The sequence below is a fragment of the Somniosus microcephalus genome, chromosome 23, assembly GCF_052327205.1.
Source record: "Somniosus microcephalus isolate GS21.2 chromosome 23, FLI_Smic_1.0, whole genome shotgun sequence".
In the NCBI taxonomy this organism is placed as follows: domain Eukaryota; kingdom Metazoa; phylum Chordata; class Chondrichthyes; order Squaliformes; family Somniosidae; genus Somniosus; species Somniosus microcephalus.
In genome coordinates, this window is record NC_141009.1 from 57,251,626 (window position 1) to 57,319,422 (window position 67,797).

Genomic DNA, 67,797 nt, shown 5'->3' on the forward strand with positions numbered 1-67,797 from the left:
TGACTCAGTGTTCAGTGTGTGTGAGAGTGACGCAGTGTTCAGTGTGTGTGAGAGTGACTCAGTGTTCAGTGTGTGTGAGAGTGACTCAGTGTTCAATGAGTGTGAGAGTGACTCAGTGTTCTGAGTGAGTGAGAGTGACTCAGTATTCAGTGTTTGTGAGAGTGACTCAGTGTTATGTGTGTATGAGAGTGACTCAGTGTTCTGAGTGAGTGAGAGTGACTCAGTGTTCAGCGTGTGTGAGAGGGACTCAGTGTTCAGTGTGTGTGAGTGACTCAGTATTCAGTGTGTGTGACAGTGACTCAGTGTGTGTGAGAGTGACTCAGTGTTCCGTGTGTGTGAGAGTGACTCAGTGTTCAGTGAGTGTGAGAGTTACTCAGTGTCCGGTGTGTGTGAGAGTGACTCAGTGTTCAGTGAGTGTGAGAGTGACTCAGTTTTCAGTGTGTGTGAGAGTGACTCAGTATGCAGTGTGTGTGATAGTGACTCAGTGTTCAGTGTGTGAGAGTGACTCAGTGTTCAGTGTGTGTGAGAGTGACTCAGTGTTCAGTGTGTGTCAGAGTGACTCAGTGTTCAGTGTGTGTGATAGTGACTCAGTGTTCAGTGTGTGAGAGTGACTCAGTGTTCAGTGTGTGTGAGAGTGACTCAGTATTCAGTGTGTGTGAGAGTGACTCAGTGTTCATTGTGTGTGAGAGTGACTCAGTGTTCAGTGTGTGTGAGAGTGACTCAGTGTTCAGTGTGTGTGAGAATGACTCAGTGTTCAGTGTGTGAGAGTGACTCAGTGTTCAGTGTGAGAGTGACTCAGTGCTCAGTGTGTGTGAGAGTGACTCGGTGATCAGTGAGTGTGAGAGTGACTCAGTGTTCAGTGTGTGTGAGAGTGTCTCAGTGTTCATTGTGTGTGAGAGTGACTCAGTGTTCAGTGTGTGAGAGAGTGACACAGTTTTCAGTGTGAGTGAGAGTGACTCAGTTTTCAGTGTGTGTGAGCGACTCAGTGTTCAGTGTGTGTGAGAGTGACTCAGTGTTCAGTGTGTGTGAGAGTGACTCATTGTTCAGTGTGTGAGAGTGACTCAGTGTTCAGTGAGTGTGAGAGTGACTCAGTATTCAGTGTGTGAATGTGACTCAGTGTTCAGTGTGTGTGAGAGTGACTCAGTGTTCAGTGTGTGTGAGAGTGACTCAGTGTTCAGTGTGTGTGAGAGAGACTCAGTGTTCAGTGTGTGAGAGTGACTCAGTGTTCAGTGTGAGAGTGACTCAGTGTTCAGTGTGTGTGAGAGTGACTCGGTGATCAGTGAGTGTGAGAGTGACTCAGTGTTCAGTGTGTGTGAGAGTGTCTCAGTGTTCATTGTGTGTGAGAGTGACTCAGTGTTCAGTGCGTGTGAGAGTGACTCAGTGTTCAGTGTGTGAGAGAGTGACACAGTGTTCAGTGTGTGTGAGAGTGATTCAGTGTTCAGTGTGTGTGAGTGACTCAGTGTTCAGTGAGTGTGAGAGTGACTCAGTGTTCAGTGTGTGTGAGTGACTCAGTGTTCAGTGAGTGTGAGAGTGACTCAGTGTTCAGTGTGTGTGAGAGTGACTCAGTGTTCAGTGAGTGTGAGAGTGACTCAGTGTTCAGTGAGTGTGAGAGTGACTCAGTGTTCAGTGTGTATGAGAGTGACTCAGTGTTCAGTGAGTGTGAGAGTGACTCAGTGTTCAGTGTGTGAGCGTGACTCAGTATTCAGTGTGTGTGAGAGTGACTCAGTGTTCAGTGTGTGTGAGAGTGACTCAGTGTTCAGTGTGAGTGAGAATGACTCAGTGTTTAGTGTGTGTGAGAGTGACTCAGTATTCAGTGTGTGTGAGAGTGACTCAGCGTTCAGTGTATGTGAGTGACTCAGCGTTCAGTGTGTGTGAGAGTGACTCAGTGTTCAGTGTGTGTGAGAGTGTCTCAGTGTTCAGTGTGTGTGAGAGTGACTCAGTGTTCAGTGTGTGTGAGAGTGACTCAGTGTTCAGTGAGTGTGATAGTGACTCAGTGTTCAGTGTGTGTGAGTGACTCAGTGTTCAGTGTGTGTGAGAGTGACTCAGTGTTCAGTGAGTGTGAGAGTGACTCAGTGTTCAGTGTGTGTGAGAGTGACTCAGTGTTCAGTGAGTGTGAGAGTGACTCAGTGTTCAGTGTGTATGAGAGTGACTCAGTGTTCAGTGAGTGTGAGAGTGACTCAGTGTTCAGTGTATGAGCGTGACTCAGTATTCAGTGTGTGTGAGAGTGACTCAGTGTTCAATGTGTGTGAGAGTGACTCAGTGTTCAGTGTGTGTGAGAGTGACTCAGTGTTCAGTGAGTGTGAGAGAGACTCAGTGTTCAGAGTGTGTGAGAGTGACTCAGTGTTCAGTGTGTGTGAGAGTGACTCAGTGTTCAGTCTGTGTGAGAGTGACTCAGTGTTCAGTGTGTGAGTGACTCAGTATTCTGTGAGAGTGAAAGTGACTCAGTGTTCAATGTGTGTGAGAGTGACTCAGTGTTCAGTGAGTGTGAGAGTGACTCAGTGTTCAGTGTGTGTCAGAGCGACTCAGTGTTCAGTGTGTGTGAGAGTGACTCAGTGTTCAGTGTGTGTGAGAGTGACTCAGTGTTCAGTGAGTGTGAGAGTGACTCCGTTTTCAGTGTGTGTGAGTGTGACTCAGTGTTCAGTGTGTGTGAGAGTGACTCAGTGTTCAGTGTGTGTGAGAGTGACTCAGTGTTCAGTGTGTGTGAGAGTGACTCAGTTTTCAGTGTGTGAGAGTGACTCAGTGTTCAGTGTGAGAGTGACTCAGTGTTCAGTGTGTGTGAGAGTGACTCGGTGATCAGTGAGTGTGAGTGTGACTCAGTGTTCAGTGTGTGTGAGAGCGTCTCAGTGTTCATTGTGTGTGAGAGTGATTCAGTGTTCAGTGTGTGTGAGTGACTCAGTGTTCAGTGAGTGTGAGAGTGACACAGTGTTCAGTGTGTGTGAGAGTGATTCAGTGTTCAGTGTGTGAGAGTGACTCAATGTTCAGTGTGAGAGGGAATGACTCAGTGTTCAGTGTGTGTGAGAGTGACTCAGTATTCAGTGTGTGTGAGAGTGACTCAGCGTTCAGTGTGTGTGAGTGACTCAGTGCTCAGTGTGTGTGAGAGTGACTCAGTGTTCAGTGTGTGTGAGAGTGTCTCAGTGTTCAGTGTGTGTGAGAGTGACTCAGTGTTCAGTGTGTGTGAGAGTGACTCAGTGTTCAGTGAGTGTTAGAGTGACTCAGTGTTCAGTGTGTGTGTGAGTGACTCAGTGTTCAGTGAGTGTGAGAGTGACTCAGTGTTCAGTGTGTGTCAGAGTGACGCAGTGTTCAGTGAGTGTGAGAGTGACTCAGTGTTCAGTGTGTGAGAGTGACTCAGTGTTCAGTGTGTGAGAGTGACTCAGTGTTCAGTGTGTGTGAGATTGACTCAGTATTCAGTGAGTGTGAGAGTGACTCAATGTTCAGTGTGTGTGAGAGTGACTCAGTGTTCATTGTGTGTGAGAGTGACTCAGTGTTCAGTGTGTGTGAGAGTGACTCAGTGTTCAGTGTGTGAGAGTGACTCTGTGTTCAGTGAGAGTGATTCCGTGTTCAGTGAGTGTGAGAGTGACTCAGTGTTCAAAGTGTGTGAGAGTGACTCAGTGTTCAGTGAGTGTGAGAGTGAATCAGTGTTCAGTGAGTGTGAGAGTGACTCAGTGTTCAGTGTGTATGAGAGTGACTCAGTGTTCAGTGAGTGTGAGAGTGACTCAGTGTTCAGTGTGTGAGAGTGACTCAGTGTTCGGTGTGTGTGAGAGTGTCTCAGTGTTCAGTGTGTGTGAGAGTGACTCAGTATTCAGTGTGGGTGAGAGTGACTCAGTGTTCAGTCTGTGTCAGAGTGACTCAGTGTTCAGTGTGAGACTGACTCAGTATTCAGTGAGAGTGATTCCGTGTTCAGTGAGTGTGAGAGTGACTCAGTGTTCAAAGTGTGTGAGAGTGACTCAGTGTTCAGTGAGTGTGAGAGTGAATCAGTTTTCAGTGAGTGTGAGAGTGACTCAGTGTTCAGTGTGTATGAGAGTGACTCAGTGTTCAGTGAGTGTGAGAGTGACTCAGTGTTCAGTGTGTGAGAGTGACTCAGTGTTCGGTGTGTGTGAGAGTGTCTCAGTGTTCAGTGTGTGTGAGAGTGACTCAGTGTTCAGTGTGTGTGAGAGTGACTCAGTGTTCAGTGTGTGTGAGAGTGACACAGTATTCAGTGTGGGTGAGAGTGACTCAGTGTTCAGTCTGTGTCAGAGTGACTCAGTGTTCAGTGTGAGACTGACTCAGTATTCAGTGAGAGTGATTCCGTGTTCAGTGAGTGTGAGAGTGACTCAGTGTTCAAAGTGTGTGAGAGTGACTCAGTGTTCATTGAGTGTGAGAGTGACTCAGTTTTCAGTGTGTATGAGAGTGACTCAGTGTTCAGTGAGTGTGAGAGAGACTCAGTGTTCAGCGTGTGTGAGAGTGACTCAGTATTCAGTGTGTGTGAGAGTGACTCAGTATTCAGTGTGTGTGAGAGTGACTCAGTGTTCAGTGTGTGTGAGAGTGACTCAGTGTTCAGTGTGTGTGAGAGTGACGCAGTGTTCAGTGTGTGTGAGAGTGACTCAGTGTTCAGTGTGTGTGAGAGTGACTCAGTGTTCAATGAGTGTGAGAGTGACTCAGTGTTCTGAGTGAGTGAGAGTGACTCAGTATTCAGTGTTTGTGAGAGTGACTCAGTGTTATGTGTGTATGAGAGTGACTCAGTGTTCTGAGTGAGTGAGAGTGACTCAGTGTTCAGCGTGTGTGAGAGGGACTCAGTGTTCAGTGTGTGTGAGTGACTCAGTATTCAGTGTGTGTGACAGTGACTCAGTGTGTGTGAGAGTGACTCAGTGTTCCGTGTGTGTGAGAGTGACTCAGTGTTCAGTGAGTGTGAGAGTTACTCAGTGTCCGGTGTGTGTGAGAGTGACTCAGTGTTCAGTGAGTGTGAGAGTGACTCAGTTTTCAGTGTGTGTGAGAGTGACTCAGTATGCAGTGTGTGTGATAGTGACTCAGTGTTCAGTGTGTGAGAGTGACTCAGTGTTCAGTGTGTGTGAGAGTGACTCAGTGTTCAGTGTGTGTCAGAGTGACTCAGTGTTCAGTGTGTGTGATAGTGACTCAGTGTTCAGTGTGTGAGAGTGACTCAGTGTTCAGTGTGTGTGAGAGTGACTCAGTATTCAGTGTGTGTGAGAGTGACTCAGTGTTCATTGTGTGTGAGAGTGACTCAGTGTTCAGTGTGTGTGAGAGTGACTCAGTGTTCAGTGTGTGTGAGAATGACTCAGTGTTCAGTGTGTGAGAGTGACTCAGTGTTCAGTGTGAGAGTGACTCAGTGCTCAGTGTGTGTGAGAGTGACTCGGTGATCAGTGAGTGTGAGAGTGACTCAGTGTTCAGTGTGTGTGAGAGTGTCTCAGTGTTCATTGTGTGTGAGAGTGACTCAGTGTTCAGTGTGTGAGAGAGTGACACAGTTTTCAGTGTGAGTGAGAGTGACTCAGTTTTCAGTGTGTGTGAGCGACTCAGTGTTCAGTGAGTGTGAGAGTGACTCAGTTTTCAGTGTGTGTGAGAGTGACTCAGTGTTCAGTGAGTGTGACTCAGTGTTCAGTGAGTGTGAGAGTGACTCAGTGTTCAGTGTGTATGAGAGTGACTCAGTGTTCAGTGAGTGTGAGAGTGACTCAGTGTTCAGTGTGTGAGAGTGACTCAGTATTCAGTGTGTGTGAGAGTGACTCAGTGTTCAGTGTGTGTGAGAGTGACTCAGTGTTCAGTGTGAGTGAGAATGACTCTGTTTTCAGTGTGTGTGAGAGTGACTCAGTGTTCAGTGTGTGTGAGAGTGACTCAGTATTCAATGTGTGTGAGAGTGACTCAGCGGTCAGTGTGTGTGAGTGACTCAGTGTTCAGTGTGTGTGAGAGTGACTCAGGGTTCAGTGTGTGTGAGAGTGTCTCAGTGTTCAGTGTGTGTGAGAGTGACTCAGTGTTCAGTGTGTGTGAGAGTGACTCAGTGTTCAGTGAGTGTGAAAGTGACTCAGTGTTCAGTGTGTGTGAGAGTGACTCAGTGTTCAGTGTGTGTGAGAGTGACTCAGTCTTCAGTGTGTGTGAGAGTGACTCAGTATTCAGTGTGTGTGAGAGTGACTCAGTGTTCAGTGTGTGTGAGAGTGACACAGTATTCAGTGTGAGAGTGACTCAGTGTTCAGTGAGTGTGAGAGTGACTCAGTGTTCAATGTGTGTGAGAGTGACTCAGTGTTCAGTGTGTGTGAGAGTGACTCAGTGTTCAGTGCGTGTGAGAGTGACTCAGTATTCAGTGTGTGTGAGAGTGACTGAGTGTTCAGTGTGTGTGAGAGTGACTCAGTGTTCAGTGTGTGTGAGAGTGACTCAGTATTCAGTGTGTGTGAGAGTGACTCAGTGTTCAGTGTGAGAGGGAATGACTCAGTGTTCAGTGTGTGTGAGAGTGACTCAGTATTCAGTGTGTGTGAGAGTGACTCAGCGTTCAGTGTGTGTGAGTGACTCAGTGTTCAGTGTGTGTGAGAGTGACTCAGTGTTCGGTGTGTGTGAGAGTGTCTCAGTGTTCAGTGTGTGTGAGAGTGACTCAGTGTTCAGTGTGTGTGAGAGTGACTCAGTGTTCAGTGTGTGTGAGAGTGACACAGTATCCAGTGTGGGTGAGAGTGACTCAGTGTTCAGTCTGTGTCAGAGTGACTCAGTGTTCAGTGTGAGACTGACTCAGTATTCAGTGAGAGTGACTCCGTGTTCAGTGAGTGTGAGAGTGACTCAGTGTTCAAAGTGTGTGAGAGTGACTCAGTGTTCATTGAGTGTGAGAGTGACTCAGTGTTCAGTGTGTATGAGAGTGACTCAGTGTTCAGTGAGTGTGAGAGAGACTCAGTGTTCAGTGTGTGTGAGAGTGACTCAGTGTTCAGTGTGTGTGAGAGTGACTCAGTATTCAGTGTGTGTGAGAGTGACTCAGTATTCAGTGTGTGTGAGAGTGACTCAGCGTTCAGTGTGTGTGAGAGTGACTCAGTGTTCAGTGTGTGTGAGAGTGACTCAGTGTTCAGTGTGTGTGAGAGTGACTCAGTGTTCAGTGTGTGTGAGAGTGACTCAGTGTTCAATGAGTGTGAGAGTGACTCAGTGTTCTGAGTGAGTGAGAGTGACTCAGTATTCAGTGTGTGTGAGAGTGACTCAGTGTTATGTGTGTATGAGAGTGACTCAGTGTTCTGAGTGAGTGAGAGTGACTCAGTGTTCAGTGTGTGTGAGAGGGACTCAGTGTTCAGTGTGTGTGAGTGACTAAGTATTCAGTGTGTGTGACAGTGACTCAGCGTGTGTGAGAGTGACTCAGTGTTCCGTGTGTGTGAGAGTGACTCAGTGTTCAGTGAGTGTGAGAGTTACTCAGTGTCCGGTGTGTGTGAGAGTGACTCAGTGTTCAGTGAGTGTGAGAGTGACTCAGTTTTCAGTGTGTGTGAGAGTGACTCAGTATGCAGTGTGAGTGAGAGTCACTCAGTTTTCAGTGTGAGAGTGACTCAGTATTTAGTGAGAGTGAGAGTGACTCAGTGTTCAATGAGTGTGAGAGTGACTCAGTGTTCAGTGTGAGTCAGAGTGACTCAGTGTTCAGTGTGTGTGATAGTGACTCAGTGTTCAGTGTTCAGTGTGTGAGAGTGACTCAGTGTTCAGTGTTTGTGAGAGTGACTCAGTATTCAGTGTGTGTGAGAGTGACTCAGTGTTCATTGTGTGTGAGAGTGACTCACTGTTCAGTGTGTGTGAGAGTGACTCAGTGTTCAGTGTGTGAGAGTGACTCAGTGTTCAGTGTGTGTGAGAGTGACTCAGTATTCAGTGTGTGTGAGAGTGACTCAGTGTTCATTGTGTGTGAGAGTGACTCACTGTTCAGTGTGTGTGAGAGTGACTCAGTGTTCAGTGTGTGAGAGTGACTCAGTGTTCAGTGTGAGAGTGACTCAGTGCTCAGTGTGTGTGAGAGTGACTCGGTGATCAGTGAATGTGAGAGTGACTCAGTGTTCTGTGTGTGTGAGAGTGTCTCAGTGTTCATTGTGTGTGAGAGTGACTCAGTGTTCAATGCGTGTGAGAGTGACTCAGTGTTCAGTGTGTGAGAGAGTGACACAGTTTTCAGTGTGTGTGAGAGTGACTCAGTGTTCAGTGTGTGTGAGTGACTCAGTGTTCAGTGAGTGTGAGAGTTACTCAGTTTTCAGTGTGTGTGAGCGACTCAGTGTTCAGTGAGTGTGAGAGTGACTCAGTTTTCAGTGTGTGTGAGAGTGACTCAGTGTTCAGTGAGTGTGAGAGTGACTCAGTATTCAGTGAGTGTGAGAGTGACTCAGTGTTCAGTGTGTGTGAGAGTGACTCAGTATTTAGTGAGAGTGAGAGTGACTCACTGTTCAATGAGTGTGAGAGTGACTCAGTGTTCAGTGTGTGTCAGAGTGACTCAGTGTTCAGTGTGTGTGATATTGACTCAGTGTTCAGTGTGTGAGAGTGACTCAGTGTTCAGTGTTTGTGAGAGTGACTCAGTATTCAGTGTGTGTGAGAGTGACTCAGTGTTCATTGTGTGTGAGAGTGACTCACTGTTCAGTGTGTGTGAGAGTGACTCAGTGTTCAGTGTGTGAGAGTGACTCAGTGTTCAGTGTGTGTGAGAGTGACTCAGTATTCAGTGTGTGTGAGAGTGACTCAGTGTTCATTGTGTGTGAGAGTGACTCACTGTTCAGTGTGTGTGAGAGTGACTCAGTGTTCAGTGTGTGAGAGTGACTCAGTGTTCAGTGTGAGAGTGACTCAGTGCTCAGTGTGTGTGAGAGTGACTCGGTGATCAGTGAATGTGAGAGTGACTCAGTGTTCAGTGTGTGTGAGAGTGTCTCAGTGTTCATTGTGTGTGAGAGTGACTCAGTGTTCAATGCGTGTGAGAGTGACTCAGTGTTCAGTGTGTGAGAGAGTGACACAGTTTTCAGAGTGTGTGAGAGTGACTCAGTGTTCAGTGTGTGTGAGTGACTCAGTGTTCAGTGAGTGTGAGAGTGACTCAGTTTTCAGTGTGTGTGAGCGACTCAGTGTTCAGTGAGTGTGAGAGTGACTCAGTTTTCAGTGTGTGTGAGAGTGACTCAGTGTTCAGTGAGTGTGAGAGTGACTCAGTATTCAGAGAGTGTGAGAGTGACTCAGTGTTCAGTGTGTATGAGAGTGACTCAGTGTTCAGTGAGTGTGAGAGTGACTCAGTGTTCAGTGTGTGAGAGTGACTCAGTATTCAGTGTGTGTGAGAGTGACTCAGTGTTCAGTGTGTGTGAGAGTGACTCAGTGTTCAGTGTGAGTGAGAATGACTCTGTTTTCAGTGTGTGTGAGAGTGACTCAGTGTTCAGTGTGTGTGAGAGTGACTCAGTATTCAGTGTGTGTGAGAGTGACTCAGCGGTCAGTGTGTGTGAGTGACTCAGTGTTCAGTGTGTGTGAGATTGTCTCAGTGTTCAGTGTGTGTGAGAGTGACTCAGTGTTCAGTGTGTGTGAGAGTGACTCAGTGTTCAGTGAGTGTGAGAGTGACTCAGTGTTCAGTGTGTGTGAGAGTGACTCAGTGTTCAATGTGTGTGAGAGTGACTCAGTGTTCAGTGTGTGTGAGAGTGACTCAGTGTTCAGTGCGTGTGAGAGTGACTCAGTATTCAGTGTGTGTGAGAGTGACTGAGTGTTCAGTGTGTGTGAGAGTGACTCAGTGTTCAGTGTGTGTGAGAGTGACTCAGTATTCAGTGTGTGTGAGAGTGACTCAGTGTTCAGTGTGAGAGGGAATGACTCAGTGTTCAGTGTGTGTGAGAGTGACTCAGTATTCAGTGTGTGTGAGAGTGACTCAGCGTTCAGTGTGTGTGAGTGACTCAGTGTTCAGTGTGTGTGAGAGTGACTCAGTGTTCGGTGTGTGTGAGAGTGTCTCAGTGTTCAGTGTGTGTGAGAGTGACTCAGTGTTCAGTGTGTGTGAGAGTGACTCAGTGTTCAGTGTGTGTGAGATTGACACAGTATCCAGTGTGGGTGAGAGTGACTCAGTGTTCAGTCTGTGTCAGAGTGACTCAGTGTTCAGTGTGAGACTGACTCAGTATTCAGTGAGAGTGACTCCGTGTTCAGTGAGTGTGAGAGTGACTCAGTGTTCAAAGTGTGTGAGAGTGACTCAGTGTTCATTGAGTGTGAGAGTGACTCAGTGTTCAGTGTGTATGAGAGTGACTCAGTGTTCAGTGAGTGTGAGAGAGACTCAGTGTTCAGTGTGTGTGAGAGTGACTCAGTGTTCAGTGTGTGTGAGAGTGACTCAGTATTCAGTGTGTGTGAGAGTGACTCAGTATTCAGTGTGTGTGAGAGTGACTCAGTGTTCAGTGTGTGTGAGAGTGACTCAGTGTTCAGTGTGTGTGAGAGTGACTCAGTGTTCAGTGTGTGTGAGAGTGACTCAGTGTTCAGTGTGTGTGAGAGTGACTCAGTGTTCAATGAGTGTGTGAGTGACTCAGTGTTCTGAGTGAGTGAGAGTGACTCAGTATTCAGTGTGTGTGAGAGTGACTCAGTGTTATGTGTGTATGAGAGTGACTCAGTGTTCTGAGTGAGTGAGAGTGACTCAGTGTTCAGTGTGTGTGAGAGGGACTCAGTGTTCAGTGTGTGTGAGTGACTCAGTATTCAGTGTGTGTGACAGTGACTCAGTGTGTGTGAGAGTGACTCAGTGTTCCGTGTGTGTGAGAGTGACTCAGTGTTCAGTGAGTGTGAGAGTGACTCAGTTTTCAGTGTGTGTGAGAGTGACTCAGTATGCAGTGTGAGTGAGAGTCACTCAGTTTTCAGTGTGAGAGTGACTCAGTATTTAGTGAGAGTGAGAGTGACTCAGTGTTCAATGTGTGTGAGAGTGACTCAGTGTTCAGTGTGTGTCAGAGTGACTCAGTGTTCAGTGTGTGTGATAGTGACTCAGTGTTCAGTGTGTGAGAGTAACTCAGTGTTCAGTGTGTGTGAGAGTGACTCAGTATTCAGTGTGTGTGAGAGTGACTCAGTATTCAGTGTGTGTGAGAGTGACTCACAGTTCAGTGTGTGTGAGAGTGACTCAGTGATCAGTGTGTGTGAGAGTGACACAGTGTTCAGTGTGTGAGAGTGACTCAGTGTTCAGTGTGAGAGTGACTCAGTGCTCAGTGTGTGTGAGAGTGACTCGGTGATCAGTGAATGTGAGAGTGACTCAGTGTTCATTGTGTGTGAGAGTGACTCAGTGTTCAATGCGTGTGAGGGTGACTCAGTGTTCAGTGTGTGAGAGAGTGACACAGTTTTCAGTGTGTGTGAGAGTGACTCAGTGTTCAGTGAGTGTGAGTGACTCAGTGTTCAGTGAGTGTGAGAGTGACTCAGTTTTCAGTGTGTGAGCGACTCAGTGTTCAGTGAGTGTGAGAGTGACTCAGTTTTCAGTGTGTGTGAGAGTGACTCAGTGTTCAGTGAGTGTGAGAGTGACTCAGTGTTCAGTGAGTGTGAGAGTGACTCAGTGTTCAGTGTGTATGAGAGTGACTCAGTGTTCAGTGAGTGTGAGAGTGACTCAGTGTTCACTGTGTGAGAGTGACTCAGTATTCAGTGTGTGTGAGAGTGACTCAGTGTTCAGTGTGTGTGAGAGTGACTCAGTGTTCAGTGTGAGTGAGAATGACTCTGTTTTCAGTGTGTGTGAGAGTGACTCAGTGTTCAGTGTGTGTGAGAGTGACTCAGTATTCAGTGTGTGTGAGAGTGACTCAGCGGTCAGTGTGTGTGAGTGACTCAGTGTTCAGTGTGTGTGAGAGTGACTCAGTGTTCAGTGTGTGTGAGAGTGTCTCAGTGTTCAGTGTGTGTGAGAGTGACTCAGTGTTCAGTGTGTGTGAGAGTGACTCAGTGTTCAGTGAGTGTGAGTGTGACTCAGTGTTCAGTGTGTGTGAGAGTGACTCAGTGTTCAGTGTGTGTGAGAGTGACTCAGTGTTCAGTGTGTGTGAGAGTGACTCAGTATTCAGTGTGTGTGAGAGTGACTCAGTGTTCAGTGTGTGTGAGAGTGACACAGTATTCAGTGTGAGAGTGACTCAGTGTTCAGTGAGTGTCAGAGTGACTCAGTGTTCAATGTGTGTGAGAGTGACTCAGTGTTCAGTGTGTGTGAGAGTGACTCAGTGTTCAGTGCGTGTGAGAGTGACTCAGTATTCAGTGTGTGTGAGAGTGACTTAGTGTTCAGTGTGTGTGAGAGTGACTCAGTGTTCAGTGTGTGTGAGAGTGACTCAGTGTTCAGTGAGTGTGAGAGAGACTCAGTGTTCAGTGTGTGTGAGAGTGACTCAGTGTTCAGTGTGTGTGAGAGTGACTCAGTGTTCAGTGTGTGTGAGAGTGACTCAGTGTTCAGTGTGTGAGTGACTCAGTATTCTGTGAGAGTGAGAGTGACTCAGTGTTCAATGTGTGTGAGAGTGACTCAGTGTTCAATGAGTGTGAGAGTGACTCAGTGTTCAGTGTGTGTCAGAGTGACTCAGTGTTCAGTGTGTGTGAGAGTGACTCAGCGTTCAGTGTGTGAGAGTCACTCAGTGTTCAGTGAGTGTGAGAGTGACTCAGTATTCAGTGTGTGTGAGAGTGACTCAGTGTTCAGTGTGTGTGAGGGTGACTCAGTGTTCAGTGTGTGTGAGAGTGACTCAGTGTTCAGTGTGTGTGAGAGTGACTCAGTTTTCAGTGTGTGAGAGTGACTCAGTGTTCAGTGTGAGAGTGACTCAGTGTTCAGTGTGTGTGAGAGTGACTCAGTGTTCAGTGCGTGTGAGAGTGACTCAGTGTTCAGTGTGTGAGAGAGTGACACAGTGTTCAGTGTGTGTGAGAGTGATTCAGTGTTCAGTGTGTGTGAGTGACTCAGTGTTCAGTGAGTGTGAGAGTGACTCAGTATTCAATGTGTGTGAGTGACTCAGTGTTCAGTGAGTGTGAGAGTGACTCAGTGTTCAGTGTGTGTGAGAGTGACTCAGTGTTCAGTGAGTGTGAGAGTGACTCAGTGTTCAGTGAGTGTGAGAGTGATTCAGTGTTCAGTGTGTATGAGAGTGACTCAGTGTTCAGTGAGTGTGAGAGTGACTCAGGGTTCAGTGTGTGAGCGTGACTCAGTATTCAGTGTCTGTGAGAGTGACTCAGTGTTCAGTGTGTGTGAGAGTGACTCAGTGTTCAGTGAGTGTGAGTGACTCAGTGTTCAGTGAGTGTGAGAGTGACTCAGTTTTCAGTGTGTGAGCGACTCAGTGTTCAGTGAGTCTGAGAGTGACTCAGTTTTCAGTGTGTGTGAGAGTGACTCAGTGTTCAGTGAGTGTGAGAGTGACTCAGTGTTCAGTGTGTATGAGAGTGACTCAGTGTTCAGTGAGTGTGAGAGTGTCTCAGTGTTCAGTGTGTGAGAGTGACTCAGTATTCAGTGTGTGTGAGAGTGACTCAGTGTTCAGTGTGTGTGAGAGTGACTCAGTGTTCAGTGTGAGTGAGAATGACTCTGTTTTCAGTGTGTGTGAGAGTGACTCAGTGTTCAGTGTGTGTGAGAGTGACTCAGTATTCAGTGTGTGTGAGAGTGACTCAGCGGTCAGTGTGTGTGAGTGACTCAGTGTTCAGTGTGTGTGAGAGTGACTCAGTGTTCAGTGTGTGTGAGAGTGTCTCAGTGTTCAGTGTGTGTGAGAGTGACTCAGTGTTCAGTGTGTGTGAGAGTGACTCAGTGTTCAGTGAGTGTGAGTGTGACTCAGTGTTCAGTGTGTGTGAGAGTGACTCAGTGTTCAGTGTGTGTGAGAGTGACTCAGTGTTCAGTGTGTGTGAGAGTGACTCAGTATTCAGTGTGTGTGAGAGTGACTCAGTATTCAGTGTGTGTGAGAGTGACTGAGTGTTCAGTGTGTGTGAGAGTGACTCAGTGTTCAGTGTGTGTGAGAGTGACTCAGTATTCAGTGTGTGTGAGAGTGACTCAGTGTTCAGTGCGTGTGAGAGTGACTCAGTATTCAGTGTGTGTGAGAGTGACTGAGTGTTCAGTGTGTGTGAGAGTGACTCAGTGTTCAGTGTGTGTGAGAGTGACTCAGTATTCAGTGTGTGTGAGAGTGACTCAGTGTTCAGTGTGAGAGGGAATGACTCAGTGTTCAGTGTGTGTGAGAGTGACTCAGTATTCAGTGTGTGTGAGAGTGACTCAGCGTTCAGTGTGTGTGAGTGACTCAGTGTTCAGTGTGTGTGAGAGTGACTCAGTGTTCGGTGTGTGTGAGAGTGTCTCAGTGTTCAGTGTGTGTGAGAGTGACTCAGTGTTCAGTGTGTGTGAGAGTGACTCAGTGTTCAGTGTGTGTGAGATTGACACAGTATCCAGTGTGGGTGAGAGTGACTCAGTGTTCAGTCTGTGTCAGAGTGACTCAGTGTTCAGTGTGAGACTGACTCAGTATTCAGTGAGAGTGACTCCGTGTTCAGTGAGTGTGAGAGTGACTCAGTGTTCAAAGTGTGTGAGAGTGACTCAGTGTTCATTGAGTGTGAGAGTGACTCAGTGTTCAGTGTGTATGAGAGTGACTCAGTGTTCAGTGAGTGTGAGAGAGACTCAGTGTTCAGTGTGTGTGAGAGTGACTCAGTGTTCAGTGTGTGTGAGAGTGACTCAGTATTCAGTGTGTGTGAGAGTGACTCAGTATTCAGTGTGTGTGAGAGTGACTCAGTGTTCAGTGTGTGTGAGAGTGACTCAGTGTTCAGTGTGTGTGAGAGTGACTCAGTGTTCAGTGTGTGTGAGAGTGACTCAGTGTTCAGTGTGTGTGAGAGTGACTCAGTGTTCAATGAGTGTGTGAGTGACTCAGTGTTCTGAGTGAGTGAGAGTGACTCAGTATTCAGTGTGTGTGAGAGTGACTCAGTGTTATGTGTGTATGAGAGTGACTCAGTGTTCTGAGTGAGTGAGAGTGACTCAGTGTTCAGTGTGTGTGAGAGGGACTCAGTGTTCAGTGTGTGTGAGTGACTCAGTATTCAGTGTGTGTGACAGTGACTCAGTGTGTGTGAGAGTGACTCAGTGTTCCGTGTGTGTGAGAGTGACTCAGTGTTCAGTGAGTGTGAGAGTGACTCAGTTTTCAGTGTGTGTGAGAGTGACTCAGTATGCAGTGTGAGTGAGAGTCACTCAGTTTTCAGTGTGAGAGTGACTCAGTATTTAGTGAGAGTGAGAGTGACTCAGTGTTCAATGTGTGTGAGAGTGACTCAGTGTTCAGTGTGTGTCAGAGTGACTCAGTGTTCAGTGTGTGTGATAGTGACTCAGTGTTCAGTGTGTGAGAGTAACTCAGTGTTCAGTGTGTGTGAGAGTGACTCAGTATTCAGTGTGTGTGAGAGTGACTCAGTATTCAGTGTGTGTGAGAGTGACTCACAGTTCAGTGTGTGTGAGAGTGACTCAGTGATCAGTGTGTGTGAGAGTGACTCAGTGTTCAGTGTGTGAGAGTGACTCAGTGTTCAGTGTGAGAGTGACTCAGTGCTCAGTGTGTGTGAGAGTGACTCGGTGATCAGTGAATGTGAGAGTGACTCAGTGTTCATTGTGTGTGAGAGTGACTCAGTGTTCAATGCGTGTGAGGGTGACTCAGTGTTCAGTGTGTGAGAGAGTGACACAGTTTTCAGTGTGTGTGAGAGTGACTCAGTGTTCAGTGAGTGTGAGTGACTCAGTGTTCAGTGAGTGTGAGAGTGACTCAGTTTTCAGTGTGTGAGCGACTCAGTGTTCAGTGAGTGTGAGAGTGACTCAGTTTTCAGTGTGTGTGAGAGTGACTCAGTGTTCAGTGAGTGTGAGAGTGACTCAGTGTTCAGTGAGTGTGAGAGTGACTCAGTGTTCAGTGTGTATGAGAGTGACTCAGTGTTCAGTGAGTGTGAGAGTGACTCAGTGTTCACTGTGTGAGAGTGACTCAGTATTCAGTGTGTGTGAGAGTGACTCAGTGTTCAGTGTGTGTGAGAGTGACTCAGTGTTCAGTGTGAGTGAGAATGACTCTGTTTTCAGTGTGTGTGAGAGTGACTCAGTGTTCAGTGTGTGTGAGAGTGACTCAGTATTCAGTGTGTGTGAGAGTGACTCAGCGGTCAGTGTGTGTGAGTGACTCAGTGTTCAGTGTGTGTGAGAGTGACTCAGTGTTCAGTGTGTGTGAGAGTGTCTCAGTGTTCAGTGTGTGTGAGAGTGACTCAGTGTTCAGTGTGTGTGAGAGTGACTCAGTGTTCAGTGAGTGTGAGTGTGACTCAGTGTTCAGTGTGTGTGAGAGTGACTCAGTGTTCAGTGTGTGTGAGAGTGACTCAGTGTTCAGTGTGTGTGAGAGTGACTCAGTATTCAGTGTGTGTGAGAGTGACTCAGTGTTCAGTGTGTGTGAGAGTGACACAGTATTCAGTGTGAGAGTGACTCAGTGTTCAGTGAGTGTCAGAGTGACTCAGTGTTCAATGTGTGTGAGAGTGACTCAGTGTTCAGTGTGTGTGAGAGTGACTCAGTGTTCAGTGCGTGTGAGAGTGACTCAGTATTCAGTGTGTGTGAGAGTGACTTAGTGTTCAGTGTGTGTGAGAGTGACTCAGTGTTCAGTGTGTGTGAGAGTGACTCAGTGTTCAGTGAGTGTGAGAGAGACTCAGTGTTCAGTGTGTGTGAGAGTGACTCAGTGTTCAGTGTGTGTGAGAGTGACTCAGTGTTCAGTGTGTGTGAGAGTGACTCAGTGTTCAGTGTGTGAGTGACTCAGTATTCTGTGAGAGTGAGAGTGACTCAGTGTTCAATGTGTGTGAGAGTGACTCAGTGTTCAATGAGTGTGAGAGTGACTCAGTGTTCAGTGTGTGTCAGAGTGACTCAGTGTTCAGTGTGTGTGAGAGTGACTCAGAGTTCAGTGTGTGAGAGTCACTCAGTGTTCAGTGAGTGTGAGAGTGACTCAGTATTCAGTGTGTGTGAGAGTGACTCAGTGTTCAGTGTGTGTGAGGGTGACTCAGTGTTCAGTGTGTGTGAGAGTGACTCAGTGTTCAGTGTGTGTGAGAGTGACTCAGTTTTCAGTGTGTGAGAGTGACTCAGTGTTCAGTGTGAGAGTGACTCAGTGTTCAGTGTGTGTGAGAGTGACTCAGTGTTCAGTGCGTGTGAGAGTGACTCAGTGTTCAGTGTGTGAGTGACTCAGTATTCTGTGAGAGTGAGAGTGACTCAGTGTTCAATGTGTGTGAGAGTGACTCAGTGTTCAATGAGTGTGAGAGTGACTCAGTGTTCAGTGTGTGTCAGAGTGACTCAGTGTTCAGTGTGTGTGAGAGTGACTCAGAGTTCAGTGTGTGAGAGTCACTCAGTGTTCAGTGAGTGTGAGAGTGACTCAGTATTCAGTGTGTGTGAGAGTGACTCAGTGTTCAGTGTGTGTGAGAGTGACTCAGTGTTCAGTGTGTGTGAGAGTGACTCAGTGTTCAGTGTGTGTGAGAGTGACTCAGTGTTCAGTGTGTGTGAGAGTGACTCAGTGTTCAATGAGTGTGTGAGTGACTCAGTGTTCTGAGTGAGTGAGAGTGACTCAGTATTCAGTGTGTGTGAGAGTGACTCAGTGTTATGTGTGTATGAGAGTGACTCAGTGTTCTGAGTGAGTGAGAGTGACTCAGTGTTCAGTGTGTGTGAGAGGGACTCAGTGTTCAGTGTGTGTGAGTGACTCAGTATTCAGTGTGTGTGACAGTGACTCAGTGTGTGTGAGAGTGACTCAGTGTTCCGTGTGTGTGAGAGTGACTCAGTGTTCAGTGAGTGTGAGAGTGACTCAGTTTTCAGTGTGTGTGAGAGTGACTCAGTATGCAGTGTGAGTGAGAGTCACTCAGTTTTCAGTGTGAGAGTGACTCAGTATTTAGTGAGAGTGAGAGTGACTCAGTGTTCAATGTGTGTGAGAGTGACTCAGTGTTCAGTGTGTGTCAGAGTGACTCAGTGTTCAGTGTGTGTGATAGTGACTCAGTGTTCAGTGTGTGAGAGTAACTCAGTGTTCAGTGTGTGTGAGAGTGACTCAGTATTCAGTGTGTGTGAGAGTGACTCAGTATTCAGTGTGTGTGAGAGTGACTCACAGTTCAGTGTGTGTGAGAGTGACTCAGTGATCAGTGTGTGTGAGAGTGACTCAGTGTTCAGTGTGTGAGAGTGACTCAGTGTTCAGTGTGAGAGTGACTCAGTGCTCAGTGTGTGTGAGAGTGACTCGGTGATCAGTGAATGTGAGAGTGACTCAGTGTTCATTGTGTGTGAGAGTGACTCAGTGTTCAATGCGTGTGAGGGTGACTCAGTGTTCAGTGTGTGAGAGAGTGACACAGTTTTCAGTGTGTGTGAGAGTGACTCAGTGTTCAGTGAGTGTGAGTGACTCAGTGTTCAGTGAGTGTGAGAGTGACTCAGTTTTCAGTGTGTGAGCGACTCAGTGTTCAGTGAGTGTGAGAGTGACTCAGTTTTCAGTGTGTGTGAGAGTGACTCAGTGTTCAGTGAGTGTGAGAGTGACTCAGTGTTCAGTGAGTGTGAGAGTGACTCAGTGTTCAGTGTGTATGAGAGTGACTCAGTGTTCAGTGAGTGTGAGAGTGACTCAGTGTTCACTGTGTGAGAGTGACTCAGTATTCAGTGTGTGTGAGAGTGACTCAGTGTTCAGTGTGTGTGAGAGTGACTCAGTGTTCAGTGTGAGTGAGAATGACTCTGTTTTCAGTGTGTGTGAGAGTGACTCAGTGTTCAGTGTGTGTGAGAGTGACTCAGTATTCAGTGTGTGTGAGAGTGACTCAGCGGTCAGTGTGTGTGAGTGACTCAGTGTTCAGTGTGTGTGAGAGTGACTCAGTGTTCAGTGTGTGTGAGAGTGTCTCAGTGTTCAGTGTGTGTGAGAGTGACTCAGTGTTCAGTGTGTGTGAGAGTGACTCAGTGTTCAGTGAGTGTGAGTGTGACTCAGTGTTCAGTGTGTGTGAGAGTGACTCAGTGTTCAGTGTGTGTGAGAGTGACTCAGTGTTCAGTGTGTGTGAGAGTGACTCAGTATTCAGTGTGTGTGAGAGTGACTCAGTGTTCAGTGTGTGTGAGAGTGACACAGTATTCAGTGTGAGAGTGACTCAGTGTTCAGTGAGTGTCAGAGTGACTCAGTGTTCAATGTGTGTGAGAGTGACTCAGTGTTCAGTGTGTGTGAGAGTGACTCAGTGTTCAGTGCGTGTGAGAGTGACTCAGTATTCAGTGTGTGTGAGAGTGACTTAGTGTTCAGTGTGTGTGAGAGTGACTCAGTGTTCAGTGTGTGTGAGAGTGACTCAGTGTTCAGTGAGTGTGAGAGAGACTCAGTGTTCAGTGTGTGTGAGAGTGACTCAGTGTTCAGTGTGTGTGAGAGTGACTCAGTGTTCAGTGTGTGTGAGAGTGACTCAGTGTTCAGTGTGTGAGTGACTCAGTATTCTGTGAGAGTGAGAGTGACTCAGTGTTCAATGTGTGTGAGAGTGACTCAGTGTTCAATGAGTGTGAGAGTGACTCAGTGTTCAGTGTGTGTCAGAGTGACTCAGTGTTCAGTGTGTGTGAGAGTGACTCAGAGTTCAGTGTGTGAGAGTCACTCAGTGTTCAGTGAGTGTGAGAGTGACTCAGTATTCAGTGTGTGTGAGAGTGACTCAGTGTTCAGTGTGTGTGAGGGTGACTCAGTGTTCAGTGTGTGTGAGAGTGACTCAGTGTTCAGTGTGTGTGAGAGTGACTCAGTTTTCAGTGTGTGAGAGTGACTCAGTGTTCAGTGTGAGAGTGACTCAGTGTTCAGTGTGTGTGAGAGTGACTCAGTGTTCAGTGCGTGTGAGAGTGACTCAGTGTTCAGTGTGTGAGAGAGTGACACAGTGTTCAGTGTGTGTGAGAGTGATTCAGTGTTCAGTGTGTGTGAGTGACTCAGTGTTCAGTGAGTGTGAGAGTGACTCAGTATTCAATGTGTGTGAGTGACTCAGTGTTCAGTGAGTGTGAGAGTGACTCAGTGTTCAGTGTGTGTGAGAGTGACTCAGTGTTCAGTGAGTGTGAGAGTGACTCAGTGTTCAGTGAGTGTGAGAGTGATTCAGTGTTCAGTGTGTATGAGAGTGACTCAGTGTTCAGTGAGTGTGAGAGTGACTCAGGGTTCAGTGTGTGAGCGTGACTCAGTATTCAGTGTCTGTGAGAGTGACTCAGTGTTCAGTGTGTGTGAGAGTGACTCAGTGTTCAGTGAGTGTGAGTGACTCAGTGTTCAGTGAGTGTGAGAGTGACTCAGTTTTCAGTGTGTGAGCGACTCAGTGTTCAGTGAGTCTGAGAGTGACTCAGTTTTCAGTGTGTGTGAGAGTGACTCAGTGTTCAGTGAGTGTGAGAGTGACTCAGTGTTCAGTGTGTATGAGAGTGACTCAGTGTTCAGTGAGTGTGAGAGTGTCTCAGTGTTCCGTGTGTGAGAGTGACTCAGTATTCAGTGTGTGTGAGAGTGACTCAGTGTTCAGTGTGTGTGAGAGTGACTCAGTGTTCAGTGTGAGTGAGAATGACTCTGTTTTCAGTGTGTGTGAGAGTGACTCAGTGTTCAGTGTGTGTGAGAGTGACTCAGTATTCAGTGTGTGTGAGAGTGACTCAGCGGTCAGTGTGTGTGAGTGACTCAGTGTTCAGTGTGTGTGAGAGTGACTCAGTGTTCAGTGTGTGTGAGAGTGTCTCAGTGTTCAGTGTGTGTGAGAGTGACTCAGTGTTCAGTGTGTGTGAGAGTGACTCAGTGTTCAGTGAGTGTGAGTGTGACTCAGTGTTCAGTGTGTGTGAGAGTGACTCAGTGTTCAGTGTGTGTGAGAGTGACTCAGTGTTCAGTGTGTGTGAGAGTGACTCAGTATTCAGTGTGTGTGAGAGTGACTCAGTGTTCAGTGTGTGTGAGAGTGACACAGTATTCAGTGTGAGAGTGACTCAGTGTTCAGTGAGTGTCAGAGTGACTCAGTGTTCAATGTGTGTGAGAGTGACTCAGTGTTCAGTGTGTGTGAGAGTGACTCAGTGTTCAGTGCGTGTGAGAGTGACTCAGTATTCAGTGTGTGTGAGAGTGACTGAGTGTTCAGTGTGTGTGAGAGTGACTCAGTGTTCAGTGTGTGTGAGAGTGACTTAGTGTTCAGTGAGTGTGAGAGAGACTCAGTGTTCAGTGTGTGTGAGAGTGACTCAGTGTTCAGTGTGTGTGAGAGTGACTCAGTGTTCAGTGTGTGTGAGAGTGACTCAGTGTTAAGTGTGTGAGTGACTCAGTATTCTGTGAGAGTGAGAGTGACTCAGTGTTCAATGTGTGTGAGAGTGACTCAGTGTTCAGTGAGTGTGAGAGTGACTCAGTGTTCAGTGTGTGTCAGAGTGACTCAGTGTTCAGTGTGTGTGAGAGTGACTCAGCGTTCAGTGTGTGAGAGTGACTCTGTGTTCAGTGAGTGTGAGAGTGACTCAGTATTCAGTGTGTGTGAGAGTGACTCAGTGTTCAGTGTGTGTGAGGGTGAATCAGTGTTCAGTGTGTGTGAGAGTGACTCAGTGTTCAGTGTGTGTGAGAGTGACTCAGTTTTCAGTGTGTGAGAGTGACTCAGTGTTCAGTGTGAGAGTGACTCAGTGTTCAGTGTGTGTGAGAGTGACTCAGTGTTCAGTGCGTGTGAGAGTGACTCAGTGTTCAGTGTGTGAGAGAGTGACACAGTGTTCAGTGTGTGTGAGAGTGATTCAGTGTTCAGTGTGTGTGAGTGACTCAGTGTTCAGTGAGTGTGAGAGTGACTCAGTATTCAATGTGTGTGAGTGACTCAGTGTTCAGTGAGTGTGAGAGTGACTCAGTGTTCAGTGTGTGTGAGAGTGACTCAGTGTTCAGTGAGTGTGAGAGTGACTCAGTGTTCAGTGAGTGTGAGAGTGACTCAGTGTTCAGTGTGTATGAGAGTGACTCTGTTCAGTGAGTGTGAGAGTGACTCAGGGTTCAGTGTGTGAGCGTGACTCAGTATTCAGTGTGTGTGAGAGTGACTCAGTGTTCAGTGTGTGTGAGAGTGACTCAGTGTTCAGTGTGAATGAGAATGACTCAGTGTTTAGTGTGTGTGAGAGTGACTCAGTATTCAGTGTGTGTGAGAGTGACTCAGCGTTCAGTGTATGTGAGTGACTCAGCGTTCAGTGTGTGTGAGAGTGACTCAGTGTTCAGTGTGTGTGAGAGTGTCTCAGTGTTCAGTGTGTGTGAGAGTGACTCAGTGTTCAGTGTGTGTGAGAGTGACTCATTGTTCAGTGAGTGTGATAGTGACTCAGTGTTCAGTGTGTGTGAGTGACTCAGTGTTCAGTGTGTGTGAGAGTGACTCAGTGTTCAGTGAGTGTGAGAGTGACTCAGCGTTCAGTGTGTGTGAGTGACTCAGTGTTCAGTGTGTGTGAGAGTGACTCAGTGTTCAGTGTGTGTGAGAGTGTCTCAGTGTTCAGTGTGTGTGAGAGTGACTCAGTGTTCAGTGTGTGTGAGAGTGACTCAGTGATCAGTGAGTGTGAGAATGACTCAGTGTTCAGTGTGTGTGTGGGTGACTCAGTGTTCAGTGTGTGTGAGAGTGACGCAGTGTTCAGTGAGTGTGAGTTTGACTCAGTTTTCAGTGTGTGTGAGAGTGACACAGTATTCAGTGTGTGTGAGAGTGACTCAGTGTTCAGTGTGTGTCAGAGTGACTCAGTTTTCAGTGTGAGACTGACTCAGTATTCAGTGAGAGTGACTCAGTGTTCAAAGTGTGTGAGAGTGACTCAGTGTTCAGTGAGTGTGAGAGTGACTCAGTGTTCAGTGTGTATGAGAGTGACTCAGTGTTCAGTGAGTGTGAGAGAGACTCAGTGTTCAGTGTGTGTGAGAGTGACTGTGTTCAGTGTGTGTGAGAGTGACTCAGTGTTCAGTGCGTGTGAGAGTGACTCAGTGTTCAGTGTGTGAGAGAGTGACACAGTGTTCAGTGTGTGTGAGAGTGATTCAGTGTTCAGTGTGTGTGAGTGACTCAGTGTTCAGTGAGTGTGAGAGTGACTCAGTATTCAATGTGTGTGAGTGACTCAGTGTTCAGTGAGTGTGAGAGTGACTCAGTGTTCAGTGTGTGTGAGAGTGACTCAGTGTTCAGTGAGTGTGAGAGTGACTCAGTGTTCAGTGAGTGTGAGAGTGACTCAGTGTTCAGTGTGTATGAGAGTGACTCCGTGTTCAGTGAGTGTGAGAGTGACTCAGGGTTCAGTGTGTGAGCGTGACTCAGTATTCAGTGTGTGTGAGAGTGACTCAGTGTTCAGTGTGTGTGAGAGTGACTCAGTGTTCAGTGTGAATGAGAATGACTCAGTGTTTAGTGTGTGTGAGAGTGACTCAGTATTCAGTGTGTGTGAGAGTGACTCAGCGTTCAGTGTATGTGAGTGACTCAGCGTTCAGTGTGTGTGAGAGTGACTCAGTGTTCAGTGTGTGTGAGAGTGTCTCAGTGTTCAGTGTGTGTGAGAGTGACTCAGTGTTCAGTGTGTGTGAGAGTGACTCAGTGTTCAGTGAGTGTGATAGTGACTCAGTGTTCAGTGTGTGTGAGTGACTCAGTGTTCAGTGTGTGTGAGAGTGACTCAGTGTTCAGTGAGTGTGAGAGTGACTCAGCGTTCAGTGTGTGTGAGTGACTCAGTGTTCAGTGTGTGTGAGAGTGACTCAGTGTTCAGTGTGTGTGAGAGTGTCTCAGTGTTCAGTGTGTGTGAGAGTGATTCAGTGTTCAGTGTGTGTGAGAGTGACTCAGTGATCAGTGAGTGTGAGAATGACTCAGTGTTCAGTGTGTGTGTGGGTGACTCAGTGTTCAGTGTGTGTGAGAGTGACGCAGTGTTCAGTGAGTGTGAGTTTGACTCAGTTTTCAGTGTGTGTGAGAGTGACACAGTATTCAGTGTGTGTGAGAGTGACTCAGTGTTCAGTGTGTGTCAGAGTGACTCAGTTTTCAGTGTGAGACTGACTCAGTATTCAGTGAGAGTGACTCAGTGTTCAAAGTGTGTGAGAGTGACTCAGTGTTCAGTGAGTGTGAGAGTGACTCAGTGTTCAGTGTGTATGAGAGTGACTCAGTGTTCAGTGAGTGTGAGAGAGACTCAGTGTTCAGTGTGTGTGAGAGTGACTGTGTTCAGTGTGTGTGAGAGTGACTCAGTATTCAGTGTGTGTGAGAGTGACTCAGTATTCAGTGTGTGTGAGAGTGACTCAGTGTTCTGTGTGTGTGAGAGTGACTCAGTGTTCAGTGTGTATGAGAGTGACTCAGTGTTCAGTGTGTGTGAGAGTGACTCAGTGTTATGTGTGTATGAGAGTGACTCAGTGTTCTGAGTGAGTGAGAGTGACTCAGTGTTCAGTGTGTGTGAGAGTGACTCAGTGTTCAGTGTGTGTGAGTGACTCAGTATTCAGTGTGTGTGAGAGTGACTCAGTGTTCAGTGTGTGTGAGAGTGGCTCAGTGTTCCGTGTGTGTGAGAGTGACTCAGTGTTCAGTGAGTGTGAGAGTTACTCAGTGTCCAGTGTGTGTGAGAGTGACTCAGTGTTCAGTGAGTGTGAGAGTGACTCAGTTTTCAGTGTGTGTGAGAGTGACTCAGTATTCAGTGTGTGTGAGAGTCACTCAGTGTTCAGTGTGAGAGTGAGTCAGTATTCAGTGAGAGTGAGAGTGACTCAGTGTTCAATGTGTGTGAGAGTGACTCAGTGTTCAGTGAGTGTGAGAGTGACTCAGTGTTCAGTGTGTGTCAGAGTGACTCAGTGTTCAGTGTTTGTGAGAGTGACTCAGTGTTCAGTGTGTGAGAGTGACTCAGTGTTCAGTGTGTGTGAGAGTGACTCAGTGTTCAGTGAGTGTGAGAGTGACTCAGTGTTCAGTGAGTGTGAGAGTGACTCAGTGTTCAGTGTGTATGAGAGTGACTCAGTGTTCAGTGAGTGTGAGAGTGACTCAGTGTTCAGTGTGTGAGCGTGACTCAGTATTCAGTGTGTGTGAGAGTGACTCAGTGTTCAGTGTGTGTGAGAGTGACTCAGTGTTCAGTGTGAATGAGAATGACTCAGTGTTTAGTGTGTGTGAGAGTGACTCAGTATTCAGTGTGTGTGAGAGTGACTCAGCGTTCAGTGTATGTGAGTGACTCAGCGTTCAGTGTGTGTGAGAGTGACTCAGTGTTCAGTGTGTGTGAGAGTGTCTCAGTGTTCAGTGTGTGTGAGAGTGACTCAGTGTTCAGTGTGTGTGAGAGTGACTCAGTGTTCAGTGAGTGTGATAGTGACTCAGTGTTCAGTGTGTGTGAGTGACTCAGTGTTCAGTGTGTGTGAGAGTGACTCAGTGTTCAGTGAGTGTGAGAGTGACTCAGCGTTCAGTGTGTGTGAGTGACTCAGTGTTCAGTGTGTGTGAGAGTGACTCAGTGTTCAGTGTGTGTGAGAGTGTCTCAGTGTTCAGTGCGTGTGAGAGTGACTCAGTGTTCAGTGTGTGTGAGAGTGACTCAGTGATCAGTGAGTGTGAGAATGACTCAGTGTTCAGTGTGTGTGTGGGTGACTCAGTGTTCAGTGTGTGTGAGAGTGACGCAGTGTTCAGTGAGTGTGAGTTTGACTCAGTTTTCAGTGTGTGTGAGAGTGACACAGTATTCAGTGTGTGTGAGAGTGACTCAGTGTTCAGTGTGTGTCAGAGTGACTCAGTTTTCAGTGTGAGACTGACTCAGTATTCAGTGAGAGTGACTCAGTGTTCAAAGTGTGTGAGAGTGACTCAGTGTTCAGTGAGTGTGAGAGTGACTCAGTGTTCAGTGTGTATGAGAGTGACTCAGTGTTCAGTGAGTGTGAGAGAGACTCAGTGTTCAGTGTGTGTGAGAGTGACTGTGTTCAGTGTGTGTGAGAGTGACTCAGTATTCAGTGTGTGTGAGAGTGACTCAGTATTCAGTGTTTTTGTGAGTGACTCAGTGTTCAGTGTGTGTGAGAGTGACTCAGTGTTCAGTGTGTATGAGAGTGACTCAGTGTTCAGTGTGTGTGAGAGTGACTCAGTGTTATGTGTGTATGAGAGTGACTCAGTGTTCTGAGTGAGTGAGAGTGACTCAGTGTTCAGTGTGTGTGAGAGTGACTCAGTGTTCAGTGTGTGTGAGTGACTCAGTATTCAGTGTGTGTGAGAGTGACTCAGTGTTCAGTGTGTGTGAGAGTGGCTCAGTGTTCCGTGTGTGTGAGAGTGACTCAGTGTTCAGTGAGTGTGAGAGTTACTCAGTGTCCAGTGTGTGTGAGAGTGCCTCAGTGTTCAGTGAGTGTGAGAGTGACTCAGTTTTCAGTGTGTGTGAGAGTGACTCAGTATTCAGTGTGTGTGAGAGTCACTCAGTGTTCAGTGTGAGAGTGAGTCAGTATTCAGTGAGAGTGAGAGTGACTCAGTGTTCAATGTGTGTGAGAGTGACTCAGTGTTCAGTGAGTGTGAGAGTGACTCAGTGTACAGTGTGTGTCAGAGTGACTCAGTGTTCAGTGTTTGTGAGAGTGACTCAGTGTTCAGTGTGTGAGAGTGACTCAGTGTTCAGTGTGTGTGAGAGTGACTCAGTATTCAGTGTGTGTGAGATTGACTCAGTGTTCATTGTGTGTGAGAGTGACTCAGTGTTCAGTGTGTGTGAGAGTGACTCAGTGTTCAGTGTGTGTGAGAGTGACTCAGTGATCAGTGTGTGTGAGGATGACTCAGTGTTCAGTGTGAGAGTGACTCAGTGCTCAGAGTGTGTGAGAGTGACTCGGTGATCAGTGAGTGTGAGAGTGACTCAGTGTTCAGTGTGTGTGAGAGTGTATCAGTGTTCATTGTGTGTGAGAGTGACTCAGTTGTCAGTGCGTGTGAGAGTGACTCAGTGTTCAGTGTGTGAGAGAGTGACACAGTTTTCAGTGTGTGTGAGAGTGACTCAGTGTTCAGTGTGTGTGAGTGACTCAGTGTTCAGTGAGTGTGAGAGTGACTCAGTTGTCAGTGTGTGTGAGCGACTCAGTGTTCAGTGAGTGTGAGAGTGACTCAGTGTTCAGTGTGTGAGAGAGTGACACAGTGTTCAGTGTGTGTGAGAGTGATCCAGTGTTCAGTGTGTGTGAGTGACTCAGTGTTCAGTGAGTGTGAGAGTGACTCAGTATTCAGTGTGTGTGAGTGACTCAGTGTTCAGTGAGTGTGAGAGTGACTCAGTGTTCAGTGTGTGTGAGAGTGACTCAGTGTTCAGTGAGTGTGAGAGTGACTAGTGTTCAGTGAGTGTGAGAGTGACTCAGTGTTCAGTGTGTATGAGAGTGACTCAGTGTTCAGTGAGTGTGAGAGTGACTCAGTGTTCAGTGTGTGAGCGTGACTCAGTATTCAGTGTGTGTGAGAGTGACTCAGTGTTCAGTGTGTGTGAGAGTGACTCAGTGTTCAGTGTGAATGAGAATGACTCAGTTTTTAGTGTGTGTGAGAGTGACTCAGTATTCAGTGTGTGTGAGAGTGACTCAGCGTTCAGTGTATGTGAGTGACTCAGCGTTCAATGTGTGTGAGAGTGACTCAGTGTTCAGTGTGTGTGAGAGTGTCTCAGTGTTCAGTGTGTGTGAGAGTGACTCAGTGTTCAGTGTGTGTGAGAGTGACTGAGTGTTCAGTGAGTGTGATAGTGACTCAGTGTTCAGTGTGTGTGAGTGACTCAGTGTTCAGTGTGTGTGAGAGTGACTCAGTGTTCAGTGAGTGTGAGAGTGACTCAGCGTTCAGTGTGTGTGAGTGACTCAGTGTTCAGTGTGTGTGAGAGTGACTCAGTGTTCAGTGTGTGTGAGAGTGTCTCAGTGTTCAGTGTGTGTGAGAGTGACTCAGTGTTCAGTGTGTGTGAGAGTGACTCAGTGATCAGTGAGTGTGAGAATGACTCAGTGTTCAGTGTGTGTGTGGGTGACTCAGTGTTCAGTGTGTGTGAGAGTGACGCAGTGTTCAGTGAGTGTGAGTTTGACTCAGTTTTCAGTGTGTGTGAGAGTGACACAGTATTCAGTGTGTGTGAGAGTGACTCAGTGTTCAGTGTGTGTCAGAGTGACTCACTTTTCAGTGTGAGACTGACTCAGTATTCAGTGAGAGTGACTCAGTGTTCAAAGTGTGTGAGAGTGACTCAGTGTTCAGTGAGTGTGAGAGTGACTCAGTGTTCAGTGTGTATGAGAGTGACTCAGTGTTCAGTGAGTGTGAGAGAGACTCAGTGTTCAGTGTGTGTGAGAGTGACTGTGTTCAGTGTGTGTGAGAGTGACTCAGTATTCAGTGTGTGTGAGAGTGACTCAGTATTCAGTGTGTGTGAGAGTGACTCAGTGTTCAGTGTGTGTGAGAGTGACTCAGTGTTCAGTGTGTGTGAGAGTGACTCAGTGTTCAGTGAGTGTGAGATTTACTCAGTGTCCAGTGTGTGTGAGAGTGACTCAGTGTTCAGTGAGTGTGAGAGTGACTCAGTTTTCAGTGTGTGTGAGAGTGACTCAGTATTCAGTGTGTGTGAGAGTCACTCAGTGTTCAGTGTGAGAGTGAGTCAGTATTCAGTGAGAGTGAGAGTGACTCAGTGTTCAATGTGTGTGAGAGTGACTCAGTGTTCAGTGAGTGTGAGAGTGACTCAGTGTTCAGTGTGTGTCAGAGTGACTCAGTGTTCAGTGTTTGTGAGAGTGACTCAGTGTTCAGTGTGTGAGAGTGACTCAGTGTTCAGTGTGTGTGAGAGTGACTCAGTGTTCAGTGAGTGTGAGAGTGACTCAGTGTTCAGTGAATGTGAGAGTGACTCAGTGTTCAGTGTGTATGAGAGTGACTCAGTGTTCAGTGAGTGTGAGAGTGACTCAGTGTTCAGTGTGTGAGCGTGACTCAGTATTCAGTGTGTGTGAGAGTGACTCAGTGTTCAGTGTGTGTGAGAGTGACTCAGTGTTCAGTGTGAATGAGAATGACTCAGTGTTTAGTGTGTGTGAGAGTGACTCAGTATTCAGTGTGTGTGAGAGTGACTCAGCGTTCAGTGTATGTGAGTGACTCAGCGTTCAGTGTGTGTGAGAGTGACTCAGTGTTCAGTGTGTGTGAGAGTGTCTCAGTGTTCAGTGTGTGTGAGAGTGACTCAGTGTTCAGTGTGTGTGAGAGTGAGTCAGTGTTCAGTGAGTGTGATAGTGACTCAGTGCTCAGTGTGTGTGAGTGACTCAGTGTTCAGTGTGTGTGAGAGTGACTCAGTGTTCAGTGAGTGTGAGAGTGACTCAGCGTTCAGTGTGTGTGAGTGACTCAGTGTTCAGTGTGTGTGAGAGTGACTCAGTGTTCAGTGTGTGTGAGAGTGTCTCAGTGTTCAGTGTGTGTGAGAGTGACTCAGTGTTCAGTGTGTGTGAGAGTGACTCAGTGATCAGTGAGTGTGAGAGTGACTCAGTGTTCAGTGTGTGTGAGAGTGACTCAGTATTCAGTGTGTGTGAGAGTGACTCAGCGGTCAGTGTGTGTGAGTGACTCAGTGTTCAGTGTGTGTGAGAGTGACTCAGTGTTCAGTGTGTGTGAGAATGTCTCAGTGTTCAGTGTGTGTGAGAGTGACTCAGTGTTCAGTGTGTGTGAGAGTGACTCAGTGTTCAGTGAGTGTGAGAGTGACTCAGAGTTCAGTGTGTGTGAGAGTGACTCAGTGTTCAGTGTGTGGGAGAGTGACGCAGTGTTCAGTGAGTGTGAGTGTGACTCAGTGTTCAGTGTGTGTGAGAGTGACTGAGTGTTCAGTGTGTGTGAGAGTGACTCAGTATTCAGTGTGTGTGAGTGTGACTCAGTGTTCAGTGTGTGTGAGAGTGACTCAGTATTCAGTGTGTGTGAGAGTGACTCAGTGTTCAGTGTGTGTGAGAGTGACACAGTATTCAATGTGAGAGTGACTCAGTGTTCAGTGAGTGTGAGAGTGACTCAGTGTTCAATGTGTGTGAGAGTGACTCAGTTTTCAGTGTGTGTGAGAGTGACTCAGTGTTCAGTGCGTGTGAGAGTGACTCAGTATTCAGTGTGTGTGAGAGTGACTCAGTGTTAAGTGTGTGTGAGAGTGACTCAGTGTTCAGTGTGTGTGAGAGTGACTCAGTGTTCAGTGAGTGTGAGAGAGACTCAGTGTTCAGAGTGTGTGAGAATGACTCAGTGTTCAGTGTGTGTGAGAGTGACTCAGTGTTCAGTGTGTGTGATAGTGACTCAGTGTTCAGTGTGTGAGTGACTCAGTGTTCAGTGTGTGTGAGAGTGACTCGGTGATCAGTGAGTGTGAGAGTGACTCAGTGTTCAGTGTGTGTGAGAGTGTCTCAGTGTTCATTGTGTGTGAGAGTGACTCAGTGTTCAGTGCGTGTGAGAGTGACTTAGTGTTCAGTGTGTGAGAGAGTGACTCAGTATTCAGTGTGTGTGAGAGTCACTCAGTGTTCAGTGTGAGAGTGAGTCAGTATTCAGTGAGAGTGAGAGTGACTCAGTGTTCAATGTGTGTGAGAGTGACTCAGTGTTCAGTGAGTGTGAGAGTGACTCAGTGTTCAGTGTGTGTCAGAGTGACTCAGTGTTCAGTGTTTGTGAGAGTGACTCAGTGTTCAGTGTGTGAGAGTGACTCAGTGTTCAGTGTGTGTGAGAGTGACTCAGTGTTCAGTGAGTGTGAGAGTGACTCAGTGTTCAGTGAGTGTGAGAGTGACTCAGTGTTCAGTGTGTATGAGAGTGACTCAGTTTTCAGTGAGTGTGAGAGTGACTCAGTGTTCAGTGTGTGAGCGTGACTCAGTATTCAGTGTGTGTGAGAGTGACTCAGTGTTCAGTGTGTGTGAGAGTGACTCAGTGTTCAGTGTGAATGAGAATGACTCAGTGTTTAGTGTGTGTGAGAGTGACTCAGTATTCAGTGTGTGTGAGAGTGACTCAGCGTTCAGTGTATGTGAGTGACTCAGCGTTCAGTGTGTGTGAGAGTGACTCAGTGTTCAGTGTGTGTGAGAGTGTCTCAGTGTTCAGTGTGTGTGAGAGTGACTCAGTGTTCAGTGTGTGTGAGAGTGACTCAGTGTTCAGTGAGTGTGATAGTGACTCAGTGCTCAGTGTGTGTGAGTGACTCAGTGTTCAGTGTGTGTGAGAGTGACTCAGTGTTCAGTGAGTGTGAGAGTGACTCAGCGTTCAGTGTGTGTGAGTGACTCAGTGTTCAGTGTGTGTGAGAGTGACTCAGTGTTCAGTGTGTGTGAGAGTGTCTCAGTGTTCAGTGTGTGTGAGAGTGACTCAGTGTTCAGTGTGTGTGAGAGTGACTCAGTGATCAGTGAGTGTGAGAGTGACTCAGTGTTCAGTGTGTGTGAGAGTGACTCAGTATTCAGTGTGTGTGAGAGTGACTCAGCGGTCAGTGTGTGTGAGTGACTCAGTGTTCAGTGTGTGTGAGAGTGACTCAGTGTTCAGTGTGTGTGAGAATGTCTCAGTGTTCAGTGTGTGTGAGAGTGACTCAGTGTTCAGTGTGTGTGAGAGTGACTCAGTGTTCAGTGAGTGTGAGAGTGACTCAGAGTTCAGTGTGTGTGAGAGTGACTCAGTGTTCAGTGTGTGGGAGAGTGACGCAGTGTTCAGTGAGTGTGAGTGTGACTCAGTGTTCAGTGTGTGTGAGAGTGACTGAGTGTTCAGTTTGTGTGAGAGTGACTCAGTATTCAGTGTGTGTGAGTGTGACTCAGTGTTCAGTGTGTGTGAGAGTGACTCAGTATTCAGTGTGTGTGAGAGTGACTCAGTGTTCAGTGTGTGTGAGAGTGACACAGTATTCAATGTGAGAGTGACTCAGTGTTCAGTGAGTGTGAGAGTGACTCAGTGTTCAATGTGTGTGAGAGTGACTCAGTTTTCAGTGTGTGTGAGAGTGACTCAGTGTTCAGTGCGTGTGAGAGTGACTCAGTATTCAGTGTGTGTGAGAGTGACTCAGTGTTAAGTGTGTGTGAGAGTGACTCAGTGTTCAGTGTGTGTCAGAGTGACTCAGTGTTCAGTGTTTGTGAGAGTGACTCAGTGTTCAGTGTGTGAGAGTGACTCAGTGTTCAGTGTGTGTGAGAGTGACTCAGTGTTCAGTGAGTGTGAGAGTGACTCAGTGTTCAGTGAGTGTGAGAGTGACTCAGTGTTCAGTGTGTATGAGAGTGACTCAGTTTTCAGTGAGTGTGAGAGTGACTCAGTGTTCAGTGTGTGAGCGTGACTCAGTATTCAGTGTGTGTGAGAGTGACTCAGTGTTCAGTGTGTGTGAGAGTGACTCAGTGTTCAGTGTGAATGAGAATGACTCAGTGTTTAGTGTGTGTGAGAGTGACTCAGTATTCAGTGTGTGTGAGAGTGACTCAGCGTTCAGTGTATGTGAGTGACTCAGCGTTCAGTGTGTGTGAGAGTGACTCAGTGTTCAGTGTGTGTGAGAGTGTCTCAGTGTTCAGTGTGTGAGAGTGACTCAGTGTTCAGTGTGTGTGAGAGTGACTCAGTGTTCAGTGAGTGTGATAGTGACTCAGTGCTCAGTGTGTGTGAGTGACTCAGTGTTCAGTGTGTGTGAGAGTGACTCAGTGTTCAGTGAGTGTGAGAGTGACTCAGCGTTCAGTGTGTGTGAGTGACTCAGTGTTCAGTGTGTGTGAGAGTGACTCAGTGTTCAGTGTGTGTGAGAGTGTCTCAGTGTTCAGTGTGTGTGAGAGTGACTCAGTGTTCAGTGTGTGTGAGAGTGACTCAGTGATCAGTGAGTGTGAGAGTGACTCAGTGTTCAGTGTGTGTGAGAGTGACTCAGTATTCAGTGTGTGTGAGAGTGACTCAGCGGTCAGTGTGTGTGAGTGACTCAGTGTTCAGTGTGTGTGAGAGTGACTCAGTGTTCAGTGTGTGTGAGAATGTCTCAGTGTTCAGTGTGTGTGAGAGTGACTCAGTGTTCAGTGTGTGTGAGAGTGACTCAGTGTTCAGTGAGTGTGAGAGTGACTCAGAGTTCAGTGTGTGTGAGAGTGACTCAGTGTTCAGTGTGTGGGAGAGTGACGCAGTGTTCAGTGAGTGTGAGTGTGACTCAGTGTTCAGTGTGTGTGAGAGTGACTGAGTGTTCAGTGTGTGTGAGAGTGACTCAGTATTCAGTGTGTGTGAGTGTGACTCAGTGTTCAGTGTGTGTGAGAGTGACTCAGTATTCAGTGTGTGTGAGAGTGACTCAGTGTTCAGTGTGTGTGAGAGTGACACAGTATTCAATGTGAGAGTGACTCAGTGTTCAGTGAGTGTGAGAGTGACTCAGTGTTCAATGTGTGTGAGAGTGACTCAGTTTTCAGTGTGTGTGAGAGTGACTCAGTGTTCAGTGCGTGTGAGAGTGACTCAGTATTCAGTGTGTGTGAGAGTGACTCAGTGTTAAGTGTGTGTGAGAGTGACTCAGTGTTCAGTGTGTGTGAGAGTGACTCAGTGTTCAGTGAGTGTGAGAGAGACTCAGTGTTCAGAGTGTGTGAGAATGACTCAGTGTTCAGTGTGTGTGAGAGTGACTCAGTGTTCAGTGTGTGTGATAGTGACTCAGTGTTCAGTGTGTGAGTGACTCAGTGTTCAGTGTGTGTGAGAGTGACTCGGTGATCAGTGAGTGTGAGAGTGACTCAGTGTTCAGTGTGTGTGAGAGTGTCTCAGTGTTCATTGTGTGTGAGAGTGACTCAGTGTTCAGTGCGTGTGAGAGTGACTTAGTGTTCAGTGTGTGAGAGAGTGACACAGTGTTCAGTGTGTGTGAGAGTGATTCAGTGTTCAGTGTGTGTGAGTGACTCAGTGTTCAGTGAGTGTGAGAGTGACTCAGTGTTCAGTGTGTGTGAGTGACTCAGTGTTCAGTGAGTGTGAGAGTGACTCAGTGTTCAGTGTGTGTGAGAGTGACTCAGTGTTCAGTGAGTGTGAGAGTGACTCAGTGTTCAGTGAGTGTGAGAGTGACTCAGTGTTCAGTGTGTATGAGAGTGACTCAGTGTTCAGTGAGTGTGAGAGTGACTCAGTGTTCAGTGTGTGAGCGTGACTCAGTATTCAGTGTGTGTGAGAGTGACTCAGTGTTCAGTGTGTGTGAGAGTGATTCAGTGTTCAGTGTGAGTGAGAATGACTCAGTGTTTAGTGTGTGTGAGAGTGACTCAGTATTCAGTGTGTGTGAGAGTGACTCAGCGTTCAGTGTATGTGAGTGACTCAGCGTTCAGTGTGTGTGAGAGTGACTCAGTGTTCAGTGTGTGTGAGAGTGTCTCAGTGTTCAGTGTGTGTGAGAGTGACTCAGTGTTCAGTGTGTGTGAGAGTGACTCAGTGTTCAGTGAGTGTGATAGTGACTCAGTGTTCAGTGTGTGTGAGTGACTCAGTGTTCAGTGTGTGTGAGAGTGACTCAGTGTTCAGTGAGTGTGAGAGTGACTCAGTGTTCAGTGTGTATGAGAGTGACTCAGTGTTCAGTGAGTGTGAGAGTGACTCAGTGTTCAGTGTGTGAGCGTGACTCAGTATTCAGTGTGTGTGAGAGTGACTCAGTTTTCAGTGTGTGTGAGAGTGACTCAGTGTTCAGTGTGTGTGAGAGTGACTCAGTGTTCAGTGAGTGTGAGAGAGACTCAGTGTTCAGAGTGTGTGAGAGTGACTCAGTGTTCAGTGTGTGTGAGAGTGACTCAGTGTTCAGTGTGTGTGAGAGTGACTCAGTGTTCAGTGTGTGAGTGACTCAGTATTCTGTGAGAGTGAAAGTGACTCAGTGTTCAATGTGTGTGAGAGTGACTCAGTGTTCAGTGAGTGTGAGAGTGACTCAGTGTTCAGTGTGTGTCAGAGCGACTCAGTGTTCAGTGTGTGTGAGAGTGACTCAGTGTTCAGTGTGTGAGAGTGACTCAGTGTTCAGTGAGTGTGAGAGTGACTCAGTTTTCAGTGTGTGTGAGTGTGACTCAGTGTTCAGTGTGTGTGAGAGTGACTCAGTGTTCAGTGTGTGTGAGAGTGACTCAGTGTTCAGTGTGTGTGAGAGTGACTCAGTGTTCAGTGTGTGAGAGTGACTCAGTGTTCAGTGTGAGAGTGACTCAGTGTTCAGTGTGTGTGAGAGTGACTCGGTGATCAGTGAGTGTGAGAGTGACTCAGTGTTCAGTGTGTGTGAGACTGTCTCAGTGTTCATTGTGTGTGAGAGTGACTCAGTGTTCAGTGCGTGTGAGAGTGACTCAGTGTTCAGTGTGTGAGAGAGTGACACAGTGTTCAGTGTGTGTGAGAGTGATTCAGTGTTCAGTGTGTGTGAGTGACTCAGTTTTCAGTGAATGTGAGAGTGACTCAGTGTTCAGTGTGTGTGAGTGACTCAGTGTTCAGTGAGTGTGAGAGTGACTCAGTGTTCAGTGTGTGTGAGAGTGACTCAGTGTTCAGTGAGTGTGAGCGTGACTCAGTATTCAGTGTGTGTGAGAGTGACTCAGTGTTCAGTGTGTGTGAGAGTGACTCAGTGTTCAGTGTGAGTGAGAATGACTCAGTGTTTAGTGTGTGTGAGAGTGACTCAGTATTCAGTGTGTGTGAGAGTGACTCAGCGTTCAGTGTATGTGAGTGACTCAGCGTTCAGTGTGTGTGAGAGTGACTCAGTGTTCAGTGTGTGTGAGAGTGTCTCAGTGTTCAGTGTGTGTGAGAGTGACTCAGTTTTCAGTGTGTGAGAGTGACTCAGTGTTCAGTGAGTGTGATAGTGACTCAGTGTTCAGTGTGTGTGAGTGACTCAGTGTTCAGTGTGTGCGAGAGTGACTCAGTGTTCAGTGAGTGTGAGAGTGACTCAGTGTTCAGTGTGTGTGAGAGTGACTCAGTGTTCAGTGAGTGAGAGAGTGACTCAGTGTTCAGTGTGTGTGAGAGTGACTCAGTGTTCAGTGTGTGTGAGAGTGACGCAGTGTTCAGTGAGTGTGAGTGTGACTCAGTGTTCAGTGTGTGTGAGAGTGACTCAGTGTTCAGTGTGTGTGAGAGTGACTCAGTATTCAGTGTGTGTGAGAGTGACTCAGTGTACAGTGTGTGTGAGAGTGACTCAGTTTTCCGTGTGTGTGAGAGTGACTCAGTGTTCTGTGAGTGTGAGAGTGACTCAGTGTCCAGTGTGTGTGAGGGTGACTCAGTTTTCAGTGAGTGTGAGAGTGACTCAGTGTTCAGCGTGAGAGTGACTCAGTGTTCAGTGTGTGAGAGTGACTCAGTGTTCAGTGTGTGAGAGTGCCTCAGTGTTCAGTGTGTGTGAGAGTGACTCAGTGTTCAGTGTGTATGTGAGTGACTCAGTGTTCAGTGTGTGTGAGAGTGACTCAGTGTTCAGTGTGTGAGAGTGACTCTGTGTTCAGTGTGAGAGTGACTCAGTGTTCAGTGTGTGTGAGAGTGACTCAGTGTTCAATGTGTGTGAGAGTGACTCAGTGTTCAGTGAGTGTGAGAGTGACTCAGTGTTCAGTGTGTATCAGAGTGACTCAGTGCTCAGTGTTTGTGAGAGTGACTCACTGTTCAGTGTGTGAGAGTGACTCAGTGTTCAGTGTGTGTGAGAGTGACTCAGTATTCAGTGTGTGTGAGATTGACTCAGTGTTCATTGTGTGTGAGAGTGACTCAGTGTTCAGTGTGTGTGAGAGTGACTCAGTGTTCAGTGTGTGTGAGAGTGACTCAGTGATCAGTGTGTGTGAGGATGACTCAGTGTTCAGTGTGAGAGTGACTCAGTGCTCAGTGTGTGTGAGAGTGACTCGGTGATCAGTGAGTGTGAGAGTGACTCAGTGTTCAGTGTGTGTGAGTGTGTCTCAGTGTTCATTGTGTGTGAGAGTGACTCAGTTTTCAGTGCGTGTGAGAGTGACTCAGTGTTCAGTGTGTGAGAGAGTGACACAGTTTTCAGTGTGTGTGAGAGTGACTCAGTGTTCAGTGTGTGTGAGTGACTCAGTGTTCAGTGAGTGTGAGAGTGACTCAATTTTCAGTGTGTGTGAGCGACTCAGTGTTCAGTGAGTGTGAGAGTGACTCAGTGTTCAGTGTGTGTGAGAGTGACTCAGTGTTCAGTGAGTGTGAGAGTGACTCAGTGTTCAGTGAGTGTTAGAGTGACTCAGTGTTCAGTGTGTATGAGAGTGACTCAGTGTTCAGTGAGTGTGAGAGTGACTCAGTGTTCAGTGTGTGAGAGTGACTCAGCATTCAGTGTGTGTGAGAGTGACTCAGTGTTCAGTGTGTGTGAGAGTGACTCAGTGTTCAGTGTGAGTGAGAATGACTCAGTGTTCAGTGTGTGTGAGAGTGACTCAGCGGTCAGTGTGTGTGAGTGACTCAGTGTTCAGTCTGTGTGAGAGTGACTCAGTGTTCAGTGTGTGTGAGAATGTCTCAGTGTTCAGTGTGTGTGAGAGTGACTCAGTGTTCAGTGTGTGTGAGTGACTCAGTGTTCAGTCTGTGTGAGAGTGACTCAGTGTTCAGTGTGTGTGAGAATGTCTCAGTGTTCAGTGTGTGTGAGAGTGACTCAGTGTTCAGTGTGTGTGAGAGTGACTCAGTATTCAGTGAGTGTGAGAGTGATTCAGAGTTCAGTGTGTGTGAGAGTGACTCAGTGTTCAGTGTGTGGGAGAGTGACGCAGTGTTCAGTGAGTGTGACTCAGTGTTCAGTGTGTGTGAGAGTGACTGAGTGTTCAGTGTGTGTGAGAGTGACTCAGTATTCACTGTGTGTGAGAGTGACTCAGTGTTCAGTGTGTGTGAGAGTGACTCAGTGTTCAGTGTGTGTGAGAGTGACTCAGTATTCAGTGTGTGTGAGAGTGACTCAGTGTTCAGTGTGTGTGAGAGTGACACAGTATTCAGTGTGAGAGTGACTCAGTGTTCAGTGAGTGTGAGAGTGACTCAGTGTTCAATGTGTGTGAGAGTGACTCAGTTTTCAGTGTGTGTGAGAGTGACTCAGTGTTCAGTGCGTGTGAGAGTGACTCAGTATTCAGTGTGTGTGAGAGTGACTCAGTGTTCAGTGTGTGTGAGAGTGACACAGTATTCAGTGTGAGAGTGACTCAGTGTTCAGTGTGTGTGAGAGTGACTCAGTGTTCAGTGCGTGTGAGAGTGACTCAGTATTCAGTGTGTGTGAGAGTGACTCAGTGTTCAGTGTGTGTGAGAGTGACTCAGTGTTCAGTGTGTGTGAGAGTGACTCAGTGTTCAGTGAGTGTGAGAGAGACTCAGTGTTCAGAGTGTGTGAGAATGACTCAGTGTTCAGTGTGTGTGAGAGTGACTCAGTGTTCAGTGTGTGTGAGAGTGACTCAGTATTCAGTGTGTGTGAGCGTGACTCAGCGGTCAGTGTGTGTGAGTGACTCAGTGTTCAGTGTGTGTGAGAGTGACTCAGTGTTCAGTGTGTGTGAGAGTGTCTCAGTGTTCAGTGTGTGTGAGAGTGACTCAGTGTTCAGTGTGTGTGAGAGTGACTCAGTGTTCAGTGAGTCTGAGAGTGACTCAGTGTTCAGTGTGTGTGAGAGTGACTCAGTATTCAGTGTGTGTGAGAGTGACTCAGTGTTCAGTGTGTGTGAGAGTGACTCAGTGTTCAGTGTGTGTGAGAGTGACTCAGTATTCAGTGTGTGTGAGAGTGACTCAGTGTTCAGTGTGTGTGAGAGTGACACAGTATTCAGTGTGAGAGTGACTCAGTGTTCAGTGAGTGTGAGAGTGACTCAGTGTTCAATGTGTGTGAGAGTGACTCAGTGTTCAGTGTGTGTGAGAGTGACTCAGTGTTCAGTGCGTGTGAGAGTGACTCAGTATTCAGTGTGTGTGAGAGTGACTCAGTGTTCAGTGTGTGTGAGAGTGACTCAGTGTTCAGTGTGTGTGAGAGTGACTCAGTGTTCAGTGAGTGTGAGAGAGACTCAGTGTTCAGAGTGTGTGAGAGTGACTCAGTGTTCAGTGTGTGTGAGAGTGACTCAGTGTTCAGTGTGTGAGAGTGACTCAGTGTTCAGTGTGTGAGTGACTCAGTATTCTGTGAGAGTGAGAGTGACTCAGTGTTCAATGTGTGTGAGAGTGACTCAGTGTTCAGTGAGTGTGAGAGTGACTCAGTGTTCAGTGTGTGAGAGTGACTCAGCATTCAGTGTGTGTGAGAGTGACTCAGTGTTCAGTGTGTGTGAGAGTGAGTCAGTGATCAGTGTGTGTGAGAATGACTCAGTGTTCAGTGTGTGTGAGAGTGACTCAGTGTTCAGTGTGTGTGAGAGTGACTCAGTATTCAGTGTGTGTGAGAGTGACTCAGCGGTCAGTGTGTGTGAGTGACTCAGTGTTCAGTGTGTGTGAGAGTGACTCAGTGTTCAGTGTGTGTGAGAGTGTCTCAGTGTTCAGTGTGTGTGAGAGTGACTCAGTGTTCAGTGTGTGTGAGAGTGACTCAGTGTTCAGTGAGTGTGAGAGTGACTCAGTGTTCAGTGTGTGTGAGAGTGACTCAGTGTTCAGTGTGTGGGAGAGTGACGCAGTGTTCAGTGAGTGTGAGTGTGACTCAGTGTTCAGTGTGTGTGAGAGTGAATTAGTATTCAGTGTGTGTGAGAGTGACTCAGTGTTCAGTGTGTGTGAGAGTGACACAGTATTCAGTGTGAGAGTGACTCAGTGTTCAGTGAGTGTGAGAGTGACTCAGTGTTCAATGTGTGTGAGAGTGACTCAGTGTTCAGTGTGTGTGAGAGTGACTCAGTGTTCAGTGCGTGTGAGAGTGACTCAGTATTCAGTGTGTGTGAGAGTGACTCAGTGTTCAGTGTGTGTGAGAGTGACTCAGTGTTCAGTGAGTGTGAGAGAGACTCAGTGTTCAGAGTGTGTGAGAGTGACTCAGTGTTCAGTGTGTGTGAGAGTGACTCAGTGTTCAGTGTGTGTGAGAGTGACTCAGTGTTCAGTGTGTGAGTGACTCAGTATTCTGTGAGAGTGAGAGTGACTCAGTGTTCAATGTGTGTGAGAGTGACTCAGTGTTCAGTGTGTGTGAGAGTGACTCAGTGTTCAGTGTGTGAGAGTGACTCAGTGTTCAGTGTGAGAGTGACTCAGTGTTCAGTGTGTGTGAGAGTGACTCGGTGATCAGTGAGTGTGAGAGTGACTCAGTGTTCAGTGTGTGTGAGAGTGACTCAGTGTTCAGTGTGTGTGAGAGTGACTCAGTGTTCAGTGTGTGTGAGAGTGTCTCAGTGTTCATTGTGTGTGAGAGTGACTCAGTGTTCAGTGCGTGTGAGAGTGACTCAGTGTTCAGTGTGTGAGAAAGTGACACAGTGTTCAGTGTGTGTGAGAGTGATTCAGTGTTCAGTGTGTGTGAGTGACTGAGTGTTCAGTGAGTGTGAGAGTGACTCAGTGTTCAGTGTGTGTGAGTGACTCAGTGTTCAGTGAGTGTGAGAGTGACTCAGTGTTCAGTGTGTGTGAGAGTGACTCAGTGTTCAGTGAGTGTGAGAGTGACTCAGTGTTCAGTGAGTGTGAGAGTGACTCAGAGTTCAGTGTGTATGAGAGTGACTCAGTGTTCAGTGAGTGTGAGAGTGACTCAGTGTTCAGTGTGTGAGCGTGACTCAGTATTCAGTGTGTGTGAGAGTGACTCAGTGTTCAGTGTGTGTGAGAGTGACTCAGTGTTCAGTGTGAGTGAGAATGACTCAGTGTTTAGCGTGTGTGAGAGTGACTCAGTATTCAGTGAGTGTGAGAGTGACTCAGTGTTCAGTATGTGTGAGAGTGACTCAGTGTTCAGTGTGTGGGAGAGTGACGCAGTGTTCAGTGAGTGTGAGTGTGACTCAGTGTTCAGTGTGTGTGAGAGTGACTGAGTGTTCAGTGTGTGTGAGAGTGACTCAGTATTCAGTGTGTGTGAGAGTGACTCAGTGTTCAGTGTGTGTGAGAGTGACTCAGTGTTCAGTGTGTGTGAGAGTGACTCAGTATTCAGTGTGTGTGAGAGTGACTCAGTGTTCAGTGTGTGTGAGAGTGACACAGTATTCAGTGTGAGAGTGACTCAGTGTTCAGTGAGTGTGAGAGTGACTCAGTGTTCAATGTGTGTGAGAGTGACTCAGTGTTCAGTGTGTGTGAGAGTGACTCAGTGTTCAGTGTGTGTGAAAGTGACTCAGTGTTCAGTGCGTGTGAGAGTGACTCAGTATTCAGTGTGTGTGAGAGTGACTCAGTGTTCAGTGTGTGTGAGAGTGACTCAGTGTTCAGTGTGTGTGAGAGTGACTCAGTGTTCAGTGAGTGTGAGAGAGACTCAGTGTTCAGAGTGTGTGAGAGTGACTCAGTGTTCAGTGTGTGTGAGAGTGACTCAGTGTTCAGTGTGTGTGAGAGTGACTCAGTGTTCAGTGTGTGAGTGACTCAGTATTCTGTGAGAGTGAGAGTGACTCAGTGTTCAATGTGTGTGAGAGTGACTCAGTGTTCAGTGAGTGTGAGAGTGACTCAGTGTTCAGTGTGTGAGAGTGACTCAGCATTCAGTGTGTGTGAGAGTGACTCAGTGTTCAGTGTGTGTGAGAGTGACTCAGTGTTCAGTGTGTGTGAGAATGACTCAGTGTTCAGTGTGTGTGAGAGTGACTCAGTGTTCAGTGTGTGTGAGAGGGACTCAGTATTCAGTGTGTGTGAGAGTGACTCAGCGGTCAGTGTGTGTGAGTGACTCAGTGTTCAGTGTGTGTGAGAGTGACTCAGTGTTCAGTGTGTGTGAGAGTGTCTCAGTGTTCAGTGTGTGCGAGAGTGACTCAGTGTTCAGTGTGTGTGAGAGTGACTCAGTGTTCAGTGAGTGTGAGAGTGACTCAGTGTTCAGTGTGTGTGAGAGTGACTCAGTGTTCAGTGTGTGGGAGAGTGACGCAGTGTTCAGTGAGTGTGAGTGTGACTCAGTGTTCAGTGTGTGTGAGAGTGACTGAGTGTTCAGTGTGTGTGAGAGTGACTCAGTATTCAGTGTGTGTGAGAGTGACTCAGTGTTCAGTGTGTGTGAGAGTGACTCAGTGTTCAGTGTGTGTGAGAGTGACTCAGTATTCAGTGTGTGTGAGAGTGACTCAGTGTTCAGTGTGTGTGAGAGTGACACAGTATTCAGTGTGAGAGTGACTCAGTGTTCAGTGAGTGTGAGAGTGACTCAGTGTTCAATGTGTGTGAGAGTGACTCAGTGTTCAGTGTGTATGAGAGTGACTCAGTGTTCAGTGCGTGTGAGAGTGACTCAGTATTCAGTGTGTGTGAGAGTGACTCAGTGTTCAGTGTGTGTGAGAGTGACTCAGTGTTCAGTGTGTGTGAGAGTGACTCAGTGTTCAGTGAGTGTGAGAGAGACTCAGTGTTCAGAGTGTGTGAGAGTGACTCAGTGTTCAGTGTGTGTGAGAGTGACTCAGTGTTCAGTGTGTGTGAGAGTGACTCAGTGTTCAGTGTGTGAGTGACTCAGTATTCTGTGAGAGTGAAAGTGACTCAGTGTTCAATGTGTGTGAGAGTGACTCAGTGTTCAGTGAGTGTGAGAGTGACTCAGTGTTCAGTGTGTGTCAGAGTGACTCAGTGTTCAGTGTGTGTGAGAGTGACTCAGTGTTCAGTGTGTGAGAGTGACTCAGTGTTCAGTGAGTGTGAGAGTGACCCAGTTTTCAGTGTGTGTGAGTGTGACTCAGTGTTCAGTGTGTGTGAGAGTGACTCAGTGTTCAGTGTGTGTGAGAGTGACTCAGTGTTCAGTGTGTGTGAGAGTGACTCAGTGTTCAGTGTGTGAGAGTGACTCAGTGTTCAGTGTGAGAGTGTCTCAGTGTTCATTGTGTGTGAGAGTGACTCAGTGTTCAGTGCGTGTGAGAGTGACTCAGTGTTCAGTGTGTGAGAGAGTAACACAGTGTTCAGTGTGTGTGAGAGTGATTCAGTGTTCAGTGTGTGTGAGTGACTCAGTGTTCAGTGAGTGTGAGAGTGACTCAGTGTTCAGTGTGTGTGAGTGACTCAGTGTTCAGTGAGTGTGAGAGTGACTCAGTGTTCAGTGTGTGTGAGAGTGACTCAGTGCTCAGTGAGTGTGAGAGTGACTCAGTGTTCAGTGAGTGTGAGAGTGACTCAGAGTTCAGTGTGTATGAGAGTGACTCAGTGGTCAGTGAGTGTGAGAGTGACTCAGTGTTCAGTGTGTGAGCGTGACTCAGTATTCAGTGTGTGTGAGAGTGACTCAGTGTTCAGTGTGTGTGAGAGTGACTCAGTGTTCAGTGTGAGTGAGAATGACTCAGTGTTTAGTGTGTGTGAGAGTGACTCAGTATTCAGTGTGTGTGAGAGTGACTCAGCATTCAGTGTATGTGAGTGACTCAGCGTTCAGTGTGTGTGAGAGTGACTCAGTGTTCAGTGTGTGTGAGAGTGTCTCAGTGTTCAGTGTGTGTGAGAGTGACTCAGTTTTCAGTGTGTGTGAGAGTGACTCAGTGTTCAGTGAGTGTGATAGTGACTCAGTGTTCAGTGTGTGTGAGTGACTCAGTGTTCAGTGTGTGTGAGAGTGACTCAGTGTTCAGTGAGTGTGAGAGTGACTCAGTGTTCAGTGTGTGTGAGAGTGACTCAGTGTTCAGTGAGTGTGAGAGTGACTCAGTGTTCAGTGTGTGTGAGAGTGACGCAGTGTTCAGTGAGTGTGAGTGTGACTCAGTGTTCAGTGTGTGTGAGAGTGACTCAGTGTTCAGTGTGTGTGAGAGTGACTCAGTATTCAGTGTGTGTGAGAGTGACTCAGTGTACAGTGTGTGTGAGAGTGACTCAGTTTTCCGTGTGTGTGAGAGTGACTCAGTGTTCTGTGAGTGTGAGAGTGACTCAGTGTCCAGTGTGTGTGAGGGTGACTCAGTGTTCAGTGAGTGTGAGAGTGACTCAGTGTTCAGCGTGAGAGTGACTCAGTGTTCAGTGTGTGAGAGTGACTCAGTTTTCAGTGTGTGAGAGTGCCTCAGTGTTCAGTGTGTGTGAGAGTGACTCAGTATTCAGTGAGTGTGAGAGTGACTCAGTGTTCAGTGTGTGTGAGAGAGACTCAGTGTTCAGTGTGTGTGAGAGTGACTCAGTGTTCAGTGTGTGTGAGAGTGACTCAGTGTTCAGTGTGTGAGAGTGACTCAGTGTTCAGTGTGTGTGAGAGTGACTCAGTGTTCAGTGTGTGAGAGTGACTCTGTGTTCAGTGTGAGAGTGACTCAGTGTTCAATGTGTGTGAGAGTGACTCAGTGTTCAGTGAGTGTGAGAGTGACTCAGTGTTCAGTGTGTATCAGAGTGACTCACTGTTCAGTGTTTGTGAGAGTGACTCACTGTTCAGTGTGTGAGAGTGACTCAGTGTTCAGTGTGTGTGAGAGTGACTCAGTATTCAGTGTGTGTGAGATTGACTCAGTGATCAGTGTGTGTGAGGATGACTCAGTGTTCAGTGTGAGAGTGACTCAGTGCTCAGTGTGTGTGAGAGTGACTCGGTGATCAGTGAGTGTGAGAGTGACTCAGTGTTCAGTGTGTGTGAGAGTGTCTCAGTGTTCATTGTGTGTGAGAGTGACTCAGTTTTCAGTGCGTGTGAGAGTGACTCAGTGTTCAGTGTGTGAGAGAGTGACACAGTTTTCAGTGTGTGTGAGAGTGACTCAGTGTTCAGTGTGTGTGAGTGACTCAGTGTTCAGTGAGTGTGAGAGTGACTCAATTTTCAGTGTGTGTGAGCGACTCAGTGTTCAGTGAGTGTGAGAGTGACTCAGTGTTCAGTGTGTGCGAGAGTGACTCAGTGTTCAGTGAGTGTGAGAGTGACTCAGTGTTCAGTGAGTGTTAGAGTGACTCAGTGTTCAGTGTGTTTGAGAGTGACTCAGTGTTCAGTGAGTGTGAGAGTGACTCAGTGTTCAGTGTGTGAGAGTGACTCAGCATTCAGTGTGTGTGAGAGTGACTCAGTGTTCAGTGTGTGTGAGAGTGACTCAGTGTTCAGTGTGAGTGAGAATGACTCAGTGTTCAGTGTGTGTGAGAGTGACTCAATGTTCAGTGTGTGTGAGAGTGACTCAGCATTCAGTGTGTGTGAGAGTGACTCAGCGGTCAGTGTGTGTGAGTGACTCAGTGTTCAGTGTGTGTGAGAGTGACTCAGTGTTCAGTGTGTGTGAGAATGTCTCAGTGTTCAGTGTGTGTGAGAGTGACTCAGTGTTCAGTGTGTGTGAGAGTGACTCAGTGTTCAGTGAGTGTGAGAGTGACTCAGAGTTCAGTGTGTGTGAGAGTGACTCAGTGTTCAGTGTGTGGGAGAGTGACGCAGTGTTCAGTGAGTGTGAGTGTGACTCAGTGTTCAGTGTGTGTGAGAGTGACTGAGTGTTCAGTGTGTGTGAGAGTGACTCAGTATTCAGTGTGTGTGAGAGTGACTCAGTGTTCAGTGTGTGTGAGAGTGACTCAGTGTTCAGTGTGTGTGAGAGTGACTCAGTATTCAGTGTGTGTGAGAGTGACTCAGTGTTCAGTGTGTGTGAGTGACACAGTATTCAGTGTGAGAGTGACTCAGTGTTCAGTGAGTGTGAGAGTGACTCAGTGTTCAATGTGTGTGAGAGTGACTCAGTGTTCAGTGTGTGTGAGAGTGACTCAGTGTTCAGTGTGTGTGAGAGTGACTCAGTGTTCAGTGAGTGTGAGAGAGACTCAGTGTTCAGAGTGTGTGAGAATGACTCAGTGTTCAGTGTGTGTGAGAGTGACTCAGTGTTCAGTGTGTGTGAGAGTGACTCAGTGTTCAGTGTGTGAGTGACTCAGTATTCTGTGAGAGTGAGAGTGACTCAGTGTTCAATGTGTGTGAGATTGACTCAGTGTTCAGTGAGTGTGAGAGTGACTCAGTGTTCAGTGTGTGTCAGAGTGACTCAGTGTTCAGTGTGTGTGAGAGTGACTCAGTGTTCAGTGTGTGAGAGTGACTCAGTGTTCAGTGAGTGTGAGAGTGACTCAGTATTCAGTGTGTGTGAGTGTGACTCAGTGTTCAGTGTGTGTGAGAGAGACTCAGTGTTCAGTGTGTGAGAGTGACTCAGTGTTCAGTGTGAGAGTGACTCAGTGTTCAGTGTGTGTGAGAGTGACTCGGTGATCAGTGAGTGTGAGAGTGACTCAGTGTTCAGTGTGTGTGAGAGTGACTCAGTGTTCATTGTGTGTGAGAGTGACTCAGTGTTCAGTGCGTGTGAGAGTGACTCAGTGTTCAGTGTGTGAGAGAGTGACACAGTGTTCAGTGTGTGTGAGAGTGATTCAGTGTTCAGTGTGTGTGAGTGACTCAGTGTTCAGTGAGTGTGAGAGTGACTCAGTGTTCAGTGTGTGTGAGTGACTCAGTGTTCAGTGAGTGTGAGAGTGACTCAGTGTTCAGTGTGTGTGAGAGTGACTCAGTGTTCAGTGAGTGTGAGAGTGACTCAGTGTTCAGTGAGTGTGAGAGTGACTCAGTGTTCAGTGTGTATGAGAGTGACTCAGTGTTCAGTGAGTGTGAGAGTGACTCAGTGTTCAGTGTGTGAGCGTGACTCAGTGTTCAGTGTGAGTGAGAATGACTCAGTGTTTAGTGTGTGTGAGAGTGACTCAGTATTCAGTGTGTGTGAGAGTGACTCAGCGTTCAGTGTATGTGAGTGACTCAGCGTTCAGTGTGTGTGAGAGTGAGTCAGTGTTCAGTGTGTGTGAGAGTGTCTCAGTGTTCAGTGTGTGTGAGAGTGACTCAGTGTTCAGTGTGTGTGAGAGTGACTCAGTGTTCAGTGAGTGTGATAGTGACTCAGTGTTCAGTGTGTGTGAGTGACTCAGTGTTCAGTGTGTGTGAGAGTGACTCAGTTTTCAGTGAGTGTGAGAGTGACTCAGTGTTCAGTGAGTGTGAGAGTGACTCAGTGTTCAGTGTGTATGAGAGTGACTCAGTGTTCAGTGAGTGTGAGAGTGACTCAGTGTTCAGTGTGTGAGCGTGACTCAGTATTCAGTGTGTGTGAGAGTGACTCAGTGTTCAGTGTGTGTGAGAGTGACTCAGTGTTCAGTGTGTGTGAGAGTGACTCAGTGTTCAGTGTGTGTGAGAGTGCCTCAGTGTTCAGTGTGTGTGAGAGTGACTCAGTGTTCAGTGTGTGAGTGACACAGTATTCTGTGAGAGTGAAAGTGACTCAGTGTTCAATGTGTGTGAGAGTGACTCAGTGTTCAGTGAGTGTGAGAGTGACTCAGTGTTCAGTGTGTGTCAGAGCGACTCAGTGTTCAGTGTGTGTGAGAGTGACTCAGTGTTCAGTGTGTGAGAGTGACTCAGTGTTCAGTGAGTGTGAGAGTGACTCAGTTTTCAGTGTGTGTGAGTGTGACTCAGTGTTCAGTGTGTGTGAGAGAGACTCAGTGTTCAGTGTGTGTGAGAGTGACTCAGTGTTCAGTGAGTGTGAGAGAGACTCAGTGTTCAGAGTGTGTGAGAATGACTCAGTGTTCAGTGTGTGTGAGAGTGACTCAGTGTTCAGTGTGTGTGAGAGTGACTCAGTGTTCAGTGTGTGAGTGACTCAGTATTCTGTGAGAGTGAGAGTGACTCAGTGTTCAATGTGTGTGAGATTGACTCAGTGTTCAGTGAGTGTGAGAGTGACTCAGTGTTCAGTGTGTGTCAGAGTGACTCAGTGTTCAGTGTGTGTGAGAGTAACTCAGTGTTCAGTGTGTCAGAGTGACTCAATGTTCAGTGAGTGTGAGAGTGACTCAGTATTCAGTGTGTGTGAGTGTGACTCAGTGTTCAGTGTGTGTGAGAGAGACTCAGTGTTCAGTGTGTGAGAGTGACTCAGTGTTCAGTGTGAGAGTGACTCAGTGTTCAGTGTGTGTGAGAGTGACTCGGTGATCAGTGAGTGTGAGAGTGACTCAGTGTTCAGTGTGTGTGAGAGTGACTCAGTGTTCATTGTGTGTGAGAGTGACTCAGTGTTCAGTGCGTGTGAGAGTGACTCAGTGTTCAGTGTGTGAGAGAGTGACACAGTGTTCAGTGTGTGTGAGAGTGATTCAGTGTTCAGTGTGTGTGAGTGACTCAGTGTTCAGTGAGTGTGAGAGTGACTCAGTGTTCAGTGTGTGTGAGTGACTCAGTGTTCAGTGAGTGTGAGAGTGACTCAGTGTTCAGTGTGTGTGAGAGTGACTCAGTGTTCAGTGAGTGTGAGAGTGACTCAGTGTTCAGTGAGTGTGAGAGTGACTCAGTGTTCAGTGTGTATGAGAGTGACTCAGTGTTCAGTGAGTGTGAGAGTGACTCAGTGTTCAGTGTGTGAGCGTGACTCAGTGTTCAGTGTGAGTGAGAATGACTCAGTGTTTAGTGTGTGTGAGAGTGACTCAGTATTCAGTGTGTGTGAGAGTGACTCAGCGTTCAGTGTATGTGAGTGACTCAGCGTTCAGTGTGTGTGAGAGTGACTCAGTGTTCAGTGTGTGTGAGAGTGTCTCAGTGTTCAGTGTGTGTGAGAGTGACTCAGTGTTCAGTGTGTGTGAGAGTGACTCAGTGTTCAGTGAGTGTGATAGTGACTCAGTGTTCAGCGTGTGTGAGTGACTCAGTGTTCAGTGTGTGTGAGAGTGACTCAGTTTTCAGTGAGTGTGAGAGTGACTCAGTGTTCAGTGCGTGTGAGAGTGACTCAGTGTTCAGTGAGTGTGAGAGTGACTCAGTGTTCAGTGTGTATGAGAGTGACTCAGTGTTCAGTGAGTGTGAGAGTGACTCAGTGTTCAGTGTGTGAGCGTGACTCAGTATTCAGTGTGTGTGAGAGTGACTCAGTGTTCAGTGTGTGTGAGAGTGACTCAGTGTTCAGTGTGTGTGAGAGTGACTCAGTGTTCAGTGTGTGTGAGAGTGCCTCAGTGTTCAGTGTGTGTGAGAGTGACTCAGTGTTCAGTGTGTGAGTGACACAGTATTCTGTGAGAGTGAAAGTGACTCAGTGTTCAATGTGTGTAAGAGTGACTCAGTGTTCAGTGAGTGTGAGAGTGACTCAGTGTTCAGTGTGTGTCAGAGCGACTCAGTGTTCAGTGTGTGTGAGAGTGACTCAGTGTTCAGTGTGTGAGAGTGACTCAGTGTTCAGTGAGTGTGAGAGTGACTCAGTTTTCAGTGTGTGTGAGTGTGACTCAGTGTTCAGTGTGTGTGAGAGTGACTCAGTGTTCAGTGTGTGTGAGAGTGACTCAGTGTTCAGTGTGTGTGAGAGTGACTCAGTGTTCAGTGTGTGAGAGTGACTCAGTGTTCAGTGTGAGAGTGACTCAGTGTTCAGTGTGTGTGAGAGTGACTCGGTGATCAGTGAGTGTGAGAGTGACTCAGTGTTCAGTGTGTGTGAGAGTGACTCAGTGTTCAGTGTGTGTGAGAGTGACTCAGTGTTCAGTGCCTGTGAGAGTGACTCAGTGTTCAGTGTGTGAGAGAGTGACACAGTGTTCAGTGAGTGTGAGAGTGACTCAGTGTTCAGTGTGTGTGAGAGTGACTCAGTGTTCAGTGAGTGTGAGAGTGACTCAGTTTTCCGTGTGTGTGAGAGTGACTCAGTGTTCTGTGAGTGTGAGAGTGACTCAGTGTCCAGTGTGTGTGAGGGTGACTCAGTGTTCAGTGAGTGTGAGAGTGACTCAGTGTTCAGCGTGAGAGTGACTCAGTGTTCAGTGTGTGTGAGAGTGACTCAGTATTCAGTGTGTGTGAGAGTGACTCAGTATTCAGTGTGTGTGAGAGTGACTCAGCGGTCAGTGTCTGTGAGTGACTCAGTGTTCAGTGTGTGTGAGAGTGACTCAGTGTTCAGTGTGTGTGAGAGTGTCTCAGTGTTCAGTGTGTGTGAGAGTGACTCAGTGTTCAGTGTGTGTGAGAGTGACTCAGTGTTCAGTGAGTGTGAGAGTGACTCAGTGTTCAGTGTGTGTGAGAGTGACTCAGTGTTCAGTGTGTGGGAGAGTGACGCAGTGTTCAGTGAGTGTGAGTGTGACTCAGTGTTCAGTGTGTGTGAGAGTGACTCAGTATTCAGTGTGTGTGAGAATGAATCAGTGTGCAGTTTGTGTGAGAGTGACACAGTATTCAGTGTGAGAGTGACTCAGTGTTCAGTGAGTGTGAGAGTCACTCAGTGTTCAATGTGTGTGAGAGTGACTCAGTGTTCAGTGTGTGTGAGAGTGACTCAGTGTTCAGTGCGTGTGAGAGTGACCCAGTATTCAGTGTGTGTGAGAGTGACTCAGTGTTCAGTGTGTGTGAGAGTGACTCAGTGTTCAGTGAGTGTGAGAGAGACTCAGTGTTCAGAGTGTGTGAGAGTGACTCAGTGTTCAGTGTGTGTGAGAGTGACTCGGTGTTCAGTGTGTGTGAGAGTGACTCAGTGTTCAGTGTGTGAGTGACTCAGTATTCTGTGAGAGTGAGAGTGACTCAGTGTTCAATGTGTGTGAGAATGACTCAGTGTTCAGTGAGTGTGAGAGTGACTCAGTGTTCAGTGTGTGTCAGAGTGACTCAGTGTTCAGTGAGTGTGAGAGTGACTCAGTGTTCAGTGTGTGTGAGTGTGACTCAGTGTTCAGTGTGTGTGAGAGTGACTCAGTGTTCAGTGTGTGTGAGAGTGACTCAGTGTTCAGTGTGTGTGAGAGTGACTCAGTGTTCAGTGTGTGAGAGTGACTCAGTGTTCAGTGTGAGAGTGACTCAATGTTCAGTGTGTGTGAGAGTGACTCGGTGATCAGTGAGTGTGAGAGTGACTCAGTGTTCAGTGTGTGTGAGAGTGTCTCAGTGTTCATTGTGTGTGAGAGTGACTCAGTGTTCAGTGCGTGTGAGAGTGACTCAGTGTTCAGTGTGTGAGAAAGTGACACAGTGTTCAGTGTGTGTGAGAGTGATTCAGTGTTCAGTGTGTGTGAGTGACTCAGTGTTCAGTGAGTGTGAGAGTGACTCAGTGTTCAGTGTGTGTGAGTGACTCAGTGTTCAGTGAGTGTGAGAGTGACTCAGTGTTCAGTGTGTGTGAGAGTGACTCAGTGTTCAGTGAGTGTGAGAGTGACTCAGTGTTCAGTGAGTGTGAGAGTGACTCAGAGTTCAGTGTGTATGAGATTGACTCAGTGTTCAGTGAGTGTGAGAGTGACCCAGTGTTCAGTGTGTGAGCGTGACTCAGTATTCAGTGTGTGTGAGAGTGACTCAGAGTTCAGTGTGTGTGAGAGTGACTCAGTGTTCAGTGTGAGTGAGAATGACTCAGTGTTTAGCGTGTGTGAGAGTGACTCAGTATTCAGTGAGTGTGAGAGTGACTCAGTGTTCAGTATGTGTGAGAGTGACTCAGTGTTCAGTGTGTGGGAGAGTGACGCAGTGTTCAGTGAGTGTGAGTGTGACTCAGTGTTCAGTGTGTGTGAGAGTGACTGAGTGTTCAGTGTGTGTGAGAGTGACTCAGTATTCAGTGTGTGTGAGAGTGACTCAGTGTTCAGTGTGTGTGAGAGTGACTCAGTGTTCAGTGTGTGTGAGAGTGACTCAGTATTCAGTGTGTGTGAGAGTGACTCAGTGTTCAGTGTGTGTGAGAGTGACACAGTATTCAGTGTGAGAGTGACTCAGTGTTCAGTGAGTGTGAGAGTGACTCAGTGTTCAATGTGTGTGAGAGTGACTCAGTGTTCAGTGTGTGTGAGAGTGACTCAGTGTTCAGTGTGTGTGAGAGTGACTCAGTGTTCAGTGCGTGTGAGAGTGACTCAGTATTCAGTGTGTGTGAGAGTGACTCAGTGTTCAGTGTGTGTGAGAGTGACTCAGTGTTCAGTGTGTGTGAGAGTGACTCAGTGTTCAGTGAGTGTGAGAGAGACTCAGTGTTCAGAGTGTGTGAGAGTGACTCAGTGTTCAGTGTGTGTGAGAGTGACTCAGTGTTCAGTGTGTGTGAGAGTGACTCAGTGTTCAGTGTGTGAGTGACTCAGTATTCTGTGAGAGTGAGAGTGACTCAGTGTTCAATGTGTGTGAGAGTGACTCAGTGTTCAGTGAGTGTGAGAGTGACCCAGTGTTCAGTGTGTGAGCGTGACTCAGTATTCAGTGTGTGTGAGAGTGACTCAGTGTTCAGTGTGTGTGAGAGTGACTCAGTGTTCAGTGTGTGTGAGAGTGACTCAGTGTTCAATGTGTGTGAGAGTGACTCAGTGTTCAGTGAGTGTGAGAGTGACTCAGTGTTCAGTGTGTATCAGAGTGACTCAGTGTTCAGTGTTTGTGAGAGTGACTCACTGTTCAGTGTGTGAGAGTGATTCAGTGTTCAGTGTGTGTGAGAGTGACTCAGTATTCAGTGTGTGTGAGATTGACTCAGTGTTCATTGTGTGTGAGAGTGACTCAGTGTTCAGTGTGTGTGAGAGTGACTCAGTGTTCAGTGTGTGTGAGAGTGACTCAGTGATCAGTGTGTGTGAGGATGACTCAGTGTTCAGTGTGAGAGTGACTCAGTGCTCAGTGTGTGTGAGAGTGACTCGGTGATCAGTGAGTGTGAGAGTGACTCAGTGTTCAGTGTGTGTGAGAGTGTCTCAGTGTTCATTGTGTGTGAGAGTGACTCAGTTTTCAGTGCGTGTGAGAGTGACTCAGTGTTCAGTGTGTGAGAGAGTGACACAGTTTTCAGTGTGTGTGAGAGTGACTCAGTGTTCAGTGTGTGTGAGTGACTCAGTGTTCAGTGAGTGTGAGAGTGACTCAATTTTCAGTGTGTGTGAGCGACTCAGTGTTCAGTGAGTGTGAGAGTGACTCAGTGTTCAGTGTGTGTGAGAGTGACTCAGTGTTCAGTGAGTGTGAGAGTGACTCAGTGTTCAGTGAGTGTTAGAGTGACTCAGTGTTCAGTGTGTATGAGAGTGACTCAGTGTTCAGTGAGTGTGAGAGTGACTCAGTGTTCAGTGTGTGAGAGTGACTCAGCATTCAGTGTGTGTGAGAGTGACTCAGTGTTCAGTGTGTGTGAGAGTGACTCAGTGTTCAGTGTGAGTGAGAATGACTCAGTGTTCAGTGTGTGTGAGAGTGACTCAGTGTTCAGTGTGTGTGAGAGTGACTCAGTATTCAGTGTGTGTGAGAGTGACTCAGCGGTCAGTGTGTGTGAGTGACTCAGTGTTCAGTGTGTGTGAGAGTGACTCAGTGTTCAGTGTGTGTGAGAATGTCTCAGTGTTCAGTGTGTGTGAGAGTGACTCAGTGTTCAGTGTGTGTGAGAGTGACTCAGTGTTCAGTGAGTGTGAGAGTGACTCAGAGTTCAGTGTGTGTGAGAGTGACTCAGTTTTCAGTGTGTGGGAGAGTGACGCAGTGTTCAGTGAGTGTGAGTGTGACTCAGTGTTCAGTGTGTGTGAGAGTGACTGAGTGTTCAGTGTGTGTGAGAGTGACTCAGTATTCAGTGTGTGTGAGAGTGACTCAGTGTTCAGTGTGTGTGAGAGTGACTCAGTGTTCAGTGTGTGTGAGAGTGACTCAGTATTCAGTGTGTGTGAGAGTGACTCAGTGTTCAGTGTGTGTGAGAGTGACACAGTATTCAGTGTGAGAGTGACTCAGTGTTCAGTGAGTGTGAGAGTGACTCAGTGTTCAATGTGTGTGAGAGTGACTCTGTTTTCAGTGTGTGTGAGAGTGACTCAGTGTTCAGTGCGTGTGAGAGTGACTCAGTATTCAGTGTGTGTGAGAGTGACTCAGTGTTCAGTGTGTGTGAGAGTGACTCAGTGTTCAGTGTGTGTGAGAGTGACTCAGTGTTCAGTGAGTGTGAGAGAGACTCAGTGTTCAGTGTGTGTGTGAGTGACTCAGTATTCTGTGAGAGTGAGAGTGACTCAGTGTTCAATGTGTGTGAGCTGGACTCAGTGTTCAGTGAGTGTGAGAGTGACTCAGTGTTCAGTGTGTGTCAGAGTGACTCAGTGTTCAGTGTGTGTGAGAGTGACTCAGTGTTCAGTGTGTGAGAGTGACTCAGTGTTCAGTGAGTGTGAGAGTGACTCAGTATTCAGTGTGTGTGAGTGTGACTCAGTGTTCAGTGTGTGTGAGAGTGACTCAGTGTTCAGTGTGTGTGAGAGTGACTCAGTGTTCAGTGTGTGTGAGAGAGACTCAGTGTTCAGTGTGTGAGAGTGACTCAGTGTTCAGTGTGAGAGTGACTCAGTGTTCAGTGTGTGTGAGAGTGACTCGGTGATCAGTGAGTGTGAGAGTGACTCGGTGTTCAGTGTGTGTGAGAGTGTCTCAGTGTTCATTGTGTGTGAGAGTGACTCAGTGTTCAGTGCGTGTGAGAGTGACTCAGTGTTCAGTGTGTGAGAGAGTGACACAGTGTTCAGTGTGTGTGAGAGTGATTCAGTGTTCAGTGTGTGTGAGTGACTCAGTGTTCAGTGAGTGTGAGAGTGACTCAGTGTTCAGTGTGTGTGAGTGACTCAGTGTTCAGTGAGTGTGAGAGTGACTCAGTGTTCAGTGTGTGTGAGAGTGACTCAGTGTTCAGTGAGTGTGAGAGTGACTCAGTGTTCAGTGAGTGCGAGAGTGACTCAGTGTTCAGTGTGTATGAGAGTGACTCAGTGTTCAGTGAGTGTGAGAGTGACTCAGTGTTCAGTGTGTGAGCGTGACTCAGTATTCAGTGTGTGTGAGAGTGACTCAGTGTTCAGTGTGTGTGAGTGACTCAGTGTTCAGTGTGAGTGAGAATGACTCAGTGTTTAGTGTGTGTGAGAGTGACTCAGTATTCAGTGTGTGTGAGAGTGACTCAGCGTTCAGTGTATGTGAGTGACTCAGCGTTCAGTGTGTGTGAGAGTGACTCAGTGTTCAGTGTGTGTGAGAGTGTCTCAGTGTTCAGTGTGTGTGAGAGTGACTCAGTGTTCAGTGTGTGTGAGAGTGACTCAGTGTTCAGAGAGTGTGATAGTGACTCAGTGTTCAGTGTGTGTGAGTGACTCAGTGTTCAGTGTGTGTGAGAGTGACTCAGTGTTCAGTGAGTGTGAGAGTGACTCAGTGTTCAGTGTGTGTGAGAGTGACTCAGTGTTCAGTGAGTGTGAGAGTGACTCAGTGTTCAGTGTGTATGAGAGTGACTCAGTGTTCAGTGAGTGTGAGAGTGACTCAGTGTTCAGTGTGTGAGCGTGACTCAGTATTCAGTGTGTGTGAGAGTGACTCAGTGTTCAGTGTGTGTGAGAGTGACTCAGTGTTCAGTGTGAATGAGAATGACTCAGTGTTTAGTGTGTGTGAGAGTGACTCAGTATTCAGTGTGTGTGAGAGTGACTCAGCGTTCAGTGTATGTGAGTGACTCAGCGTTCAGTGTGTGTGAGAGTGACTCAGTGTTCAGTGTGTGTGAGAGTGTCTCAGTGTTCAGTGTGTGTGAGAGTGACTCAGTGTTCAGTGTGTGTGAGAGTGACTCAGTCTTCAGTGAGTGTGATAGTGACTCAGTGTTCAGTGTGTGTGAGTGACTCAGTGTTCAGTGTGTGTGAGAGTGACTCAGTGTTCAGTGAGTGTGAGAGTGACTCAGCGTTCAGTGTGTGTGAGTGACTCAGTGTTCAGTGTGTGTGAGAATGACTCAGTGTTCAGTGTGTGTGACAGTGTCTCAGTGTTCAGTGTGTGTGAGTGTGACTCAGTGTTCAGTGTGTGTGAGAGTTACTCAGTGATCAGTGAGTGTGAGAATGACTCAGTGTTCAGTGTGTGTGAGGGTGACTCAGTGTTCAGTGTGTGTGAGAGTGACGCAGTGTTCAGTGAGTGTGAGTTTGACTCAGTGTTCAGTGTGTCTGAGAGTGACACAGTATTCAGTGTGTGTGAGAGTGACTCAGTGTTCAGTGTGTGTCAGAGTGACTCAGTTTTCAGTGTGAGACTGACTCAGTATTCAGTGAGAGTGACTCAGTGTTCAGTGAGTGTGAGAGTGACTCAGTGTTCAGTGTGTGTCAGAGCAACTCAGTGTTCAGTGTGTGTGAGAGTGACTCAGTGTTCAGTGTGTGAGAGTGACTCAGTGTTCAGTGAGTGTGAGAGTGACTCAGTTTTCAGTGTGTGTGAGTGTGACTCAGTGTTCAGTGTGTGTGAGAGTGACTCAGTGTTCAGTGTGTGTGAGAGTGACTCAGTGTTCAGTGTGTGTGAGACTGACTCAGTGTTCAGTGTGTGAGAGTGACTCAGTGTTCAGTGTGAGAGTGACTCAGTGTTCAGTGTGTGTGAGAGTGACTCGGTGATCAGTGAGTGTGAGAGTGACTCAGTGTTCAGTGTGTGTGAGAGTGTCTCAGTGTTCATTGTGTGTGAGAGTGACTCAGTGTTCAGTGCGTGTGAGAGTGACTCAGTGTTCAGTGTGTGAGAGAGTGACACAGTGTTCAGTGTGTGTGAGAGTGATTCAGTGTTCAGTGTGTGTGAGTGACTCAGTGTTCAGTGAGTGTGAGAGTGACTCAGTGTTCAGTGTGTGTGAGTGACTCAGTGTTCAGTGAGTGTGAGAGTGACTCAGTGTTCAGTGTGTGTGAGAGTGACTCAGTGTTCAGTGAGTGTGAGAGTGACTCAGTGTTCAGTGAGTGTGAGAGTGACTCAGAGTTCAGTGTGTATGAGAGTGACTCAGTGTTCAGTGAGTGTGAGAGTGACTCAGTGTTCAGTGTGTGAGCGTGACTCAGTATTCAGTGTTTGTGAGAGTGACTCAGTGTTCAGTGTGTGTGAGAGTGACACAGTGTTCAGTGTGAGTGAGAATGACTCAGTGTTTAGTGTGTGTGAGAGTGACTCAGTATTCAGTGTGTGTGAGAGTGACTCAGCGTTCAGTGTATGTGAGTGACTCAGCGTTCAGTGTGTGTGAGAGTGACTCAGTGTTCAGTGTGTGTGAGAGTGTCTCAGTGTTCAGTGTGTGTGAGAGTGACTCAGTTTTCAGTGTGTGTGAGAGTGACTCAGTATTCAGTGAGTGTGATAGTGACTCAGTGTTCAGTGTGTGTGAGTGACTCAGTGTTCAGTGTGTGTGAGAGTGACTCAGTGTTCAGTGAGTGTGAGAGTGACTCAGTGTTCAGTGTGTGTGAGAGTGACTCAGTGTTCAGTGAGTGAGAGAGTGACTCAGTGTTCAGTGTGTGTGAGAGTGACTCAGTGTTCAGTGTGTGTGAGAGTGACGCAGTGTTCAGTGAGTGTGAGTGTGACTCAGTGTTCAGTGTGTGAGAGTGACTCAGTGTTCAGTGTGTGTGAGAGTGACTCAGTATTCAGTGTGTGTGAGAGTGACTCAGTGTACAGTGTGTGTGAGAGTGACTCAGTTTTCCGTGTGTGTGAGAGTGACTCAGTGTTCTGTGAGTGTGAGAGTGACTCAGTGTCCAGTGTGTGTGAGGGTGACTCAGTGTTCAGTGAGTGTGAGAGTGACTCAGTGTTCAGCGTGAGAGTGACTCAGTGTTCAGTGTGTGAGAGTGACTCAGTGTTCAGTGTGTGAGAGTGCCTCAGTGTTCAGTGTGTGTGAGAGTGACTCAGTATTCAGTGAGTGTGAGAGTGACTCAGTGTTCAGTGTGTGTGAGAGTGACTCAGTGTTCAGTGTGTGTGTGAGTGACTCAGTGTTCAGTGTGTGTGAGAGTGACTCAGTGTTCAGTGTGTGAGAGTGACTCTGTGTTCAGTTTGAGAGTGACTCAGTGTTCAGTGTGTGTGAGAGTGACTCAGTGTTCAATGTGTGTGAGAGTGACTCAGTGTTCAGTGAGTGTGAGAGTGACTCAGTGTTCAGTGTGTATCAGAGTGACTCAGTGTTCAGTGTTTGTGAGAGTGACTCACTGTTCAGTGTGTGAGAGTGACTCAGTGTTCAGTGTGTGTGAGAGTGACTCAGTATTCAGTGTGTGTGAGATTGACTCAGTGTTCATTGTGTGTGAGAGTGACTCAGTGTTCAGTGTGTGTGAGAGTGACTCAGTGTTCAGTGTGTGAGAGAGTGACTCAGTGATCAGTGTGTGTGAGGATGACTCAGTGTTCAGTGTGAGAGTGACTCAGTGCTCAGTGTGTGTGAGAGTGACTCGGTGATCAGTGAGTGTGAGAGTGACTCAGTGTTCAGTGTGTGTGAGAGTGTCTCAGTGTTCATTGTGTGTGAGAGTGACTCAGTTTTCAGTGCGTGTGAGAGTGACTCAGTGTTCAGTGTGTGAGAGAGTGACACAGTTTTCAGTGTGTGTGAGAGTGACTCAGTGTTCAGTGTGTGTGAGTGACTCAGTGTTCAGTGAGTGTGAGAGTGACTCAATTTTCAGTGTGTGTGAGCGACTCAGTGTTCAGTGAGTGTGAGAGTGACTCAGTGTTCAGTGTGTGTGAGAGTGACTCAGTGTTCAGTGAGTGTGAGAGTGACTCAGTGTTCAGTGAGTGTTAGAGTGACTCAGTGTTCAGTGTGTATGAGAGTGACTCAGTGTTCAGTGAGTGTGAGAGTGACTCAGTGTTCAGTGTGTGAGAGTGACTCAGCATTCAGTGTGTGTGAGAGTGACTCAGTGTTCAGTGTGTGTGAGAGTGACTCAGTGTTCAGTGTGAGTGAGAATGACTCAGTGTTCAGTGTGTGTGAGAGTGACTCAGTGTTCAGTGTGTGTGAGAGTGACTCAGTATTCAGTGTGTGTGAGAGTGACTCAGCGGTCAGTGTGTGTGAGTGACTCAGTGTTCAGTGTGTGTGAGAATGACTCAGTGTTCAGTGTGTGTGAGAATGTCTCAGTGTTCAGTGTGTGTGAGAGTGACTCAGTGTTCAGTGTGTGTGAGAGTGACTCAGTGTTCAGTGAGTGTGAGAGTGACTCAGAGTTCAGTGTGTGTGAGAGTGACTCAGTGTTCAGTGTGTGGGAGAGTGACGCAGTGTTCAGTGAGTGTGAGTGTGACTCAGTGTTCAGTGTGTGTGAGAGTGACTGAGTGTTCAGTGTGTGTGAGAGTGACTCAGTATTCAGTGTGTGTGAGAGTGACTCAGTGTTCAGTGTGTGTGAGAGTGACTCAGTGTTCAGTGTGTGTGAGAGTGACTCAGTATTCAGTGTGTGTGAGAGTGACTCAGTGTTCAGTGTGTGTGAGAGTGACACAGTATTCAGTGTGAGAGTGACTCAGTGTTCAGTGAGTGTGAGAGTGACTCAGTGTTCAATGTGTGTGAGAGTGACTCAGTTTTCAGTGTGTGTGAGAGTGACTCAGTGTTCAGTGCGTGTGAGAGTGACTCAGTATTCAGTGTGTGTGAGAGTGACTCAGTGTTCAGTGTGTGTGAGAGTGACTCAGTGTTCAGTGTGTGTGAGAGTGACTCAGTGTTCAGTGAATGTGAGAGAGACTCAGTGTTCAGAGTGTGTGAGAATGACTCAGTGTTCAGTGTGTGTGAGAGTGACTCAGTTTTCAGTGTGTGTGAGAGTGACTCAGTGTTCAGTGTGTGAGTGACTCAGTATTCTGTGAGAGTGAGAGTGACTCAGTGTTCAATGTGTGTGAGATTGACTCAGTGTTCAGTGAGTGTGAGAGTGACTCAGTGTTCAGTGTGTGTCAGAGTGACTCAGTGTTCAGTGTGTGTGAGAGTGACTCAGTGTTCAGTGTGTGAGAGTGACTCAGTGTTCAGTGAGTGTGAGAGTGACTCAGTATTCAGTGTGTGTGAGTGTGACTCAGTGTTCAGTGTGTGTGAGAGTGACTCAGTGTTCAGTGTGTGTGAGAGTGACTCAGTGTTCAGTGTGTGTGAGAGAGACTCAGTGTTCAGTGTGTGAGAGTGACTCAGTGTTCAGCGTGAGAGTGACTCAGTGTTCAGTGTGTGTGAGAGTGACTCGGTGATCAGTGAGTGTGAGAGTGACTCAGTGTTCAGTGTGTGTGAGAGTGTCTCAGTGTTCATTGTGTGTGAGAGTGACTCAGTGTTCAGTGCGTGTGAGAGTGACTCAGTGTTCAGTGTGTGAGAGAGTGACACAGTGTTCAGTGTGTGTGAGAGTGATTCAGTGTTCAGTGTGTGTGAGTGACTCAGTGTTCAGTGAGTGTGAGAGTGACTCAGTGTTCAGTGTGTGTGAGTGACTCAGTGTTCAGTGAGTGTGAGAGTGACTCAGTGTTCAGTGTGTGTGAGTGTGACTCAGTGTTCAGTGTGTGAGAGTGACTCAGTGTTCAGTGTGTGTGAGAGTGACTCAGTATTCAGTGTGTGTGAGAGTGACTCAGTGTACAGTGTGTGTGAGAGTGACTCAGTTTTCCGTGTGTGTGAGAGTGACTCAGTGTTCTGTGAGTGTGAGAGTGACTCAGTGTCCAGTGTGTGTGAGGGTGACTCAGTGTTCAGTGAGTGTGAGAGTGACTCAGTGTTCAGCGTGAGAGTGACTCAGTGTTCAGTGTGTGAGAGTGACTCAGTGTTCAGTGTGTGAGAGTGCCTCAGTGTTCAGTGTGTGTGAGAGTGACTCAGTATTCAGTGAGTGTGAGAGTGACTCAGTGTTCAGTGTGTGTGAGAGTGACTCAGTGTTCAGTGTGTGTGTGAGTGACTCAGTGTTCAGTGTGTGTGAGAGTGACTCAGTGTTCAGTGTGTGAGAGTGACTCTGTGTTCAGTTTGAGAGTGACTCAGTGTTCAGTGTGTGTGAGAGTGACTCAGTGTTCAATGTGTGTGAGAGTGACTCAGTGTTCAGTGAGTGTGAGAGTGACTCAGTGTTCAGTGTGTATCAGAGTGACTCAGTGTTCAGTGTTTGTGAGAGTGACTCACTGTTCAGTGTGTGAGAGTGACTCAGTGTTCAGTGTGTGTGAGAGTGACTCAGTATTCAGTGTGTGTGAGATTGACTCAGTGTTCATTGTGTGTGAGAGTGACTCAGTGTTCAGTGTGTGTGAGAGTGACTCAGTGTTCAGTGTGTGAGAGAGTGACTCAGTGATCAGTGTGTGTGAGGATGACTCAGTGTTCAGTGTGAGAGTGACTCAGTGCTCAGTGTGTGTGAGAGTGACTCGGTGATCAGTGAGTGTGAGAGTGACTCAGTGTTCAGTGTGTGTGAGAGTGTCTCAGTGTTCATTGTGTGTGAGAGTGACTCAGTTTTCAGTGCGTGTGAGAGTGACTCAGTGTTCAGTGTGTGAGAGAGTGACACAGTTTTCAGTGTGTGTGAGAGTGACTCAGTGTTCAGTGTGTGTGAGTGACTCAGTGTTCAGTGAGTGTGAGAGTGACTCAATTTTCAGTGTGTGTGAGCGACTCAGTGTTCAGTGAGTGTGAGAGTGACTCAGTGTTCAGTGTGTGTGAGAGTGACTCAGTGTTCAGTGAGTGTGAGAGTGACTCAGTGTTCAGTGAGTGTTAGAGTGACTCAGTGTTCAGTGTGTATGAGAGTGACTCAGTGTTCAGTGAGTGTGAGAGTGACTCAGTGTTCAGTGTGTGAGAGTGACTCAGCATTCAGTGTGTGTGAGAGTGACTCAGTGTTCAGTGTGTGTGAGAGTGACTCAGTGTTCAGTGTGAGTGAGAATGACTCAGTGTTCAGTGTGTGTGAGAGTGACTCAGTGTTCAGTGTGTGTGAGAGTGACTCAGTATTCAGTGTGTGTGAGAGTGACTCAGCGGTCAGTGTGTGTGAGTGACTCAGTGTTCAGTGTGTGTGAGAATGACTCAGTGTTCAGTGTGTGTGAGAATGTCTCAGTGTTCAGTGTGTGTGAGAGTGACTCAGTGTTCAGTGTGTGTGAGAGTGACTCAGTGTTCAGTGAGTGTGAGAGTGACTCAGAGTTCAGTGTGTGTGAGAGTGACTCAGTGTTCAGTGTGTGGGAGAGTGACGCAGTGTTCAGTGAGTGTGAGTGTGACTCAGTGTTCAGTGTGTGTGAGAGTGACTGAGTGTTCAGTGTGTGTGAGAGTGACTCAGTATTCAGTGTGTGTGAGAGTGACTCAGTGTTCAGTGTGTGTGAGAGTGACTCAGTGTTCAGTGTGTGTGAGAGTGACTCAGTATTCAGTGTGTGTGAGAGTGACTCAGTGTTCAGTGTGTGTGAGAGTGACACAGTATTCAGTGTGAGAGTGACTCAGTGTTCAGTGAGTGTGAGAGTGACTCAGTGTTCAATGTGTGTGAGAGTGACTCAGTTTTCAGTGTGTGTGAGAGTGACTCAGTGTTCAGTGCGTGTGAGAGTGACTCAGTATTCAGTGTGTGTGAGAGTGACTCAGTGTTCAGTGTGTGTGAGAGTGACTCAGTGTTCAGTGTGTGTGAGAGTGACTCAGTGTTCAGTGAGTGTGAGAGAGACTCAGTGTTCAGAGTGTGTGAGAATGACTCAGTGTTCAGTGTGTGTGAGAGTGACTCAGTTTTCAGTGTGTGTGAGAGTGACTCAGTGTTCAGTGTGTGAGTGACTCAGTATTCTGTGAGAGTGAGAGTGACTCAGTGTTCAATGTGTGTGAGATTGACTCAGTGTTCAGTGAGTGTGAGAGTGACTCAGTGTTCAGTGTGTGTCAGAGTGACTCAGTGTTCAGTGTGTGTGAGAGTGACTCAGTGTTCAGTGTGTGAGAGTGACTCAGTGTTCAGTGAGTGTGAGAGTGACTCAGTATTCAGTGTGTGTGAGTGTGACTCAGTGTTCAGTGTGTGTGAGAGTGACTCAGTGTTCAGTGTGTGTGAGAGTGACTCAGTGTTCAGTGTGTGTGAGAGAGACTCAGTGTTCAGTGTGTGAGAGTGACTCAGTGTTCAGCGTGAGAGTGACTCAGTGTTCAGTGTGTGTGAGAGTGACTCGGTGATCAGTGAGTGTGAGAGTGACTCAGTGTTCAGTGTGTGTGAGAGTGTCTCAGTGTTCATTGTGTGTGAGAGTGACTCAGTGTTCAGTGCGTGTGAGAGTGACTCAGTGTTCAGTGTGTGAGAGAGTGACACAGTGTTCAGTGTGTGTGAGAGTGATTCAGTGTTCAGTGTGTGTGAGTGACTCAGTGTTCAGTGAGTGTGAGAGTGACTCAGTGTTCAGTGTGTGTGAGTGACTCAGTGTTCAGTGAGTGTGAGAGTGACTCAGTGTTCAGTGTGTGTGAGAGTGACTCAGTGTTCAGTGAGTGTGAGAGTGACTCAGTGTTCAGTGAGTGCGAGAGTGACTCAGTGTTCAGTGTGTATGAGAGTGACTCAGTGTTGAGTGAGTGTGAGAGTGACTCAGTGTTCAGTGTGTGAGCGTGACTCAGTATTCAGTGTGTGTGAGAGTGACTCAGTGTTCAGTGTGTGTGAGTGACTCAGTGTTCAGTGTGAGTGAGAATGACTCAGTGTTTAGTGTGTGTGAGAGTGACTCAGTATTCAGTGTGTGTGAGAGTGACTCAGCGTTCAGTGTATGTGAGTGACTCAGCGTTCAGTGTGTGTGAGAGTGACTCAGTGTTCAGTGTGTGTGAGAGTGTCTCAGTGTTCAGTGTGTGTGAGAGTGACTCAGTGTTCAGTGTGTGTGAGAGTGACTCAGTGTTCAGTGAGTGTGATAGTGACTCAGTGTTCAGTGTGTGTGAGTGACTCAGTGTTCAGTGTGTGTGAGAGTGACTCAGTGTTCAGTGAGTGTGAGAGTGACTCAGTGTTCAGTGTGTGTGAGAGTGACTCAGTGTTCAGTGAGTGTGAGAATGACTCAGTGTTCAGTGTGTATGAGAGTGACTCAGTGTTCAGTGAGTGTGAGAGTGACTCAGTGTTCAGTGTGTGAGCGTGACTCAGTATTCAGTGTGTGTGAGAGTGACTCAGTGTTCAGTGTGTGTGAGAGTGACTCAGTGTTCAGTGTGAATGAGAATGACTCAGTGTTTAGTGTGTGTGAGAGTGACTCAGTATTCAGTGTGTGTGAGAGTGACTCAGCGTTCAGTGTATGTGAGTGACTCAGTGTTCAGTGAGTGTGTTAGTGACTCAGTGTTCAGTGTGTGTGAGTGACTCAGTGTTCAGTGTGTGTGAGAGTGACTCAGTGTTCAGTGAGTGTGAGAGTGACTCAGCGTTCAGTGTGTGTGAGTGACTCAGTGTTCAGTGTGTGTGAGAATGACTCAGTGTTCAGTGTGTGTGACAGTGTCTCAGTGTTCAGTGTGTGTGAGAGTGACTCAGTGTTCAGTGTGTGTGAGAGTGACTCAGTGATCAGTGAGTGTGAGAATGACTCAGTGTTCAGTGTGTGTGAGGGTGACGCAGTGTTCAGTGTGTGTGAGAGTGACGCAGTGTTCAGTGAGTGTGAGTTTGACTCAGTGTTCAGTGTGTCTGAGAGTGACACAGTATTCAGTGTGTGTGAGAGTGACTCAGTGTTCAGTGTGTGTCAGAGTGACTCAGTTTTCAGTGTGAGACTGACTCAGTATTCAGTGAGAGTGACTCCGTGTTCAGTGAGTGTGAGAGTGACTCAGTGTTCAAAGTGTGTGAGAGTGACTCAGTGTTCAGTGAGTGTGAGAGTGACTCAGTGTTCAGTGTGTATGAGAGTGACTCAGTGTTCAGTGAGTGTGAGAGAGACTCCGTGTTCAGTGTGTGTGAGAGTGACTCAGTGTTCAGTGTGTGTGAGAGTGACTTAGTATTCAGTGTGTGTGAGAGTGACTCAGTATTCAGTGTGTGTGAGAGTGACTCAGTGTTCAGTGTGTGTGAGAGTGACTCAGTGTTCAGTGTGTATGAGAGTGACTCAGTGTTCTGTGTGTGTGAGAGTGACTCAGTGTTCAGTGTGTGTGAGAGTGACTCAGTGTTCAGTGAGTGTGAGAGTGACTCAGTGTTCTGAGTGAGTGAGAGTGACTCAGTATTCAGTGTGTGTGAGAGTGACTCAGTGTTATGTGTGTATGAGAGTGACTCAGTGTTCTGAGTGAGTGAGAGTGACTCAGTGTTCAGTGTGTGTGAGAGTGACTCAGTGTTCAGTGTGTGTGAGTGACTCAGTATTCAGTGTGTGTGAGAGTGACGCAGTGTTCAGTGTGTGTGAGAGTGGCTCAGTGTTCCGTGTGTGTGAGAGTGACTCAGTGTTCAGTGAGTGTGAGAGTTACTCAGTGTCCAGTGTGTGTGAGAGTGACTCAGTGTTCAGTGTGTGTGAGAGTGACTCAGTTTTCAGTGTGTGTGAGAGTGACTCAGTATTCAGTGTGTGTGAGAGTCACTCAGTGTTCAGTGTGAGAGTGAGTCAGTATTCAGTGAGAGTGAGAGTGACTCAGTGTTCAATGTGTGTGAGAGTGACTCAGTGTTCAGTGAGTGTGAGAGTGACTCAGTGTTCAGTGTGTGTCAGAGTGACTCATTGTTCAGTGTTTGTGAGAGTGACTCAGTGTTCAGTGTGTGAGAGTGACTCAGTGTTCAGTGTGTGTGAGAGTGACTCAGTATTCAGTGTGTGTGAGATTGACTCAGTGTTCATTGTGTGTGAGAGTGACTCAGTGTTCAGTGTGCGTGAGAGTGACTCAGTGTTCAGTGTGTGTGAGAGTGACTCAGTGATCAGTGTGTGTGAGGATGACTCAGTGTTCAGTGTGAGAGTGACAGTGCTCAGTGTGTGTGAGAGTGACTCGGTGATCAGTGAGTGTGAGAGTGACTCAGTGTTCAAAGTGTGTGAGAGTGACTCAGTGTTCAGTGAGTGTGAGAGTGACTCAGTGTTCAGTGTGTATGAGAGTGACTCAGTGTTCAGTGAGTGTGAGAGAGACTCAGTGTTCAGTGTGTGTGAGAGTGACTCAGTTTTCAGTGTGTGTGAGAGTGACTCAGTATTCAGTGTGTGTGAGAGTGACTCAGTATTCAGTGTGTGTGAGAGTGACTCAGTGTTCAGTGTGTGTGAGAGTGACTCAGTGTTCAGTGTGTATGAGAGTGACTCAGTGTTCTGTGTGTGTGAGTGACTCAGTGTTCAGTGTGTGTGAGAGTGACTCAGTGTTCAGTGAGTGTGAGAGTGACTCAGTGTTCTGAGTGAGTGAGAGTGACTCAGTATTCAGTGTGTGTGAGAGTGACTCAGTGTTATGTGTGTATGAGAGTGACTCAGTGTTCTGAGTGAGTGAGAGTGACTCAGTGTTCAGTGTGTGTGAGAGTGAATCAGTGTTCAGTGCGTGTGAGTGACTCAGTATTCAGTGTGTGTGAGAGTGACGCAGTGTTCAGTGTGTGTGAGAGTGGCTCAGTGTTCCGTGTGTGTGAGAGTGACTCAGTGTTCAGTGAGTGTGAGAGTTACTCAGTGTCCAGTGTGTGTGAGAGTGACTCAGTGTTCAGTGTGTGTGAGAGTGACTCAGTTTTCAATGTGTGTGAGAGTGACTCAGTATTCAGTGTTTGTGAGAGTGACTCAGTGTTCAGTGTGTGAGAGTGACTCAGTGTTCAGTGTGTGTGAGAGTGACTCAGTATTCAGTGTGTGTGAGATTGACTCAGTGTTCATTGTGTGTGAGAGTGACTCAGTGTTCAGTGTGTGTGAGAGTGACTCAGTGTTCAGTGTGTGTGAGAGTGACTCAGTGATCAGTGTGTGTGAGGATGACTCAGTGTTCAGTGTGAGAGTGACAGTGCTCAGTGTGTGTGAGAGTGACTCGGTGATCAGTGAGTGTGAGAGTGACTCAGTGTTCAGTGTGTGTGAGAGTGTCTCAGGGTTCATTGTGTGTGAGAGTGACTCAGTTTTCAGTGCGTGTGAGAGTGACTCAGTGTTCAGTGTGTGAGAGAGTGACACAGTTTTCAGTGTGTGTGAGAGTGACTCAGTGTTCAGTGTGTGTGAGTGACTCAGTGTTCAGTGAGTGTGAGAGTGACTCAGTTTTCAGTGTGTGTGAGCGACTCAGTGTTCAGTGAGTGTGAGAGTGACTCAGTGTTCAGTGTGTGTGAGAGTGACTCAGTGTTCAGTGAGTGTGAGAGTGACTCAGTGTTCAGTGAGTGTTAGAGTGACTCAGTGTTCAGTGTGTATGAGAGTGACTCAGTGTTCAGTGAGTGTGAGAGTGACTCAGTGTTCAGTGTGTGAGAGTGACTCAGCATTCAGTGTGTGTGAGAGTGACTCAGTGTTCAGTGTGTGTGAGAGTGACTCAGTGTTCAGTGTGTGTGAGAGTGACTCAGTATTCAGTGTGTGTGAGAGTGACTCAGTGTTCAGTGTGTGTGAGAGTGACTCAGTGTTCAGTGTGTGTGAGAGTGACTCAGTATTCAGTGTGTGTGAGAGTGACGCAGTGTTCAGTGTGTGTGAGAGTGACACAGTATTCAGTGTGAGAGTGACTCAGTGTTCAGTGAGTGTGAGAGTGACTCAGTGTTCAATGTGTGTGAGAGTGACTCAGTTTTCAGTGTGTGTGAGAGTGACTCAGTGTTCAGTGCGTGTGAGAGTGACTCAGTATTCAGTGTGTGTGAGAGTGACTCAGTGTTCAGTGTGTGTGAGAGTGACTCAGTGTTCAGTGTGTGTGAGAGTGACCCAGTGTTCAGTGAGTGTGAGAGTGACTCAGTGTTCAGTGTGTTTGAGAGTGACTCAGTGTTCAGTGTGTGTGAGAGTGACTCAGTGTTCTGTGAGTGTGAGAGGGACTCAGTGTTCAGTGCGTGTGAGAGTGACTCAGTGTTCAGTGTGTGTGAGAGTGACTCAGTGTTCAGTGTGTGTGAGAGTGACTCAGTGTTCAGTGTGTGTGAGAGTGACTCAGTGTTCAGTGTGTGTGAGAGTGACTCAGTGTTCAGTGTGTGTGAGGGTGACTCAGTGTTCAGTGTGTGTGAGAGTGACTCAGTGTTCAGTGTGAGTGTGACTCAGTGTTCAGTGAGTGTGAGAGTGACTCAGTGTTCAATGTGTGTGAGAGTGACTCAGTGTTCAGTGTGTGAGAGTGACTCAGTGTTCAGTGTGTGTGAGAGTGACTCAGTGTTCAGTGTGTGTGAGGGTGACTCAGTGTTGAGTGTGTGTGAGAGTGACTCAGTATTCAGTGTGAGTGTGACTCAGTGTTCAGTGAGTGTGAGAGTGACTCAGTGTTCAATGTGTGTGAGAGTGACTCAGTGTTCAGTGTGTGTGAGAGTGACTCAGTGTTCAGTGTGTGAGAGTGACTCAGTGTTCAGTGTGTGTGAGAGTGACTCAGTGTTCAGTGTGTGTGAGAGTGACTCAGTGTTCAGTGTGTATGAGAGTGACTCAGTGTTCAGTGAGTGTGAGAGTGACTCAATGTTCAGTGTGTGTGAGAGTGACTCAGTATTCAGTGTGTGTGAGAGTGACTCAGTATTCAGTGTGTGTGAGAGTGACTCAGTGTACAGTGTGTGTGAGAGTGACTCAGTGTTCAGTGTGTGTGAGAGTGACCCTGTGTTCAATGTGTGTGAGAGTGACTCAGTATTCAGTGTGTGCGAGAGTGACTCAGTGTTCAGTGTGTGTGAGAATGACTCAGTGTTCAGTGTGTGTGAGAGTGACTCAGTATTCAGTGAGTGTGAGAGTGACTCAGTGTCCAGTGTGTGTGAGAGTGACTCAGTGTTCTGTGAGTGTGAGAGTGACTCAGTGTTCAGTGTGTGTGAGAGTGACTCAGTGTTCAGTGTGTGCGAGAGTGACTCAGTGTTCAGTGTGTGTGAGAGTGACTCAGTGTTCAGTGTGTGTGAGAGTGACTCAGTGTTCAGTGTGTGTGAGAGTGACTCAGTGTTCAGTGTGTGTGAGGGTGACTCATTGTTCAGTGTGTGTGAGAGTGACTCAGTATTCAGTGTGAGTGTGACTCAGTGTTCAGTGTGTGTGAGAGTGACTCAGTGTTCAATGTGTGTGAGAGTGACTCAGTGTTCAGTGTGTGTGAGAGTGACTCAGTGTTCAGTGTGTGTGAGAGTGACTCAGTGTTCAGTGTGTGTGAGGGTGACTCAGTGTTCAGTGTATGTGAGAGTGACTCAGTATTCAGTGTGAGTGTGACTCAGTGTTCAGTGAGTGTGAGAGTGACTCAGTGTTCAATGTGTGTGAGAGTGACTCAGTGTTCAGTGTGTGTGAGAGTGACTCAGTGTTCAGTGTGTGAGAGTGACTCAGTGTTCAGTGTGTGTGAGAGTGACTCAGTGTTCAGTGTATGTGAGAGTGACTCAGTGTTCAGTGTGTATGAG